At 45.4% G+C, this 72,089-nt stretch overlaps 2 protein-coding genes and 1 pseudogene across 3 annotated transcripts; 1 reads left to right on the top strand and 2 right to left on the bottom strand.

Annotated features, from left to right (window-relative positions):
• Window positions 1-10,249: 10,249 nt before the first annotated feature.
• LOC101765779 lies at window positions 10,250-19,833 on the bottom strand (annotated as a pseudogene).
• A 6,018-nt stretch (window positions 19,834-25,851) lies between these two features.
• Window positions 25,852-26,352, top strand: LOC101764977 (proline-rich receptor-like protein kinase PERK2). The gene has a single exon (XM_004980290.1). It carries the CDS (start codon window positions 25,852-25,854, stop codon window positions 26,350-26,352), a length of 501 nt encoding a protein of 166 aa, XP_004980347.1.
• A 35,595-nt stretch (window positions 26,353-61,947) lies between these two features.
• LOC101764826 (disease resistance protein RPM1) lies at window positions 61,948-68,748 on the bottom strand. Of its 2 annotated transcripts, none has more exons than XM_004978981.3 (9): window positions 68,637-68,748; window positions 68,428-68,508; window positions 68,129-68,335; window positions 67,216-67,477; window positions 66,896-67,115; window positions 66,654-66,804; window positions 65,798-66,025; window positions 65,075-65,120; window positions 61,948-64,954 (listed from the first exon to the last, which is right to left on the bottom strand). In XM_004978981.3, the coding sequence occupies exons 3-9, from the start codon at window positions 68,240-68,242 to the stop codon at window positions 62,205-62,207; spliced, it is 3,771 nt and encodes a 1,256-aa protein (XP_004979038.1). In that variant the 5' UTR covers window positions 68,243-68,335; window positions 68,428-68,508; window positions 68,637-68,748; the 3' UTR covers window positions 61,948-62,204. The 2 variants fall into 2 exon arrangements, with proteins under 2 accessions (XP_004979038.1, XP_022684865.1); XM_022829130.1 differs by having other exon boundaries at window positions 68,428-68,538; window positions 68,637-68,746.
• Between the last annotated feature and the right edge of the window lie 3,341 nt (window positions 68,749-72,089).

Below are 72,089 nucleotides of genomic sequence, written 5' to 3'. Positions count from 1 at the left end.
GCGTTGGAAAAAGCAATGCTTCGTTATTTGCAGAAACGTCATGAAGAAGCTGTTGCCGTGGGTCAGGAACCTCCTTTTGGTGATCGTTATGCTCCACCCTCAGTCCCGGGTGTTTCACATCCACTTAGTACTACCGTTTCAGGCGGCACAAATAAACCACAGGATGAGGCTAGGTCAGCGCCTTCGTCTTCACCACCCAAGGATGCTTAAAGTCCTCCTAGATAATAACTAGTGGATGGCTTGTTGTATTGTATCATGTTGTTTGGATCTTTAATTTAAATATGTGTATTTCTATCTATATCTAAATTTTTAGCATTATTTGCACTACAATGTATAATGCAGACAGGCGGAGCAAGGTGTTTATTGATGGCTTGCATTATTTTCTCGAAGTGGTCAAAGCGAACAAGCCAGAGAATGGGTTCGTATGTTGTCCATGCTTCCAATGCAATAACAAGAAGTAGTATTCAAAGGATTCCTGGGAGACTATTCACAGCCACTTGTTTGGATACGGTTTCATGCCTAACTATTTGGTTTGGACCAAGCACAGTGAACGAGGGGTTGTAATGGAAGACAGCGAGGAGGAGGAGGAAGATGACAACATTCCGGACTGGGTTGCAAGCCAAGCTTTTGCAGATACTACAATGGGCGAGGCTGATGAAGATGAGTTTGCAGAAAATGGCCCTACTGATGACCTTAATCAGGTGCTACGAGATGCACACAGATATTGCGAAACTGAGAAGGAAGCAGCAAAGTTGCAGCACATGATAGATGATTACCAAAAATTGTTGTACCCAGATTGCCAGCAGGGCCATAAAAAACTAGGTACGACACTATAATTTGTGCAATGGAAGGCAAAAAATGGTGTGTCTGATAAGACATTTTAGGGGATGTTGAACATTGTCAAGAAGATTTTTTCCAAGAATAATGAATTACCGTCCACAATATATGAAGCTAAACATATTATTTGCCCTCTCGGATTGGATGTTCATAAGATACACGCATGCCCTAACGACTGTATCCTCTATCGTGGTGATGAATACGAGAAAATGGATGCTTGTCCCATCTACGAAGCGCTGCGGTATAAGATCAGGCGAGATGATCCTGGTGATGTCGAGGGGCAGTCTCCCAATAAGAGAGTTTGCGTGAAGGTGATGTGGTATTTCTCTATAATACCACGCTTGAAGCGCTTGTTTAGGAACAAGGTGAATGCTAAGTTGATGCGATGGCACAAAGAAGAACGTATGGAAGATGAGATGCTGAGACACCCGCAGATGGGGCCCAGTGGAGATCAATTGATAGAGCATTCCCAGACTTTGAAAGTGAAGCAAGAAACATAAGGTTTGGTTTAAGTACTAATGGATTCAATCCATTCGGTGAGTTGAGTAGTGACCATAGTACTTGGCCTGTGACCCTATGTATGTTCAACCTTCCTCCCTGGCTGTGCATGAAGTGGAGGTTCATTATGATGCCGGCGCTTATTCAAGGCCCAAAACAACCCAGCAATGACATTGACGTGTACCTAAGACCGTTGGTAGATGACCTTTTATAGCTCTGGAAGGAAGAAGGTATACGTGTGTGGGATGAGGATAGACAAGAGATCTTTAATCTACGAGCATTGTTGTTTGTAACCATCAATGATTGGCCTGCACTGAGTAACCTTTCGGAACAGACAAATAAGGGATATCAGGTCTGCACCCACTGTTTAGACGACACAGACAGCATGTATTTGAAGCACTGTAATAAGGTCGTCTATATGGGTCATCGTCGATTTCTCCCTGCTCACCACCAGCCGAGAAAGAGCGGGATGCATTTCAAAGGGGCGCCAGACCATCGTAAAAAACCTGCACACCGTAATGGAAAGCGTGTCTTCGAGATGATAAAGGATGTAAATGGAGTCTTTGGAAAGGTTCATGGTAGCCAACCTGTTCCAAACGACGATAACGAACGTGCACCCATGTGGAAGAAAAGGTCAATATTTTAGGAGCTACCTTATTGGGAAATCCTAGAGGTTCGCAACGCAATAGACGTGATGCACCTGATGAAGAATCTTTGCATGAACTTGCTAGGCTTCATGGGTGTTTATGGGACCTCAAAAGATACATTGGAAACACGACAGGACCTGAAAGCCATGGGGCAACGAGATGACCTACATCCGGAAAAGAGAGATAATGGACAACACTACTTACATCCCGCCAGTTACACTCTCAGCAAGGAAGAGAAGGATACCATGTTTGAATGCTTGAATAGTATGAAGGTCCCGTCTGGGTACTCCTCGAATATAAAGGGAATAATAAATATGAAACAAAAGAAGTTTACAAATCTCAAGACCCATGACTGCCACATGTTGATGACCCAGTTTCTTCCGATTGCACTGAGGGGTGTTCTACCGAACAATGTCCGGTTGCCGCTCGTAAAGCTATGCACGTTTCTCAATACGATTTTGCAGAAGGCAATCGATCCATCCAAGCTATCAAAGCTACAGAACGATGTGGTGCAATGTCTTGTCAGTTTTGAGTTGGTATTTCCACCATCCTTCTTCAATATTATGGCGCACTTACTGGTTCACCTAGTAAAAGAGATTGGTATTCTCAGACCTGTATACTTGCACAATATGTGGCCTTTCGAGAGGTTAATGGCAGTCCTAAAAAACTATATTCTTAATCGTGCCCGTCCAGAAGGAAGCATCGCCCAGGGATATGGAACAGAGGGGGTGATCGAGTTTTGTGTTGATTTTATTGAGTCAATTGACTCGATTGAGGTTCCAACTTCACGCCACGAGGGGAGGCTCCGGGGAATGGGTACCCTTGGAAGGAAATCAAGTTTGAGCAATCATACTGATTTGTTCAACATGAAATATTAGACTATTCTACAACAGTTATCCTTTGTGTCTCCGTATATCGAGCAGCACAGGCAGATGGTAGTTTCCAAAAACCCGACGAAATCCGATGCTTGGCTTACACGTCATCACATGGAAACTTTTCCCTCCTGGTTGCGCCAACAACTTATGGGTAACTCTGAGATTCACCCACAGCTCGCTTGGTTAGCCATGGGACCTGCTACCACAATCGTAAAATTCCAAGGCTATGGGATAAATGGTTATACATTTTACACGAGAGCCCAGGACCAGAAAAGCATGAACCAGAATAGTGGTGTCCGCATAGATGCCATAGATAGAAATAATAGTAAGGAGTCGTATTATGGTTTCATACAGGAGGTATGAGAACTCGAATACGGACTGTTGTACATCCCTTTATTTCTTTGCAATTGGGTGAAGCTAACTGTCGTAACTAAAGATCAGTACGGAATGATAATAGTAGATCTGAGCAAGACTGGATATAGTGATGACCCATTCGTTCTTGCCAATGATGTGCATCAGGTTTTCTATGTGAAGGACATGTGTAGCAAACCCAAGAGAAATCCAGAAGAGACATGGGAGCCAAAGTGCCACATAGTTCTTCCAGGTAAAAGAAAAAACATGGGAGTCGAGGATAAAACAGACCAATCAGATGATTATGATCAGTTTGATGGCATGCCTCCATTCGCAGTTGAGGTTGACCCAAGCATCCTGCTATTCAAAGAAGAGGCTCCATACTTATGCCGCGATCATAATCAAGGAACTTTCGTGAAGAAGAAATTTTACAACGTTGTATTGTAATGCACTAAATTTACATGACCTTTGTGTAGTACTTGATACAATTTTTAATTTAACCTATATATGATTTCATGTGTTATTAAATTTGTTGAGGTGAAGATTTATTAGATAAACATGAATAATGTTAACCACATACATACATGGATTTTTTTGCACGTTGAAATTATTTAATTGAATAATTTCTTGATCATAGCGTTGCAGTAAAATAACTATTTTAGAGGCTAAACGAACTGATATAGAATTAATGACTAAATCACACTTATTGTCAATATACTCCTAATTAAATATATTTTTGCATGTTCAAAATATGTGAAGTTTTTTGTTGCTGCATCTTGAAATGCAGTGAAAATATAAATAAAATCATTTTGCAAATAATAGGCGGGAGATGAAATTGTGGGAAAAGTCCCTTTTATCCCGGGTGCCAATAGAAACCGGGACAAAAGGCCCCCCTTTTATCCCAGTGGACAACTGCAACCGGGATAAAAGGGTCGCTTTCGATTCCCGCCTGGGACATACCATTTTATCCCAGTTACAATTAGCAACCGGGATAAAAGGGGGCCCTTTTGTCCCGGTTGGTGTTAGCACCCGGGACAAAAGGGCCTTTAGTCCCGGGAGCAATTGAGAACCAAGATAAAGGGGGGGATAAAAGACACTGTATCCTCTTCTAGCCCCCACGCCAGTTACACTTAGCTAAATTTTCACACCACCGCCAAGATCCCGCGCCCTCTCGCCTGCTCCGTCGCTGCCCGTCCGCCTCCCTCGCCTGCCGCCGCCATCGTTGTCCCCCATTGCCCCAGCCATCGTCGTCCCGCTAGCCGACCGCCTCACCCACGCCCGGACCGCCTCCTCCTCCATCGTCCCGGACCGCCTCTGATCCTCCTCCGTCGCGCCCCCTCAACCTCGTCGCCGCCGACCGCCTCAATCGTGGGGCCTCATCGCCGCCTCCGTCCGAGTCACCGCCTCCGTCAACGCCACCTCCTCTATCACTGCTGCACCCTCGTTCGTCGCGGGGCCTCCTCGTCACTGCCTCTGTCGTGCGTGCTGCCTCCGTCCCTCGTCGCCGGCCGCCTCCGCCCATCGTTGTTGCGGCCACCTCGCTCCGTCCCCGCCTCCGCCATACCGCTGCCCCACACGCCGCCGTCCCGCTGCCTCGGCCACCTCGTCGCCCAAGCTAGGCACCGTCGACCACGCGAGGTCCGCCGGCACTGGCGTCGGGAACGAACAGCTCTTGCTGACGCAAGCCCACCGGCTTGCGTCAGCAAGGGCCTTTTTTATTTTTTTAGTTAGAAAATGAATAGAAATTAGTAGATTAGTTAGAAATTCAATAGATATTTGTAGATTAGCTAGAAAATCAGTTGATAAATTTTGTAGAAATTCATTCAAATTAGTAGGAATTAGTAATAATTTGCCAGAAATTCCAATAAATATGTATAAATTAATAGAAATTTGGTAGAAAGTCTTACAAAGTACTACTAATTTGTTGAAATTTGTATAAACATTCCGGACTTTGTGGGTTTCATGTTATTGTAAAATTAGTAGGAATTAGTAGTAATTTGCTAGAAATTTCAATAAATATGTATAAATTAGTAGAAATTTGGTAGAAATTCTTACAAAGTACTACTAATTTGTTGAAATTTGTATAAATATTTCGAGCTTTGTGGGATTCATGTTATTTTATGATTTCATGTATATACCCTTACGTACATGCAACTAAGGCGATTTCTATGATTCATGAGTGTCATGTATGATTCTATGTATGTTTCAATCAGTAGTTGAAATGGCAGACGACGAGACCGCAAGGTATCTCATGGAGCAGATAATCGCTGGTGATGGTAGTGGTGACAACCTTCCAATATCGTAAACCAATGAAGAGGGTACCCAGGCGGACATGTTCCTCAACATGTCCGGTGATGAGAATGAAGAGCATGAGCCCCAGCAACACCTTGCCATGGCGGAAGGTTACAGCGAGGTATATAATTTGTATTGTTTGACACCACCGTTAATAGTACGTACTAATTAACGAATCTTGAACTGTTAGCTCTTTGGATCGACGCAAGGGCAGAAGACCCGAGGTCGTACAAAGGTGATGGAAGGGAGGCTTGTCATCACGGAAGTGACAGAAGAGGGCAGGCCGGTTGCTCCCGAGAAAGTAACAAACAAGTACGTGAGTCAGATTGGGGCAATAGTAAGGAACAACGTGCCTATCAGCATCAGAGAATGGAAGGGCAAAAGCACTAATCCGTACGCGCTCCTGGAGACACAAAATAATATGATGTGGGAAAAAGATGTCAAGAGACATTTCACATTTCCCGAATGTTATATTGAAAAGGATGTGAAAGCGTGAACGCTGAAGAAGATGGCTACACAATTCAAAACGTTCAAGAAGATGCTGGATGCCAACTACATTAAGAAGGGCCGAACTCCAGACTTCAATGTGTGGCCAAAGTTGAGGGACCACTGGGAGGCATTTGTTGAATATAAGAAGAGTGAAGACGGTGTGAAAAAGATCCTGAGCAACACTACAAATTCTAGTCAGAAGGCGTACCATCATCATCTAGGGCGAGCTGGTTATGGCATAGCAATTCCTAAATGGAAGAAGATGGAACAAGATCTGATCGAACGGGGAATCGTACCTGCAACTATTGAATGGCTCGAACGATCGAAAAATTGGTGTTACGCTCATGGAGGCTACTTGAGCCAAGATGATGGGACGTTGATATTCAATGAGACAATACGTGAAAAGGTCGAACGTCTTATGAAGAACATTGAAGATTCTAAGGCTAGGAGGTTGAAGGTGGACCGAGAGAATGATGAGCTCACATTGGCCCTCGCTAATCCTGAGCACCCAGGACGTTGCCGAGGGTTCGGGGTCATTCCGTGGAAGTTTGCTTTCCGAGGCGACATCGCATCGTACAGAAGCCGCAAGCGAAGAAAGGAACAGATTGAGGAGAGCTAGCGGCAGATGCTAGAATCCAAAGTGCAGGCACAAAGAAGAAAGAATTTTGAAGGAAATCAATCATCGAGTGGCTCATGCAGTTGCGGAGTTGGCCCAATCTGGAGCATTGCTGAATCCAAACCGCGCCAGCCCTTCTCAACGCCTCCTGAGCAGTTGTGCTTCTACAGGGGTCCCCGATGCGCAAACGCCCAGGTTACCCGTGGAGGAGCAACAGTTCCCTGTGGATGCCATCACACAACGCACCACATGTGAGCTGCATACACTGGTCGGCAACCTCACTATTAAGGTATACTTATACATAATATTTATGCAATCTTGTCAATTGATCCACGCCTCGTGATCGGAGTTTAATAATTTGTTTACTTCTGCTATATGTACAGGTAGCATACGGAAGTGCGTTACCAACCCTGGCAGGGCAGAGCAGTCATGGCATGGAGATTCCACCTAGCTATGCTTGCGTCCGCATAAATCAACTTGTTGATAGCCAATATGAAGGCCTAGAGATCGACCTCCCGGGAGGCGACAGGGAAAGAACACTGGTAGAAGCACTTCATGGGATCATCCTATGGTGCAAACGCTACATCATCATTCCCGGCACGGAGCTATCTCCTCAGAGCTCAAGACCGCTCCCCGTAGATCCCCAGCAGCGACCTTCTCCTCATAGCTCGAGACCGTCATCTCCTGCACAACTTGCTCCAGGACCGTTGCTTCCTACTCTATCAAGGTCTCCATCTCCACAACATCCCGGTGGTGGGAGCGACGACGACAATAACAACACCCCTCCCCGATCACCGTTGCCGGGATCAAGAGCAGCCCCGATGAAGGAACTTGTAGCACCACTAAAGAAGTCACAAGCACCGCCTCCCAAGCAAAGAGAGAGAAAGAAGAAAACAAAGGAGCCTGAAGTGACTCGTAAGGAACGCTGGGAGGCAATGAGTCATGCAGAATAGTGGGCAGAAATCCAAGCAGATGCCAGTGCGTGGTTCAAGAAACAAGCTGAAGAAAAAAAGCAAGGGAGATGGAGCCACCACCAGTAAATTGAAGAGATTTAAACTTTTTTATCAGGATGGAAGAAGGAGCCAAGAAAAGGATACCACTCTTATCAAACTACGAACGAGCTTTAGTAAAGGCTGATGAAAGGGACAAAAGGAAAGGAAAGTCATCTTCCAGTGGTGTTGTCCCCAACCTCGAGCATTTATCAAAAAAGACGCTCAAAGGGTAGCAGCAATGCCCTTGGATCAACAAGTAGAAGTATTGAAATTCATGCAAGAAACAGGTCTGGGACTTGATGAATGTTTAGGGCAAGTTGAGCCGCCAGCTGCACCGCTTCCTGAGCCGAGATGGACTTATGAGCTAGGCAAATCTCTAGTAAGGCCTGAGTTGGTACGGAAGCTATCAACAAAGATGTACGAATTCCATGAATGGTACATAAAGGTGTCCGCCGACTCGAGGGAGATATTGGACCTTAAGGTAAACCGATAGATTTTTACGGCGAAGGCGAGAAATTTCTGTAGCTAGACTTCCAGGATATATACGAAGTGTACCATCATGATGTCCTGGACGTCTCTCTGGTCAGCGCCTGGGTTCTGTAAGTGTCCGTTTATCTCTACATGCAAATTTTGGCTCATATCAGTATTTTTTTGTGTGCGTCACCATACTAACTTCGTCTTCCATTTTATGTAGGATGCTAATTCAGACATGCCGATGAGAGGTGTACCTACATATTGGCTTCATGGATCCATCCGTAGTTAACCAAAAACAGATACAATTATCGCTGGAAAAAACTTTGGTGGAAGTATACAATTTCCTGGACAAACAAAAATTCAAGGATTTCATACTACTTCCATACAACTTCAAGTAAGTGTGTGTATACCGTCTACTTTCGTTGTCTTTTTCCTTACCTGATTAATGTTAGTTAGCTCTAATATACATGAACATTTTACGTACGCAGCTTCCACTGGATCCTTATTATAATTGAGCATGAAAGAAGCCACGTCACTGTCTTCAATACATTAAGGAAAGATCCGACGGAGTACCAAGACATGCAAGACATGCTAGGCTTGTAATAATTCTGGACCTTTATCTCTATGCAAAAGTTTGTTTCCTAAATTTTATCCCTGTTACACTATATCATTCATTATTCTAATCCGCAGCGCATGGAAACAATTCATAAGGACACACAAAGGTCCATTCAAAGAAAAACTTACATGGAACACAGACTTCCCGGTACGTATGAAGTCTGCACATTTAGTATATTGTATAACACGAATATTTCATAACTTATTTTTTTCCGCACTGAAGTGCTTAAGATAGGAACCCAGGAATAATCTATGTGGCTACTACATCTGTGAGCACATGCACAGTTTTCTGGGACCCAAGGGACTAAAGATGACGTGGCACAACTTTAAAGTACGTAAAATAAAACTATTACTAGTTAATTATTTTCTAGCTCCTTATATTTAATTGTTCATGTGACATTCATAAATTTTCAAATTATAGATGTTAAATATTCAACAAGGACTCTTGAAGAAAGAAAGAGTAGCGGCAATATGTAAAGGTCTCATTGGATTCCTAATGGACGAGGTAGTAAATCCAAAAGGAGAATTTTATTACAATGGACGACAATTAGACGTTCCGAGCAACACCTCGATGGGATCAAGATTGTAGATATATAGTTTGATTTGTATATATAATACACGCTAAGATCGATTTGTACTAGTTGAATTGTGTATATGAATTGTGTATATATATAGTAATTGTATAATTACAAATTTCATTCATTTAAATACTAGTTGATTTCATTATAAAAAAATCTCAACTACTAAAGGTTAACAAAAGGACCGCGGTACTACGTACGTGATGCATGAAAATTTCAGGTGCCATGCAGGGCGCCATGCAGGATGCCATTTAGTCTCGGTTGGGAAACCCAACCGGGACTAAAGGGGCACCCTTTACTCCCGGTTGCTTTTACCAACCGGGAATAAAGGGTCTGTCCGGCGCCTGACGTGGCAGGCCCTTTAGTCCCGGTTGGTGACACCAACCGGGACTAAAGGGTGACCTTTACTCCCGGTTGAAGGACCCGGGACTAAAGGCCCCCCCTTTTGTCCCGGTTAGTTTATCCCGGATGGATTTTCGGGAGATATACATCCTACCAACCAGGACTAAAGGCCAGTTCTCTACTAGTGATTTAAACAAAGTTTTTTATATCATCTTTGAAGAAAAACAATATAGTAGAAATCCTTTAAAAAGGATTTTCCATAAGAGCTGGTAAAGATCGAAACGTACACATTTCAACAAAAAGTAAATTTGTAGGATAGTTTTCTCTGCACATATTGTTTTAGAAAATATTTTTTCAGTGATTAAGAGTTTACGACTTTCTTTAATCGTTTGGGGTGTGCGTGTGTGTGGGGTGAGTACCTTTCAGGCTTTCACTATTTTTCTTAGTTCAAAATAATTTTCTACATTTTTTCAAGCTTTTTCTGAAGGATTTTTCAGTATTTTTGGGTGCTAATGGAAAATTGACTGAGAATTACGAGAAATTGAACTTTCTAGAAGCACCATCTGGAATAACAGCATAAAAAATGAAAAGCAAAAAGTTAGTGGCAAAGTGAAGAGCACTGTTCAATTTAGTAGCATATAAATAAAGTAAACGCCCTGAAATTATGAATATTCTGCTGGTTTGTAAGTTCACATATTATGCACCTCACATGCACAAAATCTGTTGATCATAACATCATTTACAAAAGTTAAATACAGAAGGGAAGTGTTCTTGAACAAAAGTAGTGTTTCTAAAGCAACTGAACCAACACACAGCACATACATGGGTGTTTCAATGTACAATAAAAAAAAAATCAAAAGGAAGAATTCATGGCTTATTGGAATAAAAAGGGATAAAGTGCCCAACAAACACAGTTCTGAGCAGACACATCATACAAGCATACCACTGGAGAATTTACCATCTAGTTGTCCTAGATACGAATCTCTGGAACGTGCTGCATCTTCTGGTGCATCCCACTCGTTTGCCACAGAGTTTTAAACTCATCGTGCAGGTACAGCAGCCAAAGCCTCTTCAGAGAAAGAAGCAACTCGATGCCTTGAGGAACCTTATCCAGTTGTGCTAGGGACACAATGTAAAGACCTTCAATACGTGGAAGAGCACCATCTCCGATTTCCATCTGCTTGACATCCGGCATTCGCTTCAAGACGAGCGTCTTCAGGTGAGGAAAACACCCAGCAGAAAGAACGGTAGGATTTGTAACACCTAAAATTTCTATAATTCAAACTCATTAAAATTTGCTCAAATTAAGGTGTTATTTAAATTTTAGGCATTTAATTCCATTTTCTTTAATTCAATTAATTCATCATAGGAATTATTTGTGCATTCATGCTGGAGCATAATTTTTGGTTGCTTGAGTTTGAATCAAAGTTTGAATTTTGAATTTCCAAATTTGAATTCAAATTCCAAAACCCCTTTTCTTTTTCTCTTTCTTTTTCTTTCTCCTTCTTTTTCTCCTGGGCCGAAACTTCCTTCCCTCCTCTTTCTTTTTCTTCCTTCGGCCCAGCCGCACCATCACCACCGGCCCGCAACAGCTCCGCCGGCCTCCTCTTTCTTTTTCTCCCGCGCGGCCCAGCTCCCCGCCGCGTCGCCCCCTCCTCCTTTTCTCCGCGGCCCAGCTCCGCCTCCGCTCGGCCTGCTCCGCAGCTCGCCCGCTCGCGTTTCCTCCGCGGCCCGCGAAGCGCCGGCCCACCGCTTCACCCCGGCCTGCCGCTCACCCCCGCCTCGTGGCCCACGAGCGCGCGCGCCGGCCCGCGCAACCGCGCCAGCCCGCCTTCGCCCGCGGCCGCCGACAGGTGGGGCCCACCACCGTCTCCCACCTCCGGCCGAACTCCTCCCGCAACCGCCGCGCGCCGTCTCCGCCGCGAACTCCCTCCGCTCCGCCTCCTTCGGAGGGGTTTAAACCCCCGGGGCCTCTATCTCCAAGCCCTATAAAAGCCGCCGCCTCCTCCCGGTCTCCTCCGCCCAAACGCCAGCGCCGCAGCACCCGAAACCCTAGCCGCTCGAGCTCCTAGCGCCGCCGCCTCTTCCTCGCCGTCGCCCGCCGCCTCCGGTGAGCTCCCGACGACGAGAACCCCCCCAAAACGGGATCGCCGCACCCTCCTCTTTCTTCTGGTGCAACCCGCGCTTCAAATAGTGCCCCGGAGCGCCGTTTCGGCCAACTCCGGCGACCCGCCGCCGCTCGCCGCCGCGCGCCGCCGCTCGCCGCCGCCGCCGCTCTGTTTCCCCGCCGCCGTCGCGAGTCGTGGACGACCGTGGCCGTCCGATCTCGATCCGATCGCGTTGAAAATATTTACAGATCGCGTCCAGATCAACCCGCGAATCAACCCGCGGTCCAGATCGCGTTGAAAATATTTACAGATCTGCCCTCGCCTTTTTCGGTTTAACCCTTGAGCTTTCCAGAAATCAACCCGCCGTCCGGGTTTGTTGTTTTTACGCGTCAGACCCTCGGTTTATACGCATAATTACGTATAAGCCCTCGGTTTTCGCGGATAGGCCCTAAAAGTTTTGTTTTTCTTACAGAAAGGTCCCTGGATCTTGTTTTAATCATATCTTTTGCATCTTAACTCCGTTTTTCGCGTTCTTTATATCCACGTGTTCGTTTTAAAGCGTAGATCATCTTTTCAAGCTTATTTTCTCTGTTTAACTATGTTTGGTGTACTGTTTTCTTACTTTTGCCTATGTTTGCTTGTATGTGCTCGTGTGACGCGTGTAGACGCCCCGCAGTTCGAGGGAGTTGCCGATCAAGCCTTCGAAGAGTACGAACAGCAGGAGCAAGGCCAAGAAGGCAAGTCGTGTCCTTGATCACTATCTTGTTGTCCTATACACCTTTACTTTCTCGTACTTAACATTTACGCTATGCACATATTAAGATTAAATTGATGGGTCCCAATTAAGGTTCGCCTAGATTGATTTACCTTTGCCTTGACCAACCGGTTTACTTTATGTTGGGTAGCTCATGCTTAGTGCTTACTTGGTACATGGTGGTTTAACTACACACAATGCTTAATCTTGCTTTACTTCTGTTATACCTTTCATTAAGACAAGATCATTATTTGTTAATCGGAACATGGAGAACCACCCAGGAAAACAGTGCTACCACAAGACTAAATGGCTCTGGTCTTGGCTGATTAATTAGAAACTCTAGCGTGGGGTTACCTTACCGGAAGGGCAAGAGGGGAGGCGTTGATGGGATATAGCACTCGCTCTCTTGGGAAGTGGGCTTGGCTAAGACACTATGCCCTCTAGGGGACTGCTATGTTTCGCTTCGACCTGAAACCTTAGCGGGTTACCACATTGCTAGCGAATCTTTGTAAAGGCCTCGTAGCGTCCCTATGCAATCACACCTCGGAAGTGTGGTATGGTGCCTAGCTAGCATCGCATGGTTGGGTCCAAAGTTCTTTTGAACTTTTACGCGACTTGTGGGTAAAGATGTGCCACCTCTGCAGAGTGTTAAACTAATCGATCAGCCGTGCTCACGGTTAAGAGCGGCCTGGACCCTCACATGATAATATTATCGAAAGATGGATTAAACTTGTGATCATTTCATGCATTTGTTGCTTACTTTTTGTTCATGTTTAATTTCGGGTGGTATGAACTTATACTTAGTTAATTGCTAATAAAACTTGACCAACTTAATTAAAAGCGAATGCTATTTATGCCTTAGCCATACCTTGAATTAGCCTTACACTACACTATTCCCCACGACTTGTTGAGTACCAACCATAAGTGTACTCACCCTTGCAAAACCGCTGTTCAGACCCAGTTAATTGGGAAGAGGAGTACTACCCCGACTTCGAGGAGTTCTAGGCGTACGTTTCTTCAGTCGGCTGCCTGTGGAGTCGTCATCGTCTTTGGAGTTCCGCTGCGTAATAATTAGACTTTGTGGTTTATGTGAGACTTTCGGTCATGTAATAATGGTTAATACTCTCTTTATTCGATTTAACACTGTCTTTGATATTCACTATTGTCGTACATGTGTGTAACTTGATCCTGGCGCACATGTATTTAATGCACTCGATTTTGTCCTTAAAATCGGGTGTGACATGCTTGCACTATTCACCCTGTTAAGACTTAAATAGGTGAGATTTGGCACGTGTGGAGCGAGCACACTCAGTGGATCTTCTCCAAGCTGACACCAGCTTAACGCTAAATATTTGAGATGTTCCCCATGATTGCGAAATATCGGATACTTCAGTGTCCCAGAAGCCCACTGGCCCCTTACAATTAACCTGTGGAGCTTTGTGGAAATCGGATCAAGGGCTTGGAGGCAAAGTGTCTCATTCACATCTCTTGCAGAGATAAGCAGGCTGGAAAGAAGTGGCATCGTCGATAGGGTCGCAAAAAGGTTTTCACAATCAGAAGCACTTACATTGTCTATCCATATGCTTCTGAGCTGCATCAGTTTCTTCAGCTGCTCAGCCAAGTCTTTGCTCACTTGCACTGTCTCTAGAGTCTGCAGTTCTTCCAGGTTCGACAGCCCTTTAGGTGATTCGACTCCGATAAAATATCTGAAATCTGACTGCTTTTCGTCAGCGAACCTGTCAGCCAAAAGGTGCCTCAACTTCTTAACCTTAACAATACCTAGTGGTAGCTTCTCTATTTGGGTTTGCTTGATGTCCAGAGTGTGGAGATTGAAGAGCTTCTCAATTGACTCTGGGAGTGACTTGACATTGGTGCGCCTTAACCCAATGTACCGCAGATTAAAGAGATTCCCTATAAATGTGGGCACCTCGGTGATATTAGAATCTTGCAGCTCTAGAACAGTCAAGTTCTTTGATTCAGATAAAATTGAGGATAACAAATCAGGGGTGGACGAAATCATTCCATGAGCTACAAGGCTTCTAAGACGTGGAAATTTAACCTTAAGTGAAGTATTAACTTTCCACCTACATAATGACAACCGGCGAAAGTATTATTGCTTCATAATCATTTGCAGAACCAAACTTTTCTTCTTTGGCAACGGAGAGTGCCAGATCCCGCATAATACCATGCATCTTGCAAGTGCTAACCCTTCCGAGCTCATCATAGTCCACAACTTCAAGCATATTGCGGTGAATCAGTTCCATGAGATTTCCCTCAGCCACCTCCTCTGGTGTATTCTTTTCTCTGCTCAGAACAAAGCCTTCTGCAACCCACAGCCGCACGAGGCTTTCTCGTGACATGGGGTAGTCTTCAGGGAGCAAGCTACAATACAAAAAGCAATTTCTGAGGCCTAAAGATAGATCATGATAGCTTAGGTTTAATATTGCTCGGACATGATCATTTGTTGACAACTCACTCCTTAGTTGATTATATGTTTGATTCCAAATAATGTATTTTCGTGGTCAATTGTAACAATTGCCAGCGGCCTATTGTAACAATTGCCAGCGGCAGGCCATGACACCTATCCACTATAGATGTAGCAATTTCCTCAAACTCCTTGGGGCATTTGTGGTCCTCCTTGTTGTGAAAAGCCCTTCTGCAGAAAAGGTCAAATGCATCAGGGCCATCCAATGGTTCTAGCTGAAGGTGGTGGTCCAACAAAGCGATGGCTCCAACATGATCCTTTCGTGTAGTAATGATAATACGACTTGCTTGGTGATTCTGGAAAGCATCATGTATTTTGAAGTATACCTCTTGCTCCCATACATCATCTAATACAATCAAACATTTTCTATTTTGGAGTTTTTTCTTTATTTCTGCCTTCAAGTCGTGTACATCCATTTTGTCAATTTCTGATGGTACTGGTGGTACCATGTTCCCAATCTTCCAGAGTAGCTTTCTCAACAGAGCGTCTGCCGAGCAGATCTGTGACAACAATCCAAGCATGCACAGGGAAGTTGACCTTTTCACGTTCATGAAGATTTGTTACCAGGGTAGATTTTCCCAACCCATCCATACCCGAAACTGTTATCACGGTGCTATCCAGCTCATCCGAGTACAGCCATCCAGACAGCAATTTTCTATTTTTTTCAATTCCTACTAGATCTTCATCTTTGACAAAATCTGGGAAACCATCTTGGGACTGCTGCCTTTCAATCATGGCAAGTTTGTCAGGAACAAGCTGGGAATGCTGAAACCACTGATCCTTCATCAGTTAACTTGTTGAATGTCCTGTTCTACCATAGCTACTTCATCAGCAATATTTTTTTTGGACGTACGGCAAAAGCTTTTCCGAATTTTTATTAGAAGAGGTAAAAACCAAATAAGATAGAAAAACAAAAAAAAAACTCTATGTACATGGCTCTCACTGCACCAACTAAACAGAACTCCCAAGAGGGAAAGGAGAAAAGAACAACAACTGCCAGATCCACTTCAATGAGAGAAAGACCCCACTTCAAAAGACAAAATTGTTGCTAAGTTGGCTCCTCCACGGGGCTTCGTGCGTTTTATTGGCCAACTGGAACTGTTGGATGCCTTCTTTGATAGAGAACACGACGTCATCCACCACCGGTTTGGTTTCATGATTAAAAACTCGTCTGTTGCGCTCTTTCCAAATGTTCCACCAGAAATATATGATGAGGCCGTCAAAGAAATTTTTGTTCCGTTTGTCGATCATGCTTCTGCATTTCTTCCACCACTTGTGGATCGAAGGCGATGTGTTGCTTGGGGGTAAGTGGTTAAGAGAAAACCATCCCTGCAGCTGATCCCAGACTGCCGTTGTGTAAGGGTAGTTCTTGCACAGGTGTGTGGGTGTCTCCAAGTTCAAGTTGCATAGCTTGCACTAAGGGTCATTAGGCCACCCCCGCTTTTCCAAGTTGCCCGCCGTTAAGATTTTCCTATGCGGGAGAAGCCAGGCAAAGATCCGGCATTTTGGTTCAGTTCTAGCTTTCCAAATTGGGGTGATACTCAACTTCTTCAGTTGGCCTTGGAATTGTATGCGGTATGCACTCTTTGTCTTATACTCCCCGTCCTTCATCCATCTCCATGATATTTTATCTTTGGCATTAGGGTCACGCTGTAGCATATTTATTTTCTCAAACAGCTGCACATACTCTCTAATTTCCTTCCCCATCACGAGTGGGTAAACCTGCGCAATCCAGTAGTTATCTTGTAGGGCCCGTTGTACAGAGAAGTTTTTCCTTTTAGATCGTTGGAACAAGAGTGGTGCCAAATGTCGAATGCCAGAAGTTTGCTTTCTTTCCATTGCCCACCATTACTACTGTTGACGCATAGAAGAGGCCTTTGTCATTCTTATTGCACGGGATATCAAGCCCTACCCAAGGTCTCTTGCTATACTTCCCATGGAACCAGCACCATCGCATTCTTAGAGCCCTCGCAAGTCTCTCGAGGTAGAGGATCCCAAGCCCTCCCATGTCCTTAGGCGTGTACACTGTTGGCCATTTAATCAAGCAGTGTCCTCCATTGACCTTTGCTGGTTCCTCTCCTTTGCAAAGGAAACGCAGGTGATCAATCTATTTGATTAGCCATTTTTTAGTAGGGAAAACTGTGAGGTGATATATTGGTTATGATGTTAACACACTCTTCACCAGTGTTTCTCTCCCAACCGATGATAAACTTTTACCTTTCCATCCAGGGAGCCTTCCACCGATCTTGTCAATTAATGGTTGGACGTCCACCCTTCTGAGTTTGCGCGTGTGAAGAGGCAAACCCAAATATTTTCCAGGGAAGGATGAAATTTTTTTCCCAGGAAGTCCTCTAGAGCTTCTGAAATGGTTTCGTTGGTACACCGGATAGGGAATATTTCCATTTTAGTCATATTTATCTTGAGTCCTGAACATTCTCCAAAGATATGTAACAATTGTCCAATACGTTCTGTCCAGGTTTGCGAAAATATCTGCGTCGTCTACATAAAGGGAGCACCGTAGCTTTGCCACTCTAGGGAGGATTGGTCTTATGATGTTGTTGCTAGCTGCCAATTCCACCAGTTTTATGGAGTGGTTCAATGGTGAGGATGAACAACATGGGTGATAGTGGATCTTATTGACGGAGGCCTCTAGCATGCTTGAATTTTTTCCCGGGTCTCCCGTTAAGTAGCACCTTGGATGATGAGGTGGCTAATAGCATTGTGATCCAATCTCTCCATTTTTGGCCAAAACCTAGGGCCTGTAATGCTTCGATGAGAAATACCCAACTAAGCGAGTCAAAAGCTTTAGAGATATCGAGTTTTACAAAGATTACGTGCCGGTCTCCTTGATTTATGCATGGCCTTGATCACACTCTGTACATAGACGAAGTTGTCATGAATGCATATTTTTTTTATGAAGGTGTTCTGACATTCGGAAACTAGTTCATTCAATCTCGGAGGCAACCTATCTCCTAGCACCTTTGTTATGATCTTGGCTAGACTGTTAATGAGACTTATAGGCTGGAAATCTGCAACCATGGTCGCTCCTTCTTTCTTTGGCAGCAAAATGATATTGGCCTTGTTAATCAACTCCATACGCCTAGTCCTAAGAGAGTGGAAGGTATGGAGAGCTTGAATCAAATCCTCTCCGATCACGTCCCAACACTTCTTATAGAATAGACCAATAAATTCATCCGGGCCAGGTGATTTTCTGCTGGTAAGTGCATGATGACCTTTTTTATTTCTTCCGCCTCAAATGGTGCTTCCAGGTCGGTCAGGTCATGTGGTTGATATCCGAGATTTGTCCAGTTTAGGCTGAGGGATCTCTCTTGTGTTATTCCCAACAGATTTAGGAAGTGATTGTATATTGTTTCTTCTTTTTGGTGGTGGTTGTTGGTCATTGTTCCATTTACGGTGGTTAAGGACGGGATGTGTAGCTTTCTTCTTCTGTTGTTAGCATGCAGCATAAACAGGCGTGTGCATGCGTCTCCTTTACGTATCCATGTGAGCCGGGAGTGTTGTCTTGCACAGGCTCTCTGAACCGCAGCTAAGCCCACCGATTTCGCTTTTAGATATCATCGAAATTCTAATTCCTCTGTTGTAAGAGCTCTTTGTTCTTTAGTTGCATCCAAGAAAGGCAGCACCTCGTTGGCTATTGCCAATCGAAGGGCTAGATTGCCCAGGTTCTATCTCTTCCACAATTTAAGCGCCTTTGTTGTGTGAATGAGTTTGACATGCATATGTAGTATGGCATTTTGAGTATGCACTGACTGGCTCCATACTTCTTGTATAATCTCTAAGAAACCTGGCATGTTCACCCAATAAGATTCAAAGCGAAAGCCCTCATAGTTTTGTCTCTCTACATCTCCTGTCAAAAATAATGGGAAGTGATCTGAGCCCATGGTTAGCAAGGCTTGCAAGTCAAGATTTGGGAAGAAAAGATGCCATTCTGCTGTACCGAAGAACCAGTCTATCCTTGTGAACATTGGGTGATCTTGTTCGTTGCTCCAGGTGAAACGCCATCCATGGAGGTTGATTTCATTAGTTGGTTCTCGTCAATTTCCTGCTTGAAATGGTTCATCAAGTTTCTATTGAGCCTATTGTTACTTTTGTCCTCTGCCTTATATATAAGGTTAAAATCACCAACTATGACCCATTCCGTGAGTACTTGTCCTTGTAGGCTCTTCAGTTCCTCTAGAAAAAGTAGCTTGTCGTGGTCATCCTGAGGGCCATAGACGCATGTGAGTGTCCAATATTTGTTGTCTGCTTTCATAGTGATTGTTGTGGATACTGTGTGATCGGTGGTGTGGATGTTGTGCACATCGAAATGGTTCACTATTGCCGCTATCAGAATGCCTCCTCTTGTGCCAATGGTTGCTAACACAACAAAGTTCTTTGCAAAATTATTTCCCAAGGTCTCTGCCACGAGTTTAGATGTCCAGTGTGCTATTTTAGTCTCTTGCAGACATACTATCGTTGCTCCGGATGAATGAACCATGCTTCATACACTTGCTCTCCTAGCGGCCGCATTAAGCCCACGAACATTCTAACACAACACCTTACAATCTTTTTGCGACATGGATCAGAGGTACACAACTAAAACTAGACTCATGGTAAGCATCAACCTACGGAATGTCACTGAAAACTTTGACATAATGGGTACCCTTGATGAAGTACTTCATCAGGAACCCTTCTTCCTCTATCTGAAGAATATGATATGAGTATTTGTCTATGACATCTTCAACATGGTAAGCCACCTTTCGGACCTCCCCAATCCAACTCTTGACAGGCTTATCTATGAGGTAGACTGTGCCGATCTGTTCTATAGTATCACTCATCAATGTCAATTTCATCCTTATTTGATCCATTTTCAGAATCATGGTTGCTACCTCTAGCTGTTGCTGTCCTGGGAGACCAAGATATATACTGGGTGCGTGCAATAGGGCAATGAAGTGATTGCTGAGCTATGGTGGCTTGATGGGCTGTGCGATGGATTTTAATGGGCTCTAAGCCATGGCTCCTATCTGGCTTGTGGAAGCCAGATAGGAGCCCCCAAAAAGAGAACACTACTAGAAAATTGATCTCTCATCCCTAGCCTCAGTACCGGTTGCATTTGAAACCGGTACTAATGCTAACATTAGTACTGGTTCCAAAGGGGCCTGGAGCGCCCTGCTAGGACCCCTTTAGTACCGGTTGGGGACAACAACCGGTACTAAAGAGTGAGCATTATACCGGTTGCAGCCACCAACCGGTTGCAGCCACCATCCGGTACTAATGCTCCACCCACCCTCTAGTACCAGTTGTTGACATCAACCGGTACTAAAGGGGGAACCCTCTAGTACCGGTTGCTTCCACCAACTGGTACTAGTGTGGAACCCCCTTCTAGTACCAGTTCGAGGCACCAACCGGTACTAGAGGGCACCCCGTTAGTACCATGTGGTGACCCCAACCAGTAGTAATTTCCTTTCTATAAATACCCTCCTTCTTCCTCCAGCCCGAGCCAGATCCTCCAGCTCGAGCTTCACCCTGTCCATGGTTCCATTGGGGGAGGTTTTGCCAGATTTGTGACCATTTCTTGGGGATTTCATTCACTCAAGTGTTCTAAAGGTTAGAAACTTCATCCTCCCTTGATACATGGTTAGTACACTAAGTTTTATCCTTTAGAGCTAGAGTAATTTGTGAATATTAGAATAAGGTACAATGGGAAATTTTTTCATTTATATGAATGTGTTATTTAGGGAATTTCACTCATTCAAGTGTTCTAAACTTCATCCTCCCTTGATACATGGTTAGTATACTAAGTTTTATGCTTAAGGGCTAGGGTATTTTATGATTTTTAGAATAAGGTACAATGGGGAAAATTTTCATTTATATGAATGTGTTATTTAGGGGATTTCACTTATTCAAGTGTTCTAAACTTCATCCTCCCTTGATACATGTTTAGTATACTAAGTTTTATGCTTAAGAGCTAGAGTATTTTGTGATTTTTAGAATAAGGTACAACGGAAAAAAATTTCATTTATATGAATGTGTCATTTAGGGCTTATATTTGTGATTTGTAGAATAAGCTACAAAATTTTGGATGCCATGATTCGTACTAGTCAAATAAATTGATATGAGGTTAGAGGAATAATTTTATAGTTTAGTACTTTTCAAATAGAGGTACGTAATTAGTCATTTTTAGAATAAGCTACAATGGAGAAATTTTTCATTTATATGTTATGTTTGAGGTAAGTAAATTATGTGGGAAATATAGAATTTTTTCATAGTTTAGTCAGTTGCAAATATGAGCTAAATAAATAATGTTTATTTCTCGCTAATTAAAGAATTTTTCTATATTCTCTAGCTATTCAACATTTTTACTACAATTTTCACAGCTCAAGCTTCACCCTATCCATAGCACCATAGGAGAGGTGCTACCAGATTTGTGACCATTTCTTGGGGATTGCAATCATTCAAGTGTTCTAAAGGTTAGAAACTTCATCCTCCATTGGTACATGGATAGCCAACTTCAAAAACCAATCCATGTGTATATACTTAGAAAAATTAGATTAGTATTTCAACTCATTTTCTTATAGTTCAAAAACCAATCCATGTGTAATATTTTGTAGATGGATAGGCAACAGATGTACAACGTGGACAAACGTTCCAAGGAGTACATTAATGGCTTGCGTGGTTTTCTTGATCAAGCAGAATCCAACAAACCACCGTCCAATTTTATTTGTTGTCCATGCAGAAATTGCAAAAATGAGAAGGATTACTCATATAGCAAGACTATTCACGCCCACATATACAGTTCTAGATTCATGGCAAACTATTTGGTTTGGATCAAGCACAGGGAAGGAGGAGTTATGATGGATGATGATGAAGAAGAAGAAAATGACAACATTCTGACTGGATTCAAGGAAGTGTCTTTGCGGATGCTCCAATGGGCGAGGTCGAAGAAGAGATGGGCGAGGCAGAAGGTCCTCTCGATGAGCTAGGTCAAGTATTGCGAGATGCAAAGGAAGACTGTGAGAATGTGAAGGAGTCAAAACTGTTCGAGCGTATGTTAGATGATCATAAGAAATTGTTGTACCCAGATTGCAAACAAGGGCAAAAAAATTTGGGTACCACACTGGAAATGCTGCAATGGAAGGCAAGAAATGGAGTTTCTTACAAGAGTTTTGATAAGTTAACGAAAATCATAAAGAACATGCTTCCTGAGGGGAACGAATTGCCATCCTCAACGTAGGAAGCAAAAAATGTTGTCTGCCCACTGTGTTTGGAGGTCCAAAAGATACATGCATGTCCTAATGACTGTATCCTCTATCGGGGTTAGGAATACGAGAAATTGGAGACTTGTCCTGTGTGCAAAGTGCTGCGTTATAAGATCAGGCAAGATGACCCCGGTGATGTTGAGGGGGAGGCCATCAAGAAGAAAGTTCCTACGAAGGTAATGTGGTATTTCTCTATAGTACCACGGTTGAAGCGCTTATTCAGGAACAAGGCACATGCAAAGTTGATGCGTTGGCACAAAGAAGAACGTAAGCAAGATGAAATGATCAGACATCCCACTTATCGGTCCCAGTGGAGAACAGTTGATAGTCTATGCTCCGAGTTTGAAAATGATGCAAGGAACATACATTTTGGTTTAAGTACGGATGGATTCAATCCATTCGGAGAGTTCAGCAGTGGTCTTAGCACTTGGCCTGTGACCTTATTTATGTTCAACATTCTGCCATGGTTGTGCATGAATCGGAAGTTCATTATGATGCCTATAATTATCCAAGGCCCAGAACAACCTGGCAACGACATTGATGTTTACCTAAGACTGTTGGTTGATGAACTTCTACTGTTATGGAAGGAAGAAGGTGTACATGTGTGGGATGGGGACAAAAAAGTAGACATTTAATCTACGAGCATTGTTGTTCGTAACCATCAATGATTGGCCGGTGTTTGGTAATCTGTCTAGACAGTCAAAGAAGGGATTCTAAGCATGCACGCACTGTTTAGATGATACTTGCAGCATGTATTTGAAGCACTGTAAGAAGGTCATGTATACGGGCCATCGTCGATTTCCTCTTGATAAGCACCCTCTAAGAAATAAAGGGAAGCATTTTGAAGGGAAGGAAGAAAAAGGTACTAAGCCCCTTCAGAATTGAAGCCTCCTGTATTTTCTATGATAAAGGATGTGAGGGTAGTCTTTGGCAAGGGCTCTTGTAGCCAACCTGTTCCGAACAACGAGGATGGACATGCACCCATGTGGAAGAAGAAGTCTATATTTTGCGAGCTACCTTATTGGGAAGTCCTTGAGGTCCGTAATGCAATTGATGTGATGCACCTGATGAAAAATATCTACGTTAATGTGCTTGGCTTCCTAGGTGTATATGGAAAGGCAAAGGATACAATTGAAGCACATCGGGACCTGAAACGTATGAATCAACGAGATGTCCTACATCCGGAAAAGAGAGATAATGGGCATTACTTGCATCCTACCAGTTACACTTTAGTAAGGAAGAGAAGGAAGGCATGTTTGAGTGCTTGAATAGTATCAAGGTCCCATCGCTCCTCGAATATAAAGGCATTAATAAATTTGAAACACAAGAAATTCATAAATATAAAGGCCCATGACTGCCATGTCCTTATGACACAATTGCTGTCTGTTGCACTGAGGGGTATTCTTACAGAGAATGTGAGAATGACAATCGTGAAGCTATGTGCATTCCTCAACGTGATTTCAATGAAGGCAATCCATCTAGACAATCTACTAAAGCTGCAGAAGGATGTGGTGCAATGCCTTGTCAGCTTTGAGATCGTATTCCCACCTTCCTTCTTTAATAGCATGACCTTCCTTCTACTCCACCTTATTGAAGAGATTTTTGTCCTCGGTCCTGTATTTCTACACAATATGTTCCCTTTTGAGAGGTTTATGGCAATTCTGAAGAGGTATGTTCGTAACTGTGCCCATCTGGAAGGAAGAATCGCAAATGGATATGGAACAGAGGAGGTAATTGAGTTTTGTGTTGACTTTATAGACGACCTGAGTTCGATTGGAGTCCCTGAATCATGCCATGAGGGGAGATTGAAGGGAAAGGGCACACTAGGGAGAAACGCTTGGTTGGACATCGATGAGGAGATATTACATGAAGCACACTTCACGATCTTGCAGAAATCATCCCTGGTCGCTCCATACATGGAGGAGCACATGGCTAATGTACGGTCCTGAAACCAAGGGTAGATTGAGGCCTGGATTACACGTCGTCACATTGAAACTTTTGGCACTTGGTTGGGGCGTAAACTGATGGGTGATGACACCATTGAAGAACAACTAGCATGGTTGGCTAGGGGTCCATCTATGTTAGTATCGACATTCCAAGGATACAAGATAAATGGGTACACATTTTACACCAGAGCCCAAGAACAAAAGAGCACAAACTAAAATAGTGGTGTCTGTATTGATGCAATAGACAGCAGTGGAAAAAAAGACAGATACTATGGTGTCATTGAGGAGATATGGGAACTCGACTATGGAACTTTGAAAATCCCTTTTTTTCGGTGCCAATGGGTGACACTTACTGGAGGAGGCGTAATAACAGACAACTATGGGATGACAATAGTGGACCTCAACAAGATTGGATACATAGACGAACCATTCGTCCTAGCCAATGACGTGACTCAAGTTTTCTATGTGAAAGACATGGCAAGTAAACCAATAAGGAAGGGTGCTAATAGGTCAGATGATCAGCCCAAGCGCCACATTGTTCTTCTAGAAAAAAGAAAAATCGTTGGAGTTGAGTACAAGACTGACATTTCAGAAGATTATGATCAGTTTGATGATCTTCCTCCATTTTCAGTTGAGGTTGACCCAAGCATCCTATTAGCAAAAGAGGACGCTCCATACTTACGCCGCGATCACAACCAAGGGATGTTCGTCAAGAGGAGGATTATTAACGTTCCATTAGATGATGACGCGTAAGGTATTTGAGCAATTATGTTGTGTTTTTGGTTATCAACAAAGGCATTAATGTAATATGAATGGTTAGATCTTTTTTTTCCAAATACAATTCTCATGTCTTATTTAACTTTCTTGTCTGGCTAAAATATTTTTTAACTGATTTTTGCATGGTTAAAATATTAAATATTTCAATTTTTTAAGCACCACTAAATATTAAACAATAAATTTACGTACAATTAAACAAGAACATGGTTAAGTCATGGTAAACATTTCAAGAAACACCAGTGTCACTATTCTTCTAAATTTTTGCATGGCAAAAAATCTATTTTTTTGAAATTTAAAGTTAATATAAGTATTATGACCATTACAACCTATCATTAAAATTAATAACTTTACCATGTTTGATATTTGACCGCATCTGACATTTTTATAGTCTATATCTAATAAGCATGAAGCTACCAAATTTTTGTTACAATTTTTATGAATGTTATTTAATTTACTATGCAATAAATTGATATAATAGCAATTGTAAAATAAAAGAAAAATGAAAACACGGTCATGCAACCGCTCTAGTACCGGTGCTTAACAACAACCGATACTAGAGGGGCATTTTCATTTGCCGCGCGGGGAGACCCTCCGGTACTAGACACCCCCCCCTCTAGTACCGGTTGTTGTTTATACCCGGTACTAGAGGGGCTCTTGTACCGGGTGTAGTTTGGAACCGATACTAGATGGGGGTTATAGGGGTTATAGGCCACTCAGTGCTAGCCCTGGCCAACACTTAGCCATTTTCACTCGTTTCGTCTTCCTCTGCGCGATCCACCGCCACCTTGTCGATCTCCTCCAACGCTGCCCTGTCGCCTCTAATGCCCGCACCCCCGTCTCTCGCCCCCGTCGAAGCTGTCGCCCCCATCCTCTCCGACGCTGCGCCGCCCCAGCCTCGTCGCCTCCAATGACTCCGATGACGCTACGCCACCCCCGTCTCCTCCATCGCTTCCCCTCCGACGCTGTCACTGCTCCCCGTCTGCGCCTCGACCCCGACATTGTCGCCCCCAACATCACCCCAGCCGCGCCGGCCCTGACACCGCAACCCCCAACGCCGTCGCCGCTTCGCCGGCTGTCCGCGCCCTCGACGCCGCCTGGCACACGCTGCCGTCTCCCGCAACGCCGGCCGCCCCCGTCGACTCCAACGACATTGCGCCGCTGCCGTCTCCTGCATCGCTTCCCCTCCAACGCTGTCGCCGCCTCCTATCCACACCCCGACCCCGAAGCCGCCACCCCCAACGCCGCCCTGGCCGCGCCGGCCCCAACGGTGCCACCCCCGACACTGTCGCCGCCTTGCCAGCTGTCCGCGCCCCCGGCGCCGCTTGGCCTGCGTCCCCAACGTCGGCCGCTCTGTCCCCAATGCGCGCGCGTGGCGCCCCTGCAAACTCACGCTGACGTAAGCTCGCAGCCGCCGTGATGTAAGCCCCCGTGGCCGCTGTGACGTCATTATGTTTTTCTTATCTAGAAAATTATGTAGAGAAATTATCTAGAAATTGTAGGAAATTATAGAAAAATTGCAGGAAATTTGTATATAAGTGTTGGAAATCATGTCATTTATTGTTTTATTTCTGCAGTGGTAGCTAGAAATTATAGAAAATTGTTGGAGTAGCTATGGAAGCTCTCCGATCCAGGCACCTTTCCAATCGGCCGTGTGGCCGATGATTCCACAGTATCAACCAACCACGCTGGAGATGGGCAGGGGGGCAGAAACAACGGAAGCACTTCGGGGTGCTGCGCCGATTGTACTATATGATGAAACGGCTGGTTCACTGAGACAACCGATGCCGACTACACAGCCGGCCGCGTCACCTCAGGCGCCGCACGCCTTCGTCCACCACCCTGTCATCCCACTGCCGATCTACCAACACGTGCCGGTCCCCCAGCCTATAGTTCATCAACAACAAGCAGATTGGACGGCACGGATAGCAGAGGTGATTCAAGAGCAATTCGGTTTAAAGCCGAAGGTGCAAACCTACACATACAGAACGCCGTACCCACCTACCTATGACTTACTACCGTTTCCCCATCGGTACAAAGTTCCTGATTTCACCAAGTTTTCGGGGCTTGATGATACCTCAATTGTGGAACACGTAAACAGATTCATCATCCAATGTGGGGAGGCAGCTACACAAGATGCTCTACGGGTGCGCCTTTTCTCATCATCTCTGTCCGGGTCGGCCTTCCAATGGTTTACTACACTACCACCCAATTCCATAGTCACTTGGGCCGACTTGGAGAAGCAGTTCCACAAGTACTTCTACGCAGGGGTGCATGAGATGAAACTTTCAGATCTGACTAGCCTCAGACAAAGGAGTGATGAGCCGTTGTCCACATACGTGCAGAGGTTCAGGGAAGTCAGGAACAAACACTACACCCTAGTCCTAACCGATGCACAGCTGGCCGATATAGCCTTCCAAGGTCTCCTGCCTCACATCAAGGAAAAATATGCTTCACAAGAATTTGAGAGCCTGAGCCAAATCGTACATCGATTGTCCGGTCAGGAAGTACATCCCTTTGATCCACGGAGGAATTTCCAGAAGAAGGTGGCGTACTTAGAAGGGGCTGAGTCCGAAGAAGAAATAGAAATCGGCCTGGCAGAGTGGGTTAAAGGGAAGAAGCCGATATCATGTCCGTTCGAGAAAAAGGAGCTAGAGGCATTCGGTTTCGACACGTCAAAGGCTGATAAAATCTTTGATCTCCTCCTCCAGGAAGGACAAATCAATCTCTCACCATACCATACGATCCCGTCAGCTGAACAGCTAAAGAAGATGAAATATTGCAAGTGGCATAATGCCACCTCCCATGATACGAACGAGTGCAAAATCTTCCGACAGCAAATACAATCAGCCATTGAGCAAGGTAGGCTCAAGTTCAAGGTCCCGACAAAGCCAGTAAAGCCGATGAAAATCGATCAGCATCTCTTCCCCACCAACATGGTTGATACAGGAAGGAATTAACTCCAGACCAAGGTGCTAACATCAGAATCAGCTAAAAAGACCGGCACCATAGACCCCAGGAATCAAGCGGTGTCTGAAGATGTCAAAGGGAAGTGACGGATAGAGGATGAAGGCGAAGGATCGGGAGAGCCACGTAGGCCCATCACCTTCCAATTTTTGCTCAACAATTATCAACGGCAACAAGAAAGTTCAAGATTCCGGGAAGAGATGATGCGGCGACATGAAGATCACTGGCGATGCCCGTTGTTCATCCACTGCTGGGAGAGTAACCTAAGGTTGCCATCGGCCAACAATTGCCCAGAATGCAACGGCCCATATCGCAACAATCATTCATTCAGAAGATCTCGCTCCAGAGATGGAAGGCTAGAGCCGATCAGCGGAAACTGGCACGAGCAAGAAGATCGGTGCCTTTCAGTACGTGATCGGCTGGGTGGCAGAAGTGACCAATATGATCGGTCGGATGACAGGCGCAAGCGATATGACAGGCCGGGGGGCAGGACCAATCGACACAACCGACTAGAAGATAGAGTCAGCGCACACAATCGGCTGAAGGAGATGGCCGATGCTCGAGTATCAGACGAGAACCCCTTGGGACGGGAACCAGAATGGGAACGCGCCAAACCATCGGATAAACCGGTAAACCCCAGGTGGTGCCCTGACAGATTGACTAAATCTCAAAAACAAAGAATCCAGCATCTCCGCCAATGGGAACAGCAGGAAGAAGAGCAGCAACAGGTGATGGACAAGAAAAACGACAGGCCTCGAGTTTGGCACCCCAAAAGAAACGATAGGGAAGACGACGACAACCAAGAATCGGCAGCCGATGTCAGCATGGTTTTCATTCTGCCGATGGAATTCATGACTCCGGCCGACCGACATAACATATCGGCGATAGAGGAACAGATGGCGCAATTGGCTTTGGAGCCAATGACAGCCACATTCGAGAAACCCGAGGACGAAAAATGACAGCACCTCAAGGCATTATTCCTCAAAGGACATGTTAACGGTCGACTTGTCACCAGGCTACTAGTCGATGGAGGCGCTGCGGTCAACATCATGCCATACGCCATGTTTCGGAAGTTGGGAAAAAGCAACGATGATTTGACCAAGATGGACATGATGCTCAAGGACTTCGAAGGCAATGTGTCTCCTGCCCGCGGCGCGCTTTGCGTCGACCTCACCATCGGCAGTAAGACTCTTCCCACCACTTTCTTTATTATTAATGGCAAAGGGTCCTACAACATGCTACTCGGCCTAGATTGGATACATGCAAATTGTTGCATCCTGTCTACAATGCACCAATGCTTCGTACAATGGGTCGGCGACAACATCGAAATAGTCACCACCGATTCCGCATACAGTGTCGCGGCGACCGATACACAACAATGGAGCTACAAGCACGTCAAGTGCATATCCGGGAGGACGTGGGACACCAATTTCCTGAAGGTGTTCGATTTTGGTCTACAGCCGATCCGAGCAGTCGGCTCTAAAGATTCAGATTAAATGGATCAGTTCGCCCGAGAAGACGGGAAGCTGGGGCACGGATTCACGTCGGCCGATTCACTAGAAATGATAGCTTTAGGCGATGGTACCAAGTTGAGGCCGATGTACATTAGTGCTAATTTGGACCCAGAGTACAAATGTAAATTGACAAATTTATTGAAAGAGTTTAAAGATTACTTTGCTTGGGAATACCATGAAATGCCCGGATTAGACCGGTCCATTGTCGAACACCGACTGCCCATAAAGCTGGGATATCGGCCATATCAGCAGCCCGCACGACGATGTAATCCTAAAATCTTGCCTGATATAAAGGCCGAAATCACGAGGTTGATTGAAGAGAAATTTATTCGGCAATGCCGTTATGCCGAGTGGATTTCGAACATCATGCCCGTATATAAGAAGAACAAAAAACTACGCGTGTGCATTGACTTCAGGAACCTTAATCAGGCTACGCCGATGGACGGATACCCGATGCCGACGGCCGACGTATTAATAGACGCCGCCGCGGGTCACAAAGTAATGGCCGAAGAGGACATATCGAAAACAGCTTTCAGGTGCCCAGGTCACCTCGGATTGTTCGAATGGGTGGTAATGACTTTCGGTTTGAAGAACGTCGGTGCTACATATCAACGAGCCATGAATTACATATTTCACAAACTTATCGGCATACTGGTAGAAATTTACATCGACGACGTTGTGGTCAAATCAAAAGGACACCAGGAACATCTGGCCGATTTGCGGCAAGTATTGGAATGCACGAGAAGGCATGGGTTAAAAATGAATCCGAACAAATGTGCTTTCGGCGTATCCGCCGGATAATTCTTGGGTTTCATGGTTCATGAGCGTGGGATAGAGATCAACCGGAAGATTATAGTGGCAATCAATAAAGTCGTAGCCCCACAGAATAAAACCGAGTTGCAGTCATTAATCGGCAAAGTCAATTTCATCAGAAGATTCATATCCAACCTATCCGGACGTGTCCAAGCTTTTACACCGTTATTAAAATTAAAACCCGACCAAGAATTCATATGGGGAGAAGAGCAACGCAAGGCACTAGAAGACATCAAGCAGTACTTGGTCTCTCCTCCCATGTTGGTCCCACCACAAACTGGTAAGCCGTTCAAGCTATATTTATCGGCCGATGAGCGAGCTATCGGGTCGGCGTTAATCCAGGAGTTTGAAGGAAAGGAACGGGTGATATATTATGTTAGCAGAAGACTTTTGGATGCCGAAACAAGATATCCCTCGGTAGAGCGGCTATGCTTATGTCTTTACTTCTCATGCACCAAGCTCAGGCACTACTTATTATCAGCAGAATGCGTAGTCGTATGCAAGGACGACGTAGTGAAATACATGCTGTCATTGCCGATTTTAAAAGGGCAGATCGAAAAGTGGATTTTGGCTTTATTGGAGTTTGATCTACGATACGAATTGACAAAAGCCATCAAAGGTCAGGTTATGGTCGATTTCGTCGCCTAGCACTGCAGACCAGAAATCACCGTCGTGGAACCAGTACCGTGGACCTTATATTTTGATGGCTCGTCATGTGGGGCCGGATCGGGAATCGGCATCGTTCTCATATCGCCTCGGGGAGCAAGTTATGATTTCTCTCTGCCGATAGAAGCATCCGCCACCAATAACCAGGCAGAATACCGGGCCGTCCTAAAAGGGTTACAATTGTTAAGAGAGATTAAGGCCAACGCCGTCGAGATTTTTGGAGATTCCATGCTCATCGTGGACCAATTGACAGGAAGATCCGAGTGCAAGGATGACGTATTAAGGATTTATTATGAAGATTGCCTCCAGCTTCTAAAAGAATTCAAATCCGCGGTTATTGAGCATATCTCCAGGAATTATAATGAAGAAGCCAACAGGCTTGCCCATCACGCGTCCGGATTTCGGCCGATTCAAGGCGCCATGATTCTAGAACACGCGGCCGACGACTGATGAAAAGAGATCGCCGATTATTTAAAAGACCCGTCTAAGAAAGTGGATCGGCGAATACGATTTCAGGCCACAAAATATGTGTTACTGGAAAATGACTTGTTCTACCGAACGATTGATGGTGTTCTGCTCAAATGCCTAGGGACGGAGGAGGCAAAGACCCTGATTTGAGAAATCCACGAAGGAGTGTGTGGAGCCCACCAATCGGCGCAAAAGATGAAGTGGATGATTAGGAATAATGGATATTATTGGCCGACAATCCTTGAGGACTGTTTCAAATATTATAAAGGATGCCAGGACTGTCAAAAATATGGGAATGTGCAACGCGCACCCGCATCGGCTATGAATCCAATTATCAAGCCATGGCCGTTCAGAGGTTGGGGAATAGACATCATCGGACAAATTTATCCTCCGTCAAGTAAAGGACATAAATTCATTCTGGTAGCCACAGATTATTTCACCAAATGGGTGGAGGCGATTCCATTAAAGGCCGTAACGTCAGCTGCTATGGTCAATTTCGTAAGGGACCATATTGTCTATCGTGTCGGCATCCCTCAGACTATCACAACCGATCAAGGGACGATGTTCACATCAGGAGAGTTCGAGGAGTTCACGGCCGATATGGGGATCAAGCTGCTAAATCCCTCCCCGTATTATGCTCAGGCTAACGGCCAGGCCGAATATTCCAATAAGGGGATAATTAAGTTGATCAAGAGGAAGATTGAGGAACAACCCAAAAAATGGCACTTATGTCTAACCGAAGCTCTATGAGCATACAGGATGGCCTGCCATGGGGCTACCAAGGTGTCTCCTTATCAACTGGTGTACGGTCATGAGGCCGTATGCCATGGGAGTTGAGAACGGGATCAAGACGTACGTCGCTTCAAGATCAGCTGACGGCCGATGATTACTCCTCGCAAATGAAGAGGGAACTCGACAATTTGGCGGGTCAGCGTTTGAGAGCCTTGATCGGTATCGAGGAAAACAAAACGAAAGTGGCCAGATGGTATGACAAGAAGGTCAAAGTCAAGCAGTTCTCCCAAGGGGATTTGGTATGGAAGTTAGTGGTGCTGATTGGATCTAAAGATCCTAAATTCGGTAAATGGTCTCCCACTAGGGAAGGGCCGTATAGAATCGGTCGATGCGCTCCGGGAAACGCGTACATTCTGGAGACAATCGAAGGGGAAGAATTTACTAGGGCATTGAACAGGAGGTACTTGAAAAGATACTACCCCAGTATATGGGTCGATGCATAAGAATCATTATGAGGCATGGCAGGACAGAACGGTTATTTCCTAGATAATCATGTAGCCGATGCAGAAAATGAAATCGCCTAGAGGAGAAAAGTAATCGTTCAAATCGGCCGATTTGTCATTTGGTACGGACGATGAGTTACACGGCAGACGCGGTACAAGTCGCCCTTAGAACAAAAATACTCAACTGCATTTCTTCTTGAGTTCCCTCTCAATCTGACCTAATTCTATCAGAAGGCGGGTGCTTCGTTCTTCCACATCTTTCATTGCGGCCTCCGCCTTAGCCTGGCGAGGAAGAGGATGGCTCCAATCCAACACCGGGCGAGATGTCCCCGCTGTGGCGTTTTCAAGAACAACCGGACGAGGGAGTGGGTGGCTCCTGTCAACTTGCGGTCGTCTGTAACCATTGTCGTCAATGAAGTCCCAGATCCGTTGGATGTCGGCAGGAACGTGATCTCTGAGTTCTTCATGGTGTGCCTTGATCAAGTCCCTGTCCTCTTGCGACAATGGCTCGTCAGAGTGCATGAGTTCGATTGCCCGTTCGAGTTCGGGGCTAAGGCGCCTTGGCTGAAAGGGTTAACATATAACCGCCTAAAAGTTAGGACAATTTAAAGGAATCAAACTGAAAAAAGCGGAGACGGATCTCGTACCTGATTGACGGAAGAAAAGGAGAAAGAAGAAGGCGAAGAAGAAATGACTACGAATGTCCCGATGAAAACGTAATCGGGGAGAGAGGAATCAAGTGGAGCAGGTATTCTCGAGAGCAAAACCAGGGCCAGTATTTATAAGAAGAGAAAGGGCGGAGGTTTGGTAAGACGCGTCCTGTCAGAGTAAAAGGGGTAATAAATAAGAAGGCGTCGCGAAGGTCGGTCAAAAGATATTAATGTTCTTACAAAACGGCCAGTACTTTTACAGATCATCCCAGAAGGGCATTAATGGCCGCGATCGCTCATCGCCTGATCTGATCGGCCGAGTCTAAGACGCGCTGGTCATCCTCCGCCGACCCCGGGACTTCTGGCATGTGACGATGAAGTCTGAGGGCCTCGTGGGCCAGATGCTGCCTCTCCTGCTTTAAATCGGCGATAACGGAAGGGAGCTCCTGAAGCTTCTTCTCTTCAACGGCTATCTCTTTGGTTACTTGCTCCATCTCTTTGGCGAGTTCTGCCCTTCGACGTTTGAGGCGATCTATCATGCCAACAATCCCAGGACGGGAGTTCTCGAGGAAGTGAATCCGGTGGTGTACCTCTTGGGCCCGATGCTTGTATGAGTCCTGCTCCTCATGAGTCTTGGCCAGCTTGGCACGATCGGCCATGTGACGCAGAGCCCTAAAAATCGGGATCCGCATCGATTCGATATATGCGGCGGGTGCCAAGGCTTCTTCGGCCTCTTCTGGGACTCGGCCACTGATGTCATCGAAGAGCTACCGAATCGGCAAAGCGTCCTCTACCAATCGGCCGATGTCTTCTTAAAGGAGGGTCTGTATACTTTCGAGCTTGGCACGGACGTCGTCGGGTACTGAGCTCAAGGTCACTTGACGAGAGGCGACTTCTTCATCGACAGAGAGCGCAACCGCAAACAAGAAGAAGCTGTTATTGGGAGTGTCCTGTTCCTGCAAGGTAATAGACAAAAGGAAGAAATAAGTCAACCGATGATGATAGTGAATCGGCTAATGCAGGTTATGAGACTTCTTACTTCTGTGAAACAGATCTCTTCCATCCGCGTCTGCGGAATCACTACCTTTGGTTCGGGGACTGACACGATCGGCTCATCGGAAGAGGAGGATTCGACGATAATCGACGTTTTGCTTAGGCCAGCTTCTTGAAGGGCTTCTCTGACAGGTGGCTGTTCAGGGAGCACAGTTAGTGTGCTGATGACCTGCATCAAAATCAGTAAGGTTATCGCTTAAATATTAAAAGAGTTAAGTTGGGAGGCCCTATACCTCAGTAGGCGGTAGTACTGGTACTTCAGTTTGAGACATCGCCGATTGCTTTGGGCCCACCGGAGCGGTTTGTGCAGCCTGGTATAAGGAAAGTTAGCGTTGAAGTGATGACCGGGGGACAATCAAATGGTGAGTTTACCTGAACGGCCTCCACCAATAATGAAGCGGCAGCCGCTCCGGCCTCTATAGCAGCTTGGAGGTCAACTTCTTCAGCAACCGGAAGGGTCGGCGCAGCCAAAATTTCCGCCGATGCAACCGCGGATGGATCGGTCGATTCTGTGCGGGCTCGCACCCGGCGACTGGTTTTCTTGATGATCTTTTTCTGCGCTTGTTTCGCCCGGCCAGCTATGTCGTCAACGGAGGGGGCATGATAGCCGATGAGGGGAAATTCTGTGTATGGATAACGGTCCTCTATCGGCCGGCCATTCCGACTACGTCTTGGGGGAGCACGACTCTCAGACTGAAAAAATGATAAGGGTCAGTATATAAAAAAAGAGGGAGTTGAAAATCGGCTAAAAAGAGAGCGATACCTCGACATTCGGGTTGATGTTGTTGGGATCCAGGAGATTGCAATATATCGCTGCAGAAGCGCAGAATAGATGTTGTTTCCATTCGGCCCACCATAGCTTGAACTGCTGAACGGCGAAAGGGGCCACTATCCAATTGGTCAGGTCTATGGTGCTGGAGTCTGGGATCCGATCATACAGCCGACTGTAGTTGAGACCTTTGGTGAGCTCGTCTCGGACTTTTGCTCGATCGGCGAAGTATGCATAAATCGGCAGTTGACCTAAGCCAAATTGCCGTGCTGCAACAGAAGGGTTGTAAAACTCATAAGTGGGGGCGTCCTTCCACGAGAAGAAATTCGCCGGCAGAATCTCTGGCTTGATCAACTCATCTATTTGGTCCTCATCAAATTTATTGGTGGCCGAGTCAAAGCAAGAGGGGAGCTCGAAGAGTGGTTCCTCTTTTTGATAAGGGAACCAGCTGGTTGCATCTTCGCTGAAACCATTGTAGAAGCATCTAAAATATTCGGCCACCTTGGTAGCAAAATATGGGAAACCAGAGAAGGCCGATGCTGCTTCACCAAAGGAAGTGCACCGGTGCCGTACAGTGGGGTTCTCTGCCGATTCGATGTTGGGGAATGTCATGTACTCCACTCACTACTGGAAGATCTTGCTCATGTACAGGTTGAGCCACAAGTTGATGAACCACCAGGGTCCACCTGGGTTTCCAATCGGCTCTCCTTTGGATAGCTTTACACCGATCTGGTGCAACATATGATAAACTGATCCCAATAAATGCTTTCCAAAAGGAACAGAAGCTCCTATAGATAGCGCCTCGGCCAGAACCTGTGTGTTAATAGATGGACCAGCTGCCCTCCTGCAAAAGAGGTGTTTCTCTAGCCACATCATCAGGAAGGCCGCATGCTCCCTTTCTGCGACTGTCCCGGCTCTCCTATTGCACTTGATGAATCCTTTCCATCCGTCGATTCCTTTCGTGTCCAGCCGATGGGATGTTTTGGCCAGGTAACGGAAAGGAGTATCAGGGGAGGAAATGTCAAGGCCGGTCAACATGACCACATCGGCCAAGGTGGGAGTCATAGGCCCATGTCCGAAGAGAAACGCGTTGAGAGCGTTGGACCAAGAGTAGGAGGCTGCTATTACTAAGGGCTCATTCCTTTCCATTTGGGACAAAGACAGATCGATGCACTGGCCGATTTTGTGCTCGTCCCATTGGACTCTCTTGGAGGCGGCTATCCGTTCGTACCATTCCCTCCAACCGGAGGTTTCATTCGGCCATGATCTGAAAGTGCCTGACCAGTGGTCTAGGTCCATGGTTGATTACTTGAATGGAATTCTATGTGTTTCCAAATTGATCAAGTCAGTTGGATCTGGGTTTCCCATGGGAGCAAGGCAGATAAGACAAGGGGTTTCGGTAAGGCGGATGGTAATCTAGTGTCTAACTACCTAAAAAAGGAAAAAGGGGGCGGAAGTAAGAACGGATCTAAGGTAAATGCATTGGTATTAAAGAAAGAGAAGTTTTGGTAAAAACCTCCGGTATGAAGCTCATCGTGGTTGACGGGATCGCCGGTGGAGCTATAGGTGCTGAAGCCGTCGTTGGGGCCTCCGTCGAAGCTCCCGCTCCCGCCGATGGAGCTCCCGCTCCTGCCGATGGAGCCGCCACCATTGCCACTGGAGCCGCCGTTGGTGGGGCTGTCTCCGGGACTTTGGATGTTGGTGAAGTGCCTGAGGGTGTCACCATCGGAGAGATGGGATGGAATGTAGATGGAAAAGGTCACCGGAAGGAAAGATTGGAGGCTAAGGAGACGCCGGAGGAAGAAGGAGATCAGTGCGCCAAAGAAGGAAGACGTGGGCTCGTGAAAAAGAAGTACGGGATGTGCTGATATTTAAGGGTGGTCTGAGAAGGGGTAAAAGCAGGATTTTTACCGCGTCGGCGGTTCGATTTTTTTGGGAGGAGTGGTTGTCGTGGGCGCCCGTTTCGAAAAGATTGCAATCATCAGGCAGAAGACCGCGAAACGGAAGGGTATTTTCAATGCGTTTGTTTCGGAAGGGAAGTTGAAAGGAATTTTGAAGTAAAGATTATGTTTTACTCTGAAACTGGGGGGCATGTGTTAATGCCAGATTTTGACACGTATGGAATCGGCATCAAGAAGGGAAAGAATCAGCTGATGTGGCGAGGCACGGAGGTCACGATTGGGAATCGGCCGATTGGTGCTACGGTTGGAGATTGGCCGATTGGTGCTGCAATGTTTCAGCGAAGGGAGTTGATGGAAATCGACCGATCGAGAGGCTGGAATAGTTGGGCCAATATGGGCTCGGAGTGGATTATGAGGATAAAAGTGGTCGGCCCACAGAACACAGCAATCAACTCCGGCACGAGTCATACTTCTAAATATTCGTTTTCGTTTAAAATTAGAGATAGAGTCCTAGTCGGTTAAGGGATTGGTTGTAACATGCTATAAATAGCCACCTTCATAGATCTGTAATCAATCATCAAATCAATACAACAACCTACTATTTCCTCGCACTTTACTTTCAAGCAGGCGACTTCGCCAATACTTTTCTTACTTTCACGAGTTCATGCGGGTTGGCGGGGCTGCATCAGCTTGATCTCCGGCCGATTCTGTAAGTTCCGTTTATCGAGTAATATCTAAGCTCTAACTTCGGGCGCATCGCTATCGTTTCGTTAGATTTATTCATCCGTTATCGATATTTACTAGAATTCTAGGTTTTACCTATTGTTCTAGTTTTTATCACCAGTTATCCGGCTGGGAATTAGAGCTTTCGGCTTACTTGTATCTTGGTGTTTAATCTACCGCTTTTTGCATAGCCGATTAGATCTGTTCCTAGTGTTGCTACTGTAGCGTTGTTTAGTTTACTCTAGTAGCTTTCTTCACCAACGTTGCCTGGTAATCGGCTGTATTATAGCCGATTTCTTTATTACAGCAAATCGGCCGACTCGCTGATAAGCTTCCTCGAGATCGGAACCTTAGCCGATCGCAACCTCTGGGATCTGACACGTTTCTTTCCTTGCCAATCAACAGGTCAGATTGGCTAGCACGCCGCGCGAACCGCACCAGGGCGATCACCCGAACAGGAGTTAAGCAGATTCTCCCGGGTCGTGTGTGTGACGCTGGAAGTTTAATCGGCTAATTTCTAGCGCCAACAGTATGCAATGTGTAATATTATTCATATATGTATATGCACAATATGTATATATATATAATATTATCTCAAATGTTATATTAAAGATAAATAGAACTTTACATATATTAGCGTAAACGTATTAGAACGAGTATACGTAAAGGAAACAAATACAAAATATGAAAATACAATAAAGGAATATAAAATAAGAAAATAATGGAAAAACACATTAGTACCGGTTGGTACCAATGAGGACACCCCCTGCGCGGTGTGGGAAGCCCTTTAGTACCGGTTGATGTTCGCAACCGGTACTAAAGGGTACCCTACCGGTTATTTGAACCGCTACTAAAGGGCTCCCCCTCTAGTATCGATTGGCCAGTACTGGTTGCGCAACCGATACTAGACGTCATTTTTCCCAGTGCAGTGCATGATTGGCTGGTGCAAGTGCAAGTAGCAGGTCTGACAGGGTTTAGGTCAGCTTTTGTGCAAAACAAAATTCGAAAAAAAATCTGTAGCTTCCAAACCAAATGTCCGAATCAAGTTTCGATTGAACCATACCATTTCTTACGATGAGATCTACAAAATAATATCACACTTGATAATATTTTGAATGAAATTATTTTTGAACATTTTTCTAATACACCAACATTTTGTTCATGTTGATCCACATTTTTCTTTTTGAACATTTTTTCTTTATTTTTTACATGTAGCAACATTTTTTTACATTAACTAATATTTCTTAATATTCGTAAACATTTTCCCTTTCTTGATGTTCATTAATATTTTTATATGCACCAACATTTTTATTCAACTTTTTTACATTCACCCGCTCTTTTTTTTACACACACCAACATTTTTCCTCAACCTTTTTACATTCACCAACATTCTGGCTAATCATTTGTTTTACACACACCAACATTTTTCTTCAACTTTTTTACATTCGCCAACATTATGGCTCAACATTTTTTATACACACACCAACTTTTTTTTAAAAAAAAATACTATTTCAACAATTTTTCTTCCAATGTATGTTTAAGATATTACTACAATATAGTCAATATTTTAGAAGACTAGATTTAACATTTATATACACACTAATTCAACATTTCAAATGTTCAAGAGTGCATTTGAAATGTTGATTTTTAAAAAAATCAAAATATATTTATGTTGGATCTTGTTTCGTTGCATAAATTCTAAATAGCATCATGGTTCAAACAGAATCTAAAACATGTTTACAGTTTGAGAGAAAAAAGAGATTAAAATTTTGAATGTAAAAGGAATCTCACCCATCCACCACCAACCACCCATGCCCTACATGCAGCCAGCCAGCCACCTACCCACGCGCTGACACCTGTTCACAGCTGTATCCAAACTGTGTGTGTGCTCCCACCCGCTTTAGAGGGTGTCGGGCATGCACCCCAGGCCCACGAGTAGACCTTGGACGGCCCACTCAGGGGCGTACTCGGACACGATCAGGACAAGGGATAGGCGTATCCCATTCGGACTAGTCAAGTGTGTATATGGAAAACTACTCGAGCCTTACTGAGTAGAACTCTGTAATAGTACTCGACTAGGACTCAGACTTGTAACCCTGCCCTCCCGTGTATATAAGGGCGGGCAGGGACCCCCCTCAACAACAACTCCAGTTCATCAATACAAACCAACACATAGGACGTAGGGTATTACGTGATCTAGCGGCCCGAACCTGTCTAAATCGTGTTCCTTGCGTCACCATTGATTCCTTGATTCTCGACGACCCTTACCACACAAAAGACCACCTAGGGTACCCCCTAGGCGAGTTGCCGGTCTAAAACACCGACAGCTGGCGCGCCAAGTAGGGGCACTCGTTGAGTTTCTCAGCGCGAACTCAATGGTAAAGGTCATCGTCAGGCCCGTTTTCTTCATCGAAGCTGGCGCCACCTTCGTTTTCGGATCCTGGCTTTGCGTTGCCGATGGCTCGGGTTCGTTCCGGCGCCAGATCGTCGACGCTCAGGAGAAGAAACCAGAAGATCTGATCGAAAAAAAACCAAGATTTAAAAGTCGACGAGTTCGAGTTCGACTACGCGTCGGATGCGACTTCGCTTCGGACTAGTCAGTCCCAACCAGTGCCCAAGTCGGTTTCGACTTTGAAGCGGTCCCCGCACGGACTCCACAACGCAACTAAAGTTCACCAAGGTTTTCTTACTTGAATCCAACTCGAACTTGGGCATGATGAAGACCTCAACTCCGACTTGGTTTATCCGCTAGAATACCATTATCTGGTCCAGCCCAAGGATTGGTAATAACATCAACATCATAAGGTAGATTCGTACATTGGCTAGGACTATGACCATCCCTTCTTGCCCATGACTACGACTCGCATCTTGTCGCTCATATAGACAACCTCCCATATCAAGAGGGCGTTCCGCTCACTCCCAATCATGAGGAAAGCTCCACAGAGATTGCAACGTCAAGCTCCGAAAGCTACTACCCGGACAGGGAGATACTTGTTATTACTCAGAATAACAACCCGAGTACTAGCCAGAACAGAACCCTTAGGAGATTACCACAACTCGACAACATCTCCGAAGATGAGTCTACAGCTGACGCCCCTCACAATGAAACCTCCGAGCAAAGAAACCAAAGAAGGATGTGCAACGCTACTCGAGACGAGCGACGGCAGTCGATGGCTACAAATATTCCCATTACAAATCTTGAAAGGGCTTTCGACGCAGTCCAGGCTCAGGAGCACAATACTCCACTCGCGGCAATCGCCTCAATCAATCTTCTAACAACATTGATGCCTCAAGACAGGGATAATGAAGCCACAACTCAACTCGTGCAGCGTGGCAACGGACTAATCGCACAACTCATGGAGCAAGCCTACAAGTTACTCGACAAAGAATCACCAATTCCGTCTCTTCCTCGTATCACAGCTCACCAAGGAGGCAGCAGGGGGGCTGCAGACAACAATAATGCCCCAAGAAACAACAATGAAGTTGTCAACCAACCTAGGCAACACAGCCAAGGTCCAAGCAAGCACAAGGCTCCAGCTCGCCACAAGGATGTTGGCGAGGTCAGCTGTACCAACTCGGTTAAAAGCATCCGCCCTACTCGGAAGAACCATGAAGTGTCTAACTTTAGTGATCTGCGAGAAATTCTCAGCAGTCAGCGCGAGCGAGAAGTAGACAACTACAACCACTTTCCTGCTTTCACAAATCGGGTAACGAAAACAAAACTACCCGAGAAGTTCAAGCCTACTGGAATCACCAAATATGATGGCAAACAAGATCCAATACAATGGCTACGATGCTACTCGCTAGCCGTCCAAGCAGTCGGGGGCAATAATGACACCAAAGTTATCCACTTCCCCATATGCATGGAACCGGCACCATTGACCTGGCTTGAGTCACTCAAACCCAAGTCCATTGACTCTTGGGCAGACTTGACAAAGACTTTCACCAACAACTTCGCCGGTTCCATGGCTAGACCAGGCAACAAGATTGACTTAGGTCAAATCAAGCAAAAAGAAGGCGAGACCTTACGCGACTATTTGTGATGCTTCTTCGATAAGAAGGCTACCATAGACGACATCTCAGTAACAGACGTCATCGAGTGCTTCCAGAATGGACTCTACGATCGGCGAACATACCAAGACTTCGGTCGCCGACGACCAGCTAATGTCAAAGACCTCAAAGTCATGGTGCAGCAGTGGGCAGATGAAGAAGACAAAGAGCGAGAACGGTTCAGCTCCCACCATAACCGTGGACGCGACAACAACCACAACAATGACCAAGATAGAAGTCAAAACAACAACACTCGAAACAACTACTCGAGTAATCACAACTGCAAAAGGAAGCTCGACAACACTGTTGCCGCCATGACCAACTTTGGGAAAAAGGGACCCCGTAAAAACGATGAAGGGCCAACCTTCACTGAACTACTCAAAAAGCAGTGCCCATGGCACCCGACTAGCAAGCACTCAGCAATAGATTGCTACAGCATGCGCCGAGTCATGCAAGACTTACCCGCACCACCGCCTCCTGAAGAGTACACCAAGAAAAAAGATAAGGGCAAGAACAAAGTCCACAACGACGAAGACGAAGAAGGCGACTTCCAGACTACCTCAAAAACTGTCAACATCATCTTCGGCGGTATTCCAGGCACCGCATCCAAGCGAGCCAACAAACTCGTACTAAGGGAAATCATGGCCATCGAACCAACGGATCCAATACCGTTAAAATGGTCAGAAGTGCCCATTTCTTTCAGCAGAAAAGATCAATGGACCAAGTTTTCAGAGCCAGGACGTTTCCCACCAGTACTGGATCCGGTTGTGGCAGGCTCAAAGTTAACCAAAGTACTCATTGACGGCGGAAGTGGACTCAACGTTATTTTCACCAAGACATTGAAGAAGATGTGCCTCGACGTTACTGAAATGCTTACTCCAACAGATTCACCTTTCTAAGGCATCGTGCCTGGAAATGCGGCTATACCATTACGACAAGGTTTTTCTTTCCGGTTACCTTCGGAACTAAGGAGCATTACCGTACCGAATACATCAGATTTGAAATCGCCGACTTCGAGACATCTTACCATGCCATACTCAGAAGGCCAGCACTCCCCAAGTTCATGGGCATACCACATTATGTTTACCTGGTACTCAAAATGCCAAGCCCCAAGGGAGAACTTATGCTGCGAGGAGATCTACGGCGATCCTATGAATGCGACACTGAAGGCGTGAAAATTGCTGTGACTACTCAAGCACCTAGTCCCATGCAACAAGTCTTCACAGCTTCAAAGAAGCTCCATCCAACCGAATTAGAGATCCCAGAAAACAAGTCGGGGTCCACAAAGGTGAAACCCGCCAGTGAGCAAGACTTCAAATCAGTCGACCTCTAGACGGGCGACCCTTCCAAGACAGCCCTGATCGGAACAGGGCTAGATCCTAAATAGGAATCTGCGCTCGTCAGCTTCCTTCGGGCTAACCATGATATCTTCGCTTGGAAACCGACTGACATGCCAGGTGTGCCCAAGGAGCTGATTGAGCATTCTCTCAATGTCGATCCCAAAGCTACTCCAAAACGGCAACGACTACGCCGGTTCGCTCAAGACAGATGAGAAGCAATCAAAAAAGAGTTAGCTTGCTACTTGTGGCAGGATTCATCAAAGAAGTCTTTCACCCTGACTGGCTTGCCAACCCCGTGCTCGTTCGTAAGAAAAACAACGAGTGGAGAATGTGTGTTGACTATACCGACCTCAACAAACACTGCCCTAAAGACCCTTTCGGGCTACCCAGGATCGATCAAGTGGTCGACTCCACCGCTGGGTGCGCTTTACTATGTTTTCTCAACTGCTACTTCGGCTATCACTAGATAAGCCTCAAAGAGGAAGATCAAGCCAAAACAGCGTTCATCATGCCTTTCGGAGCTTTGTGCTACAAAACAATGTCCTTTGGACTAAAAAATGCAGGGGCAACTTATCAAAGGGCCATACAAATGTGCTTCGAAAAGCAACTTCACCGCAATGTTGAAGCTTATGTCGACGACGTAGTCATGAAAACAAGAAACTGGGAGGAACTCATCGCAGACTAGGAGGAAACTTTCTCTAGTCTACGCACTTTCCGATGGAAACTCAATCCTACTAAGTGCGTCTTTGGAGTACCTTCCAGCAAATTACTCGGGTTCATCATTAGCCATCGCGGCATTGAGGCCAACCCGGAAAAAATTTCTGCCATCACAAACATGCAAGCACCAGCTAGCATTAAGGATGTGCAGAAACTCACAGGCTGCATGGCCGCTCTCAACCGGTTCATCTCGAGACTTGGAGAACGGGGACTACCCTTCTTCAAGGTTCTCAAACGCCAAGACAAGTTCAAATGGACGGAAGAGGCAGATAAGGCACTAACACAACTCAAAGACTTTCTGTCAAAGCCTCCTGTACTCACCGCTCCTTCTTCGAACGAAGACTTGCTCCTATACATCTCAGCTACTACTCATGTCGTCAGCACGGCAATAGTAGTCGAACGGTCTGAACTAGGCCACGCTTACAAGGTCCAACGACCTGTCTACTTCGTCAGCGAAGTACTCTCGGACTCCAAAACTCGGTATTCACCGATACAAAACTCTTATACGCAATTTTGCTCACCTCCCGGAAACTGCACCATTACTTCAAAGAGCACAACATCACAATCATCTCTGACTTCCCGCTCGGCGAATTCTTCACAACAGAGACGCTACGGGCAAAATCTCCAAATGGGCAGTTGAACTCGAAGCTCTCACCTTGAACTTTAAGCCAAGGACAGCTATCAAATCCCAATCTTTGGTCGACTTTATAGCTAAATGGACTGAAAATCAAGTGCCAACACCAGTGGAACGGCCAGAACATTGGGTAATGTACTTTGACGGATCCCTCAAACTCGAAGGAGCCAGCGCAGGCGTATTACTCATCTCCCCCAGGGGAGACCAGCTCAAGTACATGCTGCAAATATTCTGGGAAGCATCTAATAACGAAGCCGAGTATGAAGCACTACTCCACGGCCTTCGCCTTGCAATCTCCCTCGGCATCAAATGACTACTGGTGTACGGCGACTCTCTAGTCGTTATAAACCAGGTCAATGATGAGTGGGACCGGAACAAGGACAACATGGATGCTTACTGCAAAGAAGTCCATAAACTGGAAAACAGGTTCTCAGGCTTGGAATTTCATCACATCGTCTGCGGCAACAATGTTGCTGCCGACGTCTTATCCAAAATGGGCTCAACTCGTGCAGAAGTTCCAGCAGGAATCTTCATACACGAACTGCGCAAGCCGTCCATACCTGAACAAGTCACCACACCAGCAGTCACGACTGCTGACGTGTCTCGTGAAATCATGATGATAGAAGTCGACTGGAGGACACCCTTCATCGGCTACATCAAAGATTACCAGTTACCATCCAACAAAAATAAGGCTGAGCAAATCTCCCGGCGAGTAAAAAATTACGTTCTAGTCGGAGACAAGCTCTACAAAAAAGGTGCATCGTCTGGGGTACTCATGAAGTGCATTACCAGAGAAGACGGCCAAGAAATCCTAGAGGAAATTCACAGAGGAATCTGTGGCAACCACCCTCCTCAAGGACACCAGTTGGCAAGGCTTTCAGAGCAGGCTTCTACTGGCCAATGGCTCTGGCCGACGCTAAACAACTAGTTCAAAAATGCAAAGGTTGTTAATTCTTCACAAAACAGTAACATGTACCGACCTACAAGCTAGTCACAATACCTCCAACATGGCCGTTTGCCTGCTGGGGGCTCGACATGATAGGGCCGCTACCAACTGCGCTAGGAGGATTCAACCGAGTACTCGTGGCAATCGACAAATTCACCAAGTGGATCGAGGTCAAACCAGTCACTTGCCCCAAGGCAGACCGGGTCCTCGACTTCTTAGATGAAATCGTACACCGCTACGATTTTCCCAACAAGATTATCACAGACCTAGGGTCGAACTTCAACAATCATGACTTTTGGGAATACTGCGAGAATAGCGGCATCGACGTCCGCTATGTCTCGGTCACTCATCCGCGATCCAATGGATAAGTCGAGCATGCTAATGGCATGATACTCGACGCCCTGGAGAAAAGACTACATGACGTTGGCAACACCAAAGGCGGCAAATGGCTCAAAGAGTTCCCAATGCTCTGTGGGGCCTACGTACCCAACCATGCAAGACTACTGGGCTATCGCCCTATTTCCTTGTCTATGGCTCAGAAGCCATACTACCCGCCGACATCATGTGGCAATCACCATCCGTTGAACAATATGACGAAGAACTGGCAGCAGAAACAAGGCGAACAGATATAGACAGTCTAGAAGAAACAAGATGTGCAGCACTAGTGCAATCTGCCAGATATCTTGACGGTTTAAGGCGTTACCACGACCGCAACGTGAAGGAAAGATCTTTCAACTTGGGCGATATGGTCCTTAAGCGTATCCAAGACACATTAGGGTTGCATAAACTCAATTCACCATGGGAAGGTCCTTACATCGTGTCAAAGGTTACGGGACCTGGATCTTACAGACTCCAAGTACCAAACTCTTGGAATATAGAACATCTTTGTCGCTATTACCCATAGCAGCATCCGAGTAATCGCTTCAAGGCAATAACTCATGATGACTACTCGGGCTAACCACCCGACTACCGACTTCAAGATACCTCAGCTTTGACAAGAGTTATCAACTCAACAAGGATCATTGCCCTGGTACAAAATTTCCATTCAGTATTTCTTTACTGAGAACCGAAGATACATCTTCAAACATACATACGAGTACAAACACTCGGAATACACGAAGACTACAAGCACCTGCCTACTGGCGGGCTGCATTTAAGCCTCAGGCTTTTACTATATCACAAGGCCACTCAGGTCTGCCGACTACAATGGGAAGGGCCCACACGCAAGGAAGCTGCGCAAAATGCAGCCATATCCAGGTACTCTACCCAAGGCAATGCCAGGAACTCCTGCATCGCCACTGCCTTGACAGCGGCAACGATGAATCCGGCGTGACGCGCCTAGAGGGAACCAAGGCTGCTCTTTTGCTAGCCTTGCGGAGCCAATCCACTCTATGGCCACATCTCCACCTCTAAGAGAGCGGGATAAAGACCACGGCACTCATCACCCATCACCCATGAGTTCCAGCGCGTACCCCACTGGATCATGAGCTGCAAGATGAGGCGTGCGAAGAAACCTCCTACGAGGATTCTTCTAGCATCGCGGCTATCCCTACGAGCGCAGGAGTCTGTGGAGGGAAGGCGGCCTCAATCTACGAGGAATCTTCTAGCACCGGTGCACTCTCTGATGGCTCTCTACACTCAAAAAGAAGCAACTGAAAGAAATCCATTGCTACTCAGAAACTTGGTTTGGTTCGCTCTCCAGATGGCTCTATTTATAGCCGAAAGATGCAACTACCACCTGCCCAAGAGTTACTATGCGCCCGTGATCAATGAGTCTGATGACTGCTGACTCTGCCCACGTGATGGCACTTATGATACACAGGACAAAAGAGTATAGTACACCCGTGCATCCACAAAAGGACAAAGGAGTACAGTACACCCGTGTCCCTCAAAAGAAGAGTACTCGACAGCATTGCGACTACTCGACACTCGGAACTACTACAAGCCAAGTGCGGCCTACGCTCACACCATTATCTCGAGGGTTTGGACTACTCCGACCTTCTGCTTAGGGGTCGGGCGCACCTGACCCCAGGACTCAGGTTCGGGCAAGGCGGAGCTTCTCCCCCAAAGGGTCGGGCTTAGCCGACCCCAGGACTTGGGGTTGGGCGAGGCGTAGCTGGCCCCCTCCAAGGGGTCGGGTGAAGCGGAGTTTTCCCCAAAGGGTCGGGCTCAGCTGACCCTGGGACTTCGGGTCAACCAACACGGAATAAAATTACTCTTCGCAAGACAATCACCTCAAGCACCGGGCAAGTATTCAACCATAGCTGACTACAATCGGACATACTCGGAGTATGCAAAGTACTTACCTTGATACTTTTTGTTCAGCGACTTGTAGCGGCTCTCCAGTTTTTGCTGCAGGACCGCGTGATCCGTACGCTCCACAGCAAAAGACTTCGCTCCAACCTCGTGAACCCTCAGAGTTTCTGTCAGACGGGCGCACTCCTGCTCTAGTTGATGACTTCATTCCTGAAAAGGTCCAAGTATGCAAGGTACTATGGTGAGTTAAAATCCTCACAACTACTTGGTCCATGTGACAACTCAAAAAGGAATTCTACTTGGAAGCTCCGGAAAACATTGATGACCTTCTGGAACTCCAAGTCGGATGGCAGGCTGATCACCGATCTTTGAGTACTCTCTGCAAGATGAGGAGTTGTACCAAAAATGGCACCTACAACATTTATCATCAGTCAACTGCTTGCTACGACTACAATAACAAGACTACAGAAACATACCTGGAGCAGTCGCCAATTTGGCTTTTTCAACACCCACTACGACCAGCGATCCGCTAGTAGATGTTGATAAGGCAGCACTTCCTGAACCCGATGCAGCAGCGGGAACTTCCACCGAACGGATGACGTCTGGAAGCATCGACATAGTAGCTCCAAGACGACCGGCGTCAACTTCGGGTACCTCCTCAACAATTAAATATTCCAAAGGAGCAGATAATGTATTCAGGGGATCCAACTCTACCCCTATCTCCACAGGGATAGTCTCCTCTGCATCCCTGCATCAAGAAACATCATTATACGACTTCCAGACAACTTAAAGATATACACCGGCTAAGCAGGCTCACCGAGTCGAGCGTGGTGGCAATCGCACACGCTTCTTCTCGACAACAGGCGGTCGAGTAGTTGGCTGTAACAACTCTACCTAAATTAAGTGCTTTTAAAGAAAACCAGTGGTTAATACCTAATTAAAGAGGTCAAATGACCATTTTAACCCTAAGAAGCTCTTTTTGGAGTTTGAAATAAAACTTGGAATTTTATATGCAAACTTAAAATGCTGCCCAAATAAGAGTTGTAAAACTTTTAATTTCAAATAACTTTTGTTAAAGGCACTTTGACTAATTCGGAATGGAAGGAAGTCAAAAACAGCAATCAAAAGCGGAGTACTAAAGAACCCTATAAACCTCCAAAGTCCTGGAATTCAAGTTTTCCTCCAACTTTGCAAGCTATTATCTCACGATTTCCTATCTAAAACTCAAGTCAGGCTCTTAATAAAAGTTGTAGTCCCTCGAGTGTGTTCCAACTTTGTTACAATGACTCAGGTCCAAATCGGGCTAGAACCTATTCAAATTCTTGGTCAAAGTAAGGTAAAACAGTCAACTCAGCCCCTGAGCCCCACAACGCTAAGTCTGAAAAACTGCTCAGAGTGCACCTCTTGGCGAGGGCATTCCTCCAAATTTTTGAACTAAACTCAAGAAATACCCTAAATAGAAGTTGAAGTCCTCAGGTTTGAGAGCAACTCCTCAAATAACACCTTAGTCTAATTCAACTCAGAAGCTATCCAAAAATCGAGCCAAAGATGGCTAAACCTCTGAATTCCACCTCTCCGGCCAAAATTGGCTAAGTCTGGATTTCCAGATTTTTGGCAAACTTTCGCACGAGATATCTCCAAATCCTTTCACAATATAAACCAGCGCCTTATACCAAGTTTGAAATACGTCCAGAGTTGAACAAGTTTGTTTAAAAGAGTTTTGGAAGTTGTGTTGCAAAATCTTGAGATAGGATCTCCCAAAGCTGGTCGGGCTTGCTGCCCGAAGGGGACCTCGACGCCCGCGTGCCAGAGCACGTTCGCCCACGCGCCGCGCACCGCGTGGCCGCCGGCCTCCGGCAGCTCGTCGGTGCCCTATCCCCGGCGAGACAGCAACAGGGCAAGGGCCACGGCGCCTAACCCGCGCCTGTGATTGGACGGGGCGAACTCCGGGCTGGCCAACCGCCGGCCGCGCGCTTGTCCTTTTCCCCCTGCCGCGGCTCTGATCCGCCAACCACGCTCCGCTCGTCCGCCGGAGAAGCCACCATGCCGATGACATCCTGCGCCTCCGCCCGCTCGCGCAACCCCCACGGTAGCCCTCGCTTCGCCCGCCCGACAGACCGGAAGCCCCAGACACGCACCGCCCAAGGCCAATCACCGCCGGAGACCACCCGGAGCTCCGCCTCCTCTGCCCAATGGCACCGCTAGCCAATGGCTGCCTCGGCCACGCACTCGCCGCTCCTGACCTTATCCTTCCCCCACCGAAACCCCGCCTCGACCCTCCGCTCCACCGCTGCCCTATAAAAAGGTCCCCCTCGCCGGCAACACCACCCTTTTGCCACCGCCCACAATTGCGCCATCGCTTCCTCCTCTGTGCCACCGCTAAGCTTCTGTGGAGCTCACCCCTCCATGCCACTCCACACTCCGGCGACTTCGCCGCCCGCTTTGCCACCCCTCCACGCACGTCTCCAAGCAGCCCGTGGCCTCCCCGACGCCGCCGGTGCGCCAGAACGCCGCCTGTACCGCCGCCAGCCAAGCTCTGCCGCCGCCGCCACGTTTTGATCCCCGCCGGCCATCTCCATCGCCCCAACCCCGCCAAACCGAGCTTAGGTGAGCCCCCGCACCCCTCCGGCCACTTGTTGCCCGATCCTCGCCGGCGAACCGCCGGGAATTTCTCCGCCGCCGCCGCGCGCCTCCCGGGGACTACATTGCATCGTCCCCATTCTTTCCAGGGGCCTGCGCGCAAAACTCAGGGACCTCTGCGTAGTTAAACCTTAAACCCAGGGGCTAGCTTGCAAGTTTGCCACGGCTTTTCTTTTAATAATAGGCAGAAAAATGGTTGAACTTTGGAAATGCCCAGTAAATCGTAGAAAAAGCATAAAAATGCCAAACTACTTTTGTTGGAATCCTTGCTCTGTCTAGTTCCTAAGAAAAATAAGTTTGCTCATGTTACTGTTGTAAATAATATGCTACACTTTTAATCTTGTTTTAGGCCTTTTAAATCCTAATAAATAGAAGAAAAGTGGGGAAAATGTGAGACCAACTCTGTGATGCTTATTTCTATATATAGAAGCTCAGAAAAATGGTAGGGCTCTGGTCTAACACTTTAAGTCACTGTTTTGACTTAAAATTGATAATCTATACATAAATCTTCCTTTTTGCATAAGTTTTGTTTCAGAGCTCAGAAAAATGTGAAACTAGTTGGGTTAATTTTGTTTTGTTGTGAAGTTTGCAGAAAAAATATAAATTGTTGTGCAAATTAGAAAGAAAAACACCTTCCTTGTTAAGCATGTTTAATTTAAAAAGGAAATAGAGTAAATAGTTAATCTTCTCCAAAAATTGTGAAAAATTCACCAAAGCTCCTGTAACATACCCTTAACACACTGGTTAAGTTTCACCCTCTGTTGCACAGTAACTTTGAAGATAGAAAAAGTTAAGTTAATTTTACCTTTAATAATAAAATGCATGTAACTCCTTTTTAAGCCATCCTTTGGCCCCCAAACTTTTACAGTAACCTAGTGATGGCCTTAATAAGGTGTTGTAATTTTATCGGTGCCTTTAGCCACTGTTTGGATATGAAGTCATTTTGGTTAATTAATCAACCTAAAGGAATAAAAGGAAAGCACAAATTCTAATACGATAAATAAGTGGAAATTGAAAGAGGTACATAAAAACATTCAGAAGTAAGTCACTATTCTAATGCACCCAAACCACCCAAACATGACCTTTCACTCTCTTTATGCAACTCTAAGTGCAAGAAAACTATATATGTACACAATCGCCATCCAACTCGAACTCAAGTTTAAACCGACCTCATTCGTTGAAATTGCATGAAAGTTTAACCTCGTCAAAGTGTTTGTGGCTGTTGCAACTCTTTGTCTTAAGCCATGCCTTGTGTCGTTGAATGAACGCGCGAGTCCAACTAAACTTTTGCATGTGCATGTCGTATAGAAGCAAATCTCGCCGACGGAACCTACGAGCTACACCCGGCACCAAACGAAGACCCCGCTGCGGAGCTTCATTCCTTGGAAGGCGAGCCCGAACCAGAGCAAGACCCCGAGGACCCGCTAACTTTTCCTGAAGGCAAGCCCCGGAGCATAAATTCCTATCTTGAATACTTGCAATACTATTGAATACTTTGATTGCGCATTTACGTTTCTAGGAGTTGTAATGAAACCTTAAATGCATGAACTTAGTGTCTTGTTTGAATACTAGTTGCTAAAGTCGAGTAGTTGCAATGCTTAATAGGCTTTGGTAAAAGTCGAGTGATTTCCTGTCACTCGCGAGTTATAGGAGTTGAATGTTTTATTTATGTTGCAACTATAAGGACGACGGATGGGGTCGGGCTGATGTTCGATACTTGGTGGTTTTCCCCATCTGTTTAAATGAAATTGATCTAAGGTCGAAACGTGTCGGCGTTCGTGATCAAGTGCTTGAAAGTACTAATCTCATACCTAGTATATGATGGGGAAGCCTAGTACCTGATTGAACTGGGGCGTGGCATACTCCCCCGGCTGTCCTTGGAACGTCGTTCCCATGGTGCATCATGTGGGTGCAAGTGTGGTCATAGTACGGCAGAGGCTGGGATTATGGAGCATTGCATGCCAAAGGCAGTTGGCCCTGACACGTGCCTAAGGGATCGATGGGGACGGCTAACAAATGAAGCGACCCTTCGTGGTGCGCGGATGTCGTGAGATTAGGTTCGCCATGCATAGTTAATAAATTCGAATCGATTCGTCTACCTCTCACAAGTTGGGACTACTTGATCGCTATTCTGCACTGAGTAACGATGAAATATGATTACGAGATTAAATTGATGCTTGTTATTTAACTGCTGGGAAATTATACTTGTTTAGTATAAGTTGCTAATCTAGACTGGATAAAGAATGTAGAACTTGAGCTAAAATATTGAAAGTAAGGACCGACTTTAGATGCTTTTGGCAAAGAAATCCCAGAGCCAGAAAGCCTTGCATGTCAAGCTCTTGGTAAAGCTTTTCACTCGACGGGTCAGCCTTGCTGAGTATTAGTTGCTCAGCCTTGTTGTGGCTTAGTCTTTTCAGGTGATGTCAATAGTTTGGTTGCTGGCACCACTTGGCCTACCCAGTTCCCTCCGGGTAGGACAGTCGAGTGGGATCCCTCCTCGGACGGCGAGGGAAGGGATTTTTGATGTCATGATCGGCTCCGTCGTGATGTCATGTATCAACATTTAGCTTCTGCTTGTTTTATCCGACTCTTCGAACCTTGCAACTTGTTCAAATTTTCAGAAACCCTTATGTAATAAATTGTGAGACTAAGTTAATGTGATGGAATGTTGTAATCTCTGTGCTACTCACCTTCGTGTGAGCGATGCTTCTCGATCCTGTTTATGTGGTTAATCGGATGAAATCTGACGGTCGACCAGGTTGACTTGCTTAAAGTGCATAATCGCGTGTCAGGCGACTTCAATGCATTTTAGTCAGGTTAATTTGGGCGGTTCCGCCACAGCTGGCATCAGAGCTCGAAGCACGGTACGGAGAACAACAAACCTTAAAACACTTCTTCTAACTAAAATTTGCAAGAAATGAGTCGAGAAATTCGTAAGTTCATTAAGGATGAGTTTAGTACGAGGAGCCCTAGGGGAATTTTGGGTCTTTTAAGGTGGCTAATAATTATTGGTTATCTTCTGACTTCCAGCACTTGTTGCCACGTCTATCATACGTGTGCCGAGATCCCCATCGCGAGTATGCGAAGAGTGATAGGAATTCGATTCCAACGAGCCTATCATCACGATTGTTTCGCCCACGTCTATTATACGTGCGCAAGTTCTATATGCTAATGCATGCAAAGGGTGATAGGAATTTGATTCCAACGAGCCTATCATCACGGTTGTTTCGCCCACGTCTATTATACGTGTGCAGGTTCCGTATGCTAATGCATGCGAAGGATGGTATGGTTCGATTCCAATGAGCCTACCATCACAGTTGTTCGCCCACGTTTATTATACGTGTGCATGATTCCACATCACGAGAATGCGAAGGGTTATATGGTTCTATTCAAAGGAACATATTTCCACGGTTGTTGCGCTGTCCATGCAGCGTTAAACGCATGGGTGCCATTTCTATAGTGAACGGTAATGATTGTGGACGCTTTCGTGAGTGCTGGCACGGAAGGTTCAAGCTGTGATGTATTTTTCTGCAGGTACACTAACAACGTTGCGTACGAAACGATGCCTAGTAAATCGACTAGTTATTATAGTGAGAGTCGTATTGTTGCCTTGCCACCGGCACTAACCACGTAAGTCCAAAGATTTTTGGCGATTATTTTTGGTTGAAAGGACGACTAGGACGTGCATGCATTAAGAAATAAAAATCGCAACCTAAGGAAATAAAACCAAGCTTGAGTGCGCCGTAAAGAAAAAAAAAAGAGATGCACCGCGATAAGGATTGTCTAGCTGTCTTTTTCCACCACGCACGTTTAATAAATCTTTCGGGTTGTTCCATATGATAACTCCAGAAACTTTATATAAGAAATTTGTGTTAAAACTCCCAAGTAAACTGCTGAAAAATTTTCACAAAGTACTACCACTTGGGTTGAGAGTTGTGATCAGTTTTGTGACCCCCTGTTGGCTGTTAGCCCTGAGTGCACACCAGTTGAAATTCTACTGTTTCGACCACCTTAATGACTTTTTCTGCTAGGAGTCCCTTAAGCAAAGTTTCTCAAAAATTATTAAAGGACTTACTGGTAAAATTTCAGATTCATTAGGTCTCTGTAATTGAATTTATGTTCAGTTTACTTTGGCTCAGGTCTGCAAAATTCCAGCATGAACACTTAATGGAAATCTGAGATTATCACCTTGTTAGGTCCAGTTCTAGCCCTAGCTTTGAATACCAAAACTGTTACACACAATCTAAAGAATGTGCTGGTAAAATTTGAGAAATTTTGGATGAATACTTGTTGAGTTATGAGCTTTTCTCTAACTGCTAGAAATCTGTTTTGATTTTCGAGTGTTAACTCCATTTCTCACTTGTCCTTTGGTTACAGATGGCTCAGCCCGTGCACGTTGCAGTCGGTACGGATGGCACCACCTACTCACGGTGCCTTCACTACGAGGGTTTCCCATCCGTACTGTGGGACACCCTGCGCTCTTTTGGGTACCCGTCACCGCCGGTTTACGCGGGACGTGCGTACCAGGATCACGGGATTCCGTGGAGTCGCGTGCACATGCGGGTGCCCCCGCCTCCGGATCAGCCACAGTGGCCGCTTTTGGAGGTGGTGGCCAAGGGACACACGCTACAGGACACCTGGGAGTTCGCAGCCTTGCAGATCCTGACACAGTTCTGTCGGGCACACCCTCTTGAGATTGTGCTGGACCCGATTGGGTTGTTCCCTGCCCGGGATACGAGGTTGGATCGTATGGAGCATATGGACTTGCTCGGGGTTATGGATCCACAGTGCACGATTTTTGTTTCAGCTTGTTACCTGAACGTGTTCTACAGGATGGTCGAGATGCAGAGCCGAGCGATGGCTACGGTGATCGGGATGGCAGTGGCCAACCAGGTCGCTTTATCTGCCGTGCAGAGTGGCATGGTGGACCAGTCGCTTGAGCTAGTACAGAAGGATGTCCAGATTTCTGAGATGTAGGATAAGATCACTCGTTTGGAGGAGGAGATCGTGGATATGGAGCACGATATGGAGATCTTGGTTGACCAGTTCTATGATGTGAACATGGAGCTGGCGAACGCCAATGAGCACCTGCAGGAGCATCGCAATGAGCTTAATGCCATTCACGCTTTAGAGATGCAGCAGGATGAGCCGTTGGCCCAGGAGGAGGAGCCCGAGGAGATCGAGGGCTTTTCGAGCATGGACTATGAGGAGGCCTCTCCGCAGCCTCCAGTTAGCGATGCTCACTCTCCTATCCTCAGCTTTGTCTCCGTGGGCAACCTCGACGATTTCTAGTTGTGTTGACTTATTGTTGAGCGGTTCTCTTTTGTTTTTGCTCCTCGGCGACCTATATTTTGGCCAGTGATATAATAGGTTAGCTTGAGTTGAGTATTTGGGTGTTGAAAAACTGATTCTATGTAGGGTTGCCGTTGCTATCTTTAGTGTAATGTCTGAAATTTATGGCAGAACTGCAGTGACTGTTTCTCCTCAGTTTTACCCCTGTCTCCACTCGTTTTTGAGCCAAAGTTTGAATACCAAAGTTGTGCAAAAACTTCTGTTCTAACTACTCGTAAATTTTCAGCTCCTTCGGATCTGTCAAACGCCTGCTAGAGCCAAAACCCCACTGCTCAGCTTGCTGAAAATTCAGCCGGACAGCAACTTGCTAGAACGTCTAAACGACCCCTTTCCCTTCCTTTTCGGTCAACAAGCGTAACATCAAAGTGGTTGTGTATGACATATTCTAACCCTCGCATAAGGAAGAGAACCTTGTGCACTTCGAAGAAGCGATATGCACCTACTCAATAAAAGTTTTGATTGTTGCTTTTGCACCATCCTCAAGACTAGCTTATATCATTTCCGCACATAATGTTTCCTTATGGTTAAACAAGTTTTTGGGGTTATGTGACTAATGGAAAGGTGAATCTTGCAAATGGCGCATCGCACACGCTCTGGCTCTGTTCCCAGTGGCAGCGAGGTGCCTCCCCCACCTCCACCTCCAACCACCCTCGAGGTGATCTTGGCGGCTCAAACCGAGCTGCTGAGGCACATCGCTCAGGGGCAGCAGCAGCAGCCCCAGGGAGAAAGAGCCCATCAGCAACCTCATGTTGCTCGTTACGAAGAATTTCTAGGGACCCAGCCTCCTCTGTTCCACAAGACGGAGGACCCGCTTGACGCCGATACCTGGATTCGTGCTATCGAGTCCAAGTTCTCCCTCCTCACCACCCATTGCCCGGAGGAGAACAAGGTTCAGTTCGCCGCACAGCAGTTGCGTGGTTCTGCTCACTACCACGCCATGCAGCCGGCCGACCACGTCGTCAGCTGGGAGGAATTCAAGACGGCGTTCAGGGGCCATCACATCCCTGAGGGTCTTCTGGAGCGCAAGCTCAATGAGTTCCTGGCTCTCACCCAGGGAGGCCACGATGTCCTGCACTATGCGCAGGCTTTCAATGACCTGTGTCGCTATGCAGGCTACCATGCGGACTCCGATGAGAAGAAGAGGGACCGCTTCCGCAGAGGCTTGAGTTTGGAGCTCAAGGAAAGGCTGAATCCCATCAAGGTGGATTCCTACAATGAACTGGTGAACCTGGCAATTTCCGAGAAGATTGCATGAGGGCTCTCAAGGCCGACCTGAAGCGGAAGGCTCCGATGCCGGCACCCAGCCCACCTGCCCAGAAATACAGAATGGTTCCCCCACAGGCGTCTCGCAGGCCCGCACAGCCTGGGAGATGGGTTGCTCGACCTCCACCGCAGGCAGCACCTTGTTTCCCTGGATTCTAGCCGCAAGGGCCCCGACCTGCTCTCCCTATGCCGTCGTACCCAGTCACTGGAAACCGCTGTTTCACCTGTGGGAACCCAGGACACTTTGCCAAGGACTGCCCCCGCAACAAGAATCAACAACCTGATCAGAGCAATGCACTGGGCAACAAGGGGAAGAAGCCGAGGGTTCAGGTTCGACAAGGCCGGCTAAACTTCACCACCCTTGCTGAACTTCCAGAGGGCGCACCAGTGATGACGGGTACCTTTTCTATCTATAACCAACCCGTCCTTATTCTGTTTGATTCGGGAGCATCTCATAGTTTCATTGGGACTAGAACCAGTGCTAAGTGTGGGTTAGATTTTTGTCACACAAAAGGTGCTTATATCATCTCTACCCCGGGTGGGAAAGTAACTTCACACCAAGTGAGCCGCAAGGTGCCCATCCAGTTGGGGAGAACCCTTTTTAAGGAAAACCTCCTTATCCTTGGGATAGAAGGAATAGATATTATCTTGGGTATGGATTGGATGACTCAGCATCGAGTGGCACTAGATATCCCTGCCAGAGCCGTCCATATAAATTCACCCATTTATGGTAGCTCAATTATACACTTACCCCACCGAGAGTGCCAAACTTCTTGTGCCTATCCCATGACTGAAGCCCGTTTGGAAGACATCCCAGTGGTGTGCGAGTATCCCGATGTGTTTCCAGATGATTTGCCGGGTATGCCGCCTGATAGAGATATCGAGTTTGCTATTGAATTGAAACCAGGTACTGCCCCAATTTCAAAGAGACCGTACCGGATGCCACCAGCCGAGCTGGCAGAAATGAAAACTCAGTTGCATGATTTGTTGGAAAAGGGTTTTATTCGTCCAAGTACATCACCTTGGGGTTGTCCCGGCTTGTTTGTGAAAAAGAAGGACGATAGTCTGCGTATGTGTGTGGACTACTGACCTCTCAATGCGGTGACGATAAAGAACAAGTACCCACTACCCCGCATTGATGTTCTGTTCGATCAGTTAGCTGGAGCTAGAGTGTTTTCCAAAATTGACCTCCGTTCTGGCTACCATCAAATCAAGATCCGCCCTTGCGACATTCCAAAGACTACCTTCTCTACACGGTATGGACTCTATGAGTACTTAGTCATGTCATTTGGGCTTACTAATGCACCGACTTATTTCATGTACCTCATGAATTCGGTGTTTATGCCCGAACTCGACAAATTCGTCATGGTATTCATTGACGATATCTTGGTGTACTCGAAGAATGAGGAAGAGCATGCAGAGCACCTTCATACTGTACTCCAATGCTTAAGAGATCACCAAATCTATGCCAAATTCTCTAAGTGTGACTTCTAGCTAGACAGTGTTAAATTCTTGGGGCACACCATATCTAGAGACGGTATAGCAGTAGACCCAAGCAAAGTGGAAGAAGTAATGGACTGGAAGCCGCCCACTTCAGTTCATCAGATTCAAAGTTTTCTCGGTTTAGCAGGTTACTACCGTCTCTTCATTCCTGACTTCTCAAAAATAGCTAAGTCAATGACGGAACTGCTGAAGAAGGGAATTAAGTTTGTGTGGAGCGACAAATGTGAAGAAGCCTTCCACACCCTGAGACAATTGCTAGCCTCTGCGCCGGTTTTAGCTCAGCCCAACACCACTAGACCATTTGGCGTATATTGCGATGCCTCTGGCACTGGACTTGGTTGTGTTCTTATGCAAGATAGCCGAGTCATTGCCTATGCCTCGCGAGCGCTACGGCCACATGAGTTGAATTACCCTACCCATGATCTCGAGTTAGCAGCAGTTGTTCATGCTCTGAAAATCTGGAGGCATTATCTTATGGGAACTCGATGCAACATCTATACAGATCACAAGAGCCTTAAGTATATCTTCACTCAAGCAGACCTCAACATGCATCAGAGAAGATGGTTAGAATTAATCAAAGATTATGACCTAGAAGTGCATTATCACCCAGGCAAGGCCAACGTAGTTGCAGATGCTCTCAGCCGCAAGGTCCATTGTAACTGCTTATCGGCGATTAATTATGCCGAGACCCTATGTCATGAAATGGCTAAACTCAACTTGGAAATTGTTCCCCACGGTACCTTAAGTCATATTTCTCTGGAGCCTACCCTGCTTGACCAAATAATTCTAGCACAACTAGAGGATGAAGAGATAAACCTTATCAAAGAGAAACTCGCACAGGAGGATGAGGGATATAAGCATTTCCGACAGGATTGGAAAGGAGTGGTACATTATGAAGCTCGACTTGTAGTTCCAAATGATCCCGATCTTAACAAAAAAATTCTGGACGAAGCACACCTTTCCAAGTTCTCGATCCACCCTAGTAGTACCAAGATTTACCACGACCTCCGACAAAATTTCTGGTGGAGTGGGATGAAACCCGACATTGCACGATATGTTTTAGAGTGTGATACCTGTCAGCGAGTCAAAGCAATCCACTTGAGGGTAGCTGGCCCCTTGCAGCCGCTGCCTATTCCCTCGTGGAAGTGGGAGGACATAAGCATAGACTTTATAGTTAGACTACCTAATACCTCCCGCAAGCATGATTCCATATGGGTTATAGTAGACCGACTAACCAAAACAGCGCATTTCCTTCCAGTACACACCACCCACGCCATACAGAAATATGCAGAACTGTACCTTGACCGGATTATTTCCTTGCATGGTGTACCTAAAACGATCATCTTTGATCGAGGTAGTTAGTTTGTACCACGCTTTTTGGAGCAGTTGCAGTTTTCACTTGGCACTAAATTGATTCGTAGTTCCACATATCATCCTCAAAACTGATGGACAAACTGAAAGGGTTAACCAGATTTTGGAAGATATGCTACGTGCCTGTACCATTCATTATGACAAGAACTGGGATAAGTGTTTGCCATTAGCGGAATTCTCATACAACAATAGTTACCAAGCTAGCCTGAAAATGGCGCCTTTTGAAGCTTTGTATGGACGTAGATGTCAAACCCCGCTAAGCTGGTCGCAACCTGGAGAGCGAACAGTGTATGGACCTGACCTGGTCATGGAGGCCGAAGAAAAAGTGAGAGTTATCCGCGAAAATCTCAAGGCCGCCCAATCTCGACAAAAGAGCTATTCCGATCAAAGAAGAAGACCTATCCAATTTGAGGTTGGGGATTTTGTATACCTGCGGGTTTCACCGACCAAAGGCGTACAACATTTTGGAGTAAAAGGAAAGTTGGCTCCGCGCTATATTGGTCCCTATGAGATTGTAGAAGTTTGTGGACCCATAGTGTATCGAGTTAAACTTCCAAAGAAGATTGCCGTGCGGCGTAAAACCAACCGAAAGGGGGCTTTCCAGTTTTATCTCCGTCAGCTCCGGTTTCCACGCGTCGGTTACGCAACGGACGGATTCTAACAGATTAATGGCAGATTAATCACCTTAAACACTCAACGGCTACTCTTTTCAACGGACTGCTGACCACTTCAACGACAGAGATCGCCTAAGTGCTCGGGGGCTGCGGGTACCGTACCCGTTGGTCAGTTTTCTATTTTTCAAAGACTTCCAAGGGTAAAACAGACAAAAAAGCTGGTTTGACCCTAAGCCTGACTCTTCGACTCAACCTAAGGCTCGGGGGCTACTCCATATGAAGTGGGATTGACATCGCACTACCATATAAAATTTCTCGGAACAGAGACAACTTGAAAGAACAAAAAGAGTACATTCCAGCCACGCGACAGTACTCGAGTACTTCAGTCTGCAACCTCTACGACCAGCTACTCGGATAGTGCCCGCAGTGCCTAAGACTGTGGCGCACGACTACAAAGTACTAGGGGGCTTGTCGGGCATGCACCCCAGGCCCACGAGTAGACCTTGGACGGCCCACTCAGGGGCGTACTCGGACATGATCAGGACAAGGGATAGGCGTATCCCATTCAAACTAGTCAAGTATGTATATGGAAAACTACACGGGCCTTACCGAGTAAAACTCTGTAATAGTACTCAACTAGGACTCAGACTTGTAACCCTGCCCTCCCGTGTATATAAGGGTGGGCAGGGACTCCCCTCAACAACAACTCCAGTTCATCAATACAAACCAACACACAGGACGTAGGGTATTACGCGATCTAGCGGCCCGAACCTGTCTAAATCGTGTTCCTTGTGTCACCATTAATTCCTTGATTCTCGACGACCCTTACCGCACAAAAGACCACCTAGGGTACCCCCTAGGTGGGTTGCCAGTCTAAAACACCGACAGATACAAGGTGCTAAACTTTAGCAGTGTCACATCGGATGTTCGGATGCTAATTAGGACTAAACATGAGCTAATTATAAAACTAATTGCAGAACCCTATGCTAATTCGTGAGACAAATCTATTAAGCCTAATTAATCCATCATTAGCAAATAGTTACTGTAGCACCACATTATCAAATCATGGACTAATTAGGCTTAACAGATTTGTCTCGCGAATTAGACTCCATCTGTGCAATTAGTTTTATAATTAGTCTATATTTAATACTTCTAATTAATATCCAAACATCCGATGTGACATGTGCTAAACTTAACACGGGGTATCCAAACAACCCCTTAATCTCATTAGTTGATTGTACTCCGAACAAATCTTAAACAAATCTTAGTCTGTGGATAGGAATTCCGCGCTCACTCACTGGCTGCTTTGATCCCAAGCTGCCAGCCCAACGGGCTAACAATTCAGTGGCGCAGACCGGGTCCGCGTTTTCTGAAAGGATGCATGGGGTGGGCAATCCGTGGCCTTTGCCCAGCTGAACTGGGCCTCCAAGACTAGCGCCGTCTGCAGGCAGGCCTTCTCCCTTTCTCGTAGTTCGTGGCGGAATGGCTTCCTGCTTCTTCGGCGCGGTGCCGGCGGCAGCTGCCACAGCGAGGCCTCTCGAGAAGTCGAGGGTCGAAGGTCCAAGTCCTCGGATGGGAATCAAAATCTGAATCAATGGGGAAAAATATACCACAGCTGCGATGAGGCTGGGCACGCCCTGATCGCAGATAAAGTCAGGGTCCATTAAAAAGGAAAATGCTAAAGCATGGCATAACTGCAATTGTAGTTGCATCAACAATGTCAAAGATCTGATGACTTATTTAGTTATTTGGAAAGGATTAAACGCCTGACGTTGCTGCGAGCAGATGTGAAGTGCATTTCTACTCCTGTGGTACACGTGTGCCACTTCAGATGCGGAGCTCTTGAACATACTGCATCTTCTGCTGCATCTTTTTGCTATCCCAATGACCTCTGAAGTCCTTGTGCAAACTCAGCAGCCACAGTTTCTTAAGAGAACGAAGGGATTCAATACCTTGGGGGACCTTGTCGAGCTTTAGAAGTGACAAAACATATAAACCCTCGATCTGTTGAAGGGCACCGACTCTGATCTCCACCTTGTCAACATTGGGCATGCGCTTCAAGACAAGCGTCTTCAGCTGTGGGAAGCACCCTTTAGAAAGAACTAAGGTGTCTGCAGTACTCACCCTGTTAAGACTAAGATAGGTGAGATTCGGCACGTAAGGTGCAAGCAGCTGCAGTGGATCTTCCTGAAGGTGGCACCAGCTAATAGCTAGATATTTGAGATTTCTGCCACTGTCACGGAATACAGGGCACTCAAGTGTCTTATCTGCCCAGCACCCTCTGATTATCAATCTGTGGAAGTTTTCAGATGCTGGCTTCAGATTTTCCAAATGAAGTGTCTCGTTCTCATCACTTGTAGAGAGAAGCAAGCTGGAAAGAAGAGGCATCTTTGACAGTATAGAGAAAAGGTTTGCGCAATCCGCTGCACTTATGTTGTCAATCCACACACTCCTTAGTTTCGTAAGTTTTATCAGCTGCTCAGCCAGGTCCTTGTTGGCTTCCAAAGTTTCTAGAGTCTGAAGTTCTTCCAAGTTGGATAGCTCTTTTGGTGCTTGCACTCCAATGAAGTATCGGAACTCTGACTGCTTCTCATCTGCAAATCTGTCTGCCAGAAGGTGCCGTAACTTCTTGATTTTAACAACACCTCTTGGTAGCTTCTCTATTTTTGTTGCCTTTATGTCCAGTGTTTGGAGGTTGGAGAGCTTTCCAATCGATTCTGGGAGTGATTTAACTCTTGTGCGACGCAGACCAATGTAGCGTAGATTAAACATATTTCCTATGGATGCTGGCACTTCACTTATTTCAGAATCTTGCAACTCGAGAACTGTCAGGTACGTGGATTCAGAAAGAACTGAAGATAACAACTGAGGGGAGGATCCAATTATTCCGAGTGCAACTGCGGTTCGAAGGCGTGGCAGTTGAATTTTAACTTTCAGTGAAGTTTTGTCCTGCCATCCACAGGAAGACAGGCGACGAACACCCTTGTCCATCTTCACCAATGTGCCAAAATCATACGCAAAACCAAACTTCTCCTCTTTAGCAACAGAAAGTGCCAGGTCACGTACAAGGTCATGCATCTTACAGGTGCGGACCCTTCCTAGCTCATCGTTCTCAACAGCTTCCAGCATATTCCTTTGGATCAGTTCCCGTAGGTATCTGTCGGCCACCTCCTCTGGTGTGCTTTGTTCATTTTGAAGCGCAAAACCTTCTGCAACCCATAGCCAAACAAGGCTCTCTCGTGACATTAGGTGATCCTCAGGGTACAAGCTACAATAAAGGAAGCAGTTTCTAAGATTTCCAGGTAAGTCGTGGTAGCTCAGATTTAGAATTGCACGAACATGATCATTGTTCGTCAGCTCATCCTGAAATTGCTTGTATGTTTCGTTCCAAACTTGTTTAATTGGTGGCAGTGCAGACAGCAGGCCACCCATGGTTACGATTGCAAGTGGAAGTCCTTGACACCTATCCACTATATTGTTGGCCAGCTTCTCAAGTTCATCGGGGCAGCTGCAATTTATGGTGTTATAGAAAGCCTTTCTGCAAAACAGCACGTGTGCATCACCGTGATCCAATGGCTTGAGTTTGAGTTGACGAGTGGGGTGAGCAAGGACTGCGACCTGTTCCTGTCGCGTCGTGATGATAACACAACTTGCTTGGAGGTTCTGGAATGCATCCCTTATCTGAGTGTATGCTTCTTGATTCCATACATCATCCAGTACAATCAAGCACTTCCTACCAGCTAGTCTTTCCTTTACTTTTGCTTTCAAGTCACGGGCATCCAAATCCACTAGCTGTGACTGTTCTGGCTCCCCAATCTTCCTCAGCAGTTTCCTCAGCAATTTAACCACATCATAATTCTGAGATACAACGATCCAAGCATGAGTGGTGAAATTGTTCTTCTCCCGCTCGTACACATTTGTGACAAGGGTGGTTTTCCCCAATCCACCCATACCAGATACTGTTATTAATCTGGTAATTTGCTCGTCTGAGTTCAACCATCCAGTCAGCAGTCTCCTGTTTTCTTCAATTCCCACAAGATCATCGTGAATAACAACAAGGAGTACAGCTTTTGCCATTTGTTCTTCCGAGCGATGTCTTTCAATCTCAGCAAGTTGTTGTTGGTTAGAGACAAGCTGTGTTTCGTGTAACCAATTATCCTTCATATGAATAACTTGGTTAATCTCCTCTTCTATATCAGCTATCTCATCTGTAATTGCGCTGAAAACAATGGAATAATGGGTTCCCTTGATGAAGAACTTCTTCAGGAACCCTTCTTGCATCAGTTGAAAAACATGGTATGAGTATTTGTCTACTACATCTTCAACACGGTAAGCCACCTTCCGGACCTCCCCGATCCAATTATTGACAAGCTCATCTGTGAGGTAAACTGTTCCAATCTGCTGTATAATTTGGCTCATGAATGTCAGTTTCTTCCTTATTTGATCGACTTTCCATGGCAGCTCCTTCAGAGAATGAACTTTTCCAGACAGCTTATATATAACAGCCTTGGAGGTTTCATCTCCTAAAATGGAACCAATCTTCGTGACAGCAAGGAGTACCGCTCCAGCCGATTGTACTGAACAACACAATTACACCAACACACAGCATGCTACATTATATCAATATCAAACTTCAATAAAAATAAATAAAATATTTAGTAAATGAAGGGATCTATTTTAAATGTAACATTACTAACATTGACATGGCCTGCCCAGGATGCCACTAGATTCTTCAAAGTAACCCTGTCAATAAAAACAAATGGGAAATCTTAGGAAAATGGTGTTTGCTCATCCTACGAAATGAAGTAAAAATTACATTGTGGATTTTGCTCCGGTGCTCCTTTGAAAAAATAGCACGGATCCTAAAGCTAATTAATTTAGTTTTGGCACATTGTTAGTGATTTTGCACAGACTAATCATGTTTCGTCATGGTTCATTCCTTCTCCTAGGAGACGGTGGCTAATTCGAGAGACGTCGGCCTCTCGTTTATCTCATCGACTTGTGTCGGTATGAATTCACATGATGGCATACTCTGGGATCTGTTGTAGACTTATTTTATATCAGAGAACTAAGGTGCTGTTTGGTTGGGAAATTAAACTGCAGTCCTAACGCGCGCGCACACCTCTAGTTAGAATTACAGCATACATAAAATTAACAGTGGCAAGAAAGAGAGACATTAATATACTGAGAGTCATATGAGTATTTTGCTCACTTTTATATCCGATATATGCATCTTTCCGACACAAATCAAGCAATTTATTTTCCCTGTTTCCAACTTAAATATTTAAAAACAAACATAGTGAAAGTTGCCACGTGGACGTATAAAGAGCCAAGTATTTTCGACCACTGGTAATATTTAGGGACAAATAAACTATGGGTTCTATATTTTTTACATACATAAGATGAATGATAGGTTGTACCTTTTTAATTGACAACTGCGTGTCAATTTTAACAGTTTCCATCTCATCTAATTTGCTTTCCATCTCATCTAATTTGCTGACAATATCCTCTATTGTAGGCCTTTCATGACGCTTCTTCTTCCTGCAGTTTATTGCAATTTCCATACATCTTTTCACTTGTTTGCAATCCGCTTCAAGTGACGCATACTCTGGGATCTCTTCTAGACTTCTTTTCCAGTTGTCATGTACCTTTGAAGTTAAAACACGGAGTAAAACAAGTACAAGGGCGGTTAATATTATGGAATTTAGTACTCCGCCCTATTGCAAATACATGTTGTTTTGTTTTGAATATCGGAATTGATTGTAACAGTAAATCGATATGAACTGTCACGTTTAGGCTCGTTGCACTATAATGAACTTTAGAGTTCTGACCAAATGTGATGAGTGAAATAATAACCACAACATGTAGAGTCCACAGTGTGATTTACAGAAAGATCTCCCTTGAATCTAAAGTGGTTGAAAGCTGATGGAGTGACACTCTACTTGCATGCATCTGCTATTAAATGGTGATAAATTCATGGATATTGTTCCAACAGGACTATCAACATGGCGTGCTGCCAACTTTATATACAATAAGAATCTCCAAAACGAGTATATTTGGTAGTTGTAGATATACGTGTCGTAGACTGCCACATGTATCCAGAGGAGTCTTGCCCTCCAAATCTTGTACTTAATATGTACCAGCCAAGAGGCTCAATGCAATAACAATCAATCGATCCATTATACGTAACCCGCTCAAGATTATTTAAATTATTCTTACATGTTCTAGCTAGTATCTAAGAGGCTTATAAATTAAGATTAATTAAATTATTCTTACATGTTCAATAAATTCTTGGGGCTCCATGTCAGCAAAATCAGAGAAGCTTGTAACACCAGTGATTATCTGCATAATTATAACACCTAAACTATATATGTCATATTCCCTGGAGATTATTTGATTGTCAATGAACTCTGGAGGCAAGTATCCACTGCAGCAGAACATAAATGACATAGCAAAGTGAGACTAAGGAATAACTACAATTTAGCAGACCAAAAGTTCACATGAGACAATAATCTTACACTGTCCCTAGAGGCGTCATTGTCTTTTTGGTGTTCCCTTCACCAATGAGCCTAGATAAACCAAAATCGGTGATTTTTGGCAACATCTTCTCATCTAGCAGTATATTATCAGGTTTTAAGTCAAAATGGAAAATGGGAATCTTGTGAAGGTACTGTAGACCCTCGCAGATTCCCTTAATTATTTTGTAGCGTATGGGCCAATTCTTGCTAAGACATCCACCTACAAGAACAAACATAATATTCTCAATATACATAATGCAAAGAATATTTTTATTCACATGTCCGAAATAATATTACCCAATAACACATGAGCACCTTACCTGAAAGAAACTTGCGAAGGTTTCCATTGGGCACATACTCAAGACACAGTGCCCTGTGTATCCTATAACAAACTACTAATTTTCCTTTGTGCTCAATAATTTCTTCCTCAGTTTCATCGCAGAACCCCAACAATCGTACAATATTAGGATGCTTGAGCTTCTTAAGGTTTCCAAATTCATTTTGGAACTGCTGGTCACTGATCTCAGGCGTGAAATAACGAAGCACCTTCACAGCAACCTCTTCTCCATCATCAAGCAGCCCCTATTAAACACCTTCTTTAATTACACGTAATAATTTTGTTTTTTCTATGCTGATATATAGTAACAGAGAATTAAAAATGAAAATGAATATGATTAGCTCTGTTCCTTTTGTACACATCCTCATATAACCGATGTTAAGACAATAAACAACAATATCATCCAACATTCACTACTACAGATAGTCTCAAGGCCACCAATGACTGTTTTGCTTTCAAAACTAGTATCTGTGGCAAGGTTTAGACATAAAACCATTTGCGATATATTTTGTAATACTTTCTGTGATATGAGCTCAACGCAAATTGTTCTTTTATTTAAAACTGCTAATGATAAGGTCTAGAAACAGAAAACATCTTTGATATATTTTCCACATATGTTTTTCTGGAGACATTCTTTCAAATTAAATCCCATGGCTCAAAGGACACCTATGCAACAAATAGAGCTTTGGATTATAAACTACACTTTTAACATAATTATCCCATGACCCTGGTTCAAACGTTAGGTTGGCAAGAAAAGATATTTAGTGTAAAGGTTTACCCACAATCACTGTAAGAGATAGAAGGAGGTCACAGATTATGAATGTAAATAAATTTACAAAACATCATATGTTTTACAACAAACATTACAAAGGAGATTTTTAATTTAATAGGGGTACCTTAAACACACGTCCAAATGCACCGCGTCCAAGTTCATCTGTAAAATTATTTGTAATCTCTTTAACTAATGAGTATTGTAGCTTCCTTGGATGGTCATCTGTCCAACTCTTCATGGCGTTATTCTTCTACATCAAGACTAGCAGCCTTGTACAGGTACTACCAAGAAAACCTTCTCTTCGTTTCCTACCACATCCTATCAAATCAATCTTTTGAAAACAAAAAGAACGAAATTAGAAAGAAACACGAAACCAGTTACCAATAGATGCAAAAGTAGTAGAGTTTTGTGATGAAACCATACTGGATGTTGGGGATGCCATGGCAGTAGAAGCAGATCTCTCTGCGATGAAAGTTGCCAAACCGATTTGATAGATCTCACAGCCTTACAGGACGTTCACAAAAAAGAAATAAACTGAAGCAGTTGTGGAGGATCATATATATACCCAGAGAAAGGAATTCAGAGTTGAGCCTTGTCTTTCAAAGCGGGAATTCAGAGAAGCAAGTACGCACCTGCTAGTCGTCTTGCAGCTGCAGCCGGAGCTCACCGTACCAGTGTGAGGAGGGCTGCAGTGAGATGCAACTCAATAATGCAGTGAACCAGCCGTTCCTTAATGCTCCTTGCCACTTTATTCCATTCCTTTTTTTATTATTAAGGGGGTGTTTGGATATGAGGTGCTAAACTTTAGTAGGGTCATATCAGATATTCGGATGCTAATTAGAAAGACTAAACATGAGCTAATTACAAAACTAATTGCACAGATGGAGTCTAATTCGCGAGACAAATCTATTAAGGCTAATTAATCCATCATTAGCAAATGGTTACTGTAGCACCACATTGTCAAATCATGGACTAATTAGACTTAATAGATTCGTCTCGCGAATTAGACTGCATCTGTGCAATTAGTTTTGTAATTAAACTATGTTTAATACTCCTAATTAGTATCCAAACATCCGATGTGACGGGTGCTAAAGTTTAGCACGGTGTTCCCAAACACCCCTTTAATCTATTCTTCGTTCCTTATTATATATGTAGCCTTGGATTGACACCACAGATGCAAATCTGAGGGAGGACTCGTTGAAAAATATCTCTGAGAGGAAAGGAAAACTAGGGAATTAGAAACTAAAGTGGCTCTGCTTACAGAGTTCTGCGGTCGACAAAGTTCTGTCTGATTATTTGGACTATGCCATCTCGTGACTAGGCCAAACTCCAATAATGGCTACCAAATAAAATATTATAATTATGTACGTAACAAAAAGACAAGCAAGACTAGACTGGTAGACCCACAGAAGAAAGAAACCAAACCTTGGCCATTCCCTACCGACGTGAGGCATTGTTTTACGTTGCCCAATTAAAATAAATGTAGACACTACGGGAAACACTAAAGTTGTCGAGTGTAATTTGTTCGTCGAGTGCATTATTGCGGGCACTCAGCGAAGGTCGCGTTTGCCGAGTGTATCCCTGACAACACTCGGCAAACATATTACACTCGGCGAAAATATGATTTGTCGATTGCCAAAAAAAATACTTGGCAAACTCACGGGGGACACTCGGCAAATAAAATACACTCGGCAAACCCTTAAGCACGTGACCAGCACGTGCGGCGTTCAGTAGGGGGTGTGACGGGCGTTAGCTGTTTGCCGAGTGTCGACGGGGGACACTCGGCAAAGCTCAGGGTTTGCCGAGTGTTAGGTGCGACACTCGGCAAACCTTCATGTTTGCTGAGTGTTTTGATGGGACACTCGGCAAACATGAAGGTTTGCCGAGTGTTTTTTGACACACTCGGCAAAACTAAAACATTTTTTCCCTCCTCCACCCTCCAAACTTTTTATACTCTCCATGTATGATATTTGGCACTGCATGGTAGAAGGTGGACTATTTATTGACCTGTTTGCTATATTTAATGAATTAATTTTATTTAAAATTTATTAATTTAAGTCAAATTTGAACTGCAGGTGATTGGAATAATGGAATAATATGAGTGGAAAAATCGTATTCATGTTAGTGAGTCCAAATTGAGGTCTCATCCGGAAAATGAAAAGAAATTTCGAACATTTTGTTAAGGAAACACGACTACGAACGTGTGGCCGAATGATTTTTTAATTCTCAAAAATACAAACGAAGTTTGAAAATCACAAGATTTTCCAATATGCTATGATTTCATATGCAGAGGCTGTGGTAAAAAATTGAGAAGGTTTCGTAAAATTTTTGACATATGATGCTTAGAATTCGAAGCATCTTCGGAGAGGATTCGTAGAAGTTGGAAGGATCTGGTAAGATTTTGAGTCGAATCGATACTTGAATTTTTCATTGAGTTCAAATTTATTTTTATAAGCCATAGAGAACATAGATTGGTTCATGTCAAATTTTAGGAATTTTTCAGATCTGTTTGATAATTTTTATTTATTAATTGCAAGTATATGAATTTAATAGATATAAATTCAATATGAGCTATAAATCCATGAAATCATGGAATAATATTACTTAAAAAAATAAAATACGCAATGTTTAGTGAATTTGACTAGGTTTTTGCAAAGTTTACATACTTTTAATTACTAAAACTACTTTGCACATGCAATATAAGTATTGATTTGCCGAGGGTCGCAATAAGGCACTCGGCAAAGAATATGTTTGCCTAGTGTCATCCCTCGGACACTCGTCAAAGCTCGCCGCGGGTCCACATGTCAGTGTTAGTCCAAAATTCAGGGAAAAAAATCCTTTGCCGAGTGCCCCTGATCTAGCACTCGGCAAAGGCTGAAAACTTCGAAAATATTAAAAAATGCCTTTGCCGAGTGCTAGATCAGGGGCACTAGACAAAGACTGGACATTAAGCCAGCCCTAAGTCACGCACGCGCACACACCCGCACATGCACAGGCCCACGCACACGCACCGCACGCGCCGCCCGCCCCGTGCCGCTCGCCAGACCCGTGCCGCCCGCCCCGTGCCACCCGCCGCAAGCCCGCCGCCCCCCGCGCTGGCCCCCCGGCCGCCCGACGCGCCGCCCCCGGCTGCCCCGCGCCGCCCCTAGCCGGCCCCGACCCCCGACCGGCCGGCCTCCGGCCGCCCCCGGTCGGCCCCCGGCCAGCCCCCGGCTTAATGCAGACGGATGAAGGTTAGAAAAGAGGAGGCAAGGACAATGAACCTAACCAAGGACCAATTCATGAGGGTAAGTAAAGAACGTTGATACTTACTATTTAAGATTAATTAGGCTCAATTTCTTTTTTCATATGTCACACGTTTGATGATGTAGGTGCCTCCGTGGTGGTGTCGTGCGCATATCCAGCGCTGGGAGAAGATGGTCGACGTGTGGTTGGAGCCCGGGTGGTTGGAGAACCACCTTGCTTGCCGACAGCGGCGTTTGCAGATGCCGACTGCACCACACCATTAAGGCAGCCTAAGCCTTGATGAATATAGAGAAAAATGGGTACGCAACTTCAATTCTTTATTGTAACGTTCAATTCTATAAATTCCTAATCATATTGTATTTTTTTTCCGCGATCGGCATCACATGATGGCCGACCTTGCTCCCAGCTCAAGGCATGGGTCCTCTCCAAAAAGGGCAAGGCGACGGCCGATATCGATTTCAACCCAGACAACCCATCCGAGGCGTACAGCCATCCTAGCATACACAGTCGTGTCACCGAGTATACAGCGATGGCTAGGGAGGTTCACGGGCCAGACTTCGATCCGAGCTCCGAGGACATTGATGGAGAAATTGTGATGAGGGTGGGAGGAGGCAAGAAGCATGGCCGATATTGGATTGGCGACGGCGTAATCGACACGGCCTCTACTCCCACTCTCTCCCAGATCCGAGCTAGGAGCACGGACTCGAGCTCGGCGATACGGCCACGACCCACCACTGCACAGTTCCAGATGGAGGCTCTCCAGGTTCTTTCTCTTCCATTCATCGTTCGTTTGTTGTTATACTTTAGCTTTGCATTATAACATTGCAATGAAATATTGT

Source organism: Setaria italica, chromosome VIII, assembly GCF_000263155.2.
Source record: "Setaria italica strain Yugu1 chromosome VIII, Setaria_italica_v2.0, whole genome shotgun sequence".
In the NCBI taxonomy this organism is placed as follows: Eukaryota; Viridiplantae; Streptophyta; class Magnoliopsida; order Poales; family Poaceae; genus Setaria; species Setaria italica.
The sequence above is the reverse complement of the archived record's forward strand: the minus strand, read 5'-3'. Positions and strand labels throughout refer to the sequence as shown.

Bases quoted from the DNA above. Each gene is read 5' to 3' on its own strand.
- LOC101764977 (XM_004980290.1), top strand. From the start codon at position 25,852: ATGACGCTACGCCACCCCCGTCTCCTCCATCGCTTCCCCTCCGACGCT.
- LOC101764826 (XM_004978981.3), bottom strand. From the start codon at position 68,242: ATGAAGAGTTGGACAGATGACCATCCAAGGAAGCTACAATACTCATTA. The intron at 67,478-68,128 runs GTACCCCTATTA...GGTGTTTAATAG, and splicing joins CATTTGGACGTGTGTTTAAG to GGGCTGCTTGATGATGGAGA. The intron at 66,026-66,653 runs GTAAGAATAATT...TTAACTTCAAAG, and splicing joins CCCAAGAATTTATTGAACAT to GTACATGACAACTGGAAAAG.